Source organism: Uloborus diversus, chromosome 8, assembly GCF_026930045.1.
Source record: "Uloborus diversus isolate 005 chromosome 8, Udiv.v.3.1, whole genome shotgun sequence".
Lineage (NCBI taxonomy): Eukaryota > Metazoa > Arthropoda > Arachnida > Araneae > Uloboridae > Uloborus > Uloborus diversus.
Genome location: NC_072738.1, coordinates 154,222,339 through 154,294,427, shown reverse-complemented (window position 1 = coordinate 154,294,427; position 72,089 = coordinate 154,222,339).

The following is a 72,089-nucleotide window of genomic DNA, read 5'->3' as shown; positions in this document are numbered from 1 at the left end:
GTCAGTCATTTTTGGAACGCCCTATATAATAACGGTACCGACATCGTTTAAGAATATTTTTACTTTTATGCGATGTAAGATTATTCCTTTTCTAGCCGTTATTAGTATTTATGTTTGCTAATTTATTTATTAATTTCCTTGCAATTATGCGCATAAATTAAAAGTAAATTTCTATTTTCTATACGTTCTCATTTTTAACGTCCCGAACGCACTTAACAGTGCCATCCATCGGGACATTTTGAGACTATTTTTTCACTTCGCCAAACGGATTCTAAAAGCCTTATTCATTCTAAAAAAAAAAAACTACTGTTTTTTTATTTTTTAGAATGAATAAGGCCTCTAAAATCTGTTTGGAGAAATGAAAAAATAGTCTCAAAATGTCCCGATGGATAGCGCTGTTTAAGTTGGGAAAGCCTACTAAAAGGAATTAGTTAACACGGAAGTGTTTGTTAAAGGAAATAACAGATTTTAAGTGATATATTAAAGAGATCCCATAAAGGACTTAAATAAAGTTCCTTACGGTCATCTGAGATGCAGTACGAGGCTAGGGATATCAGTATTTTCAATTTTTATACGAACGGATGCCATTTAAACCAGAATTTGGCACCGTGACTGCCGTTACAAAAGAAAAAAGGAACTCCAATTTTGTGGACAGCTAAAACTTAAAATTTCTCCTCTTCCAGAATAAAAATATCCGAAAAAAGTATTTCATGGAACAGTGTGACTCACGTTACTTTTCCCGATTTAGTGTTTGATGTTCAGGTATTAACTGATTTCAAAACTTTTTTAGCACTTTTATTATACTTGACCGGATTGTCATTGAAAAATCTGAGGCCTGGTTTTTCTTATATCTCTGCAACTAGACTACTTAGAGACTTCGGGATCTCACTAAATGATTTGCTCAATCTTAAGGTACAACTTAAAGTTGAAAAATTAAAATTCTAAAAAAAAAAAAAATTATTATTTCCGTTAGAATGGAAAACAGCCAATTTCATGTAATTTCCTTATTAAATATTTAAAATAAAACCCATTGTTACAAATTTTGTAGCCTTGCAACAGTAATGTTAAAAGCAATCATAATGAAAATTTTGAATCAAGGCTTCTCTATTGCAAGCATGAAATTAGCAAGCATAAATCCTAGAGAGGAACAAGGATTAAATTTTAGTGTCAACTGCTTAAAGTTTTTGACACCTATATAGGTTTTTTCCCTTTTAGTACCGAGAATTTATATGAAAAAATAAGATGAAGTTTCGTGTGATGGTAACAGTATTCTATTTCTGATATACATTTACATTAAAAGGAATAAAATAACAGATTTTTTTTTAATATTAAGCACTTTTCATAATGCACTCAAAAGGACAAAATAACTTTTCTGCGTCAGAAAGGACAATTTAAGAATTCTTGTAGTTTTCGAAAATTGCAAGAAAATGACATCACAAACGAAGAAAAGTGCGATTCTTGTCATTTCAAACCAAACTTTTCCAATAAGAAAAATATGCATGTTTCAACACTCAAAGCTATGATTGAAAGCTAGATAATAAGAAATTCTCTTTATGACTTGAGTCGCACTTTTCTTCGTTTATGGTGTCATTTTCTTGGAATTTTCGAAAACTACAGGAATTCTTAAGTTGTCCTTTCTGACTCAGAAAAGTTATTTTGCCCTTTTGAATGCATTATGAAAAGTGCTTGGTATTTTTTAAAGAATTCTGTTATTTGTAAATTCTATTGCAATTTCACTTGATTTCAATGTAGGTCAGGGGTGGATACAGGATTTCATTTGGGGGGGGGAGGTCATGCTCAAGAATGTAGTCTTACGTGCGACAATTTTCGTGAACGTAGATTTCTTCAGGTGTCAACACAAGCCCAAAATCGGCCATTAGTTGGTTGAAAACTTAATTAATTTTAACTACAAAAATTAAAAACTTAAATTATTATTTATTAAACTAAATTAATAATACTTCAATGCATTGAGATGACCTAGTTAAATTGTATTATCACCTGTTAAGACCAGTATTCGCACTAGCCAACACAATACAATAAATAAATACTACGAGAACCTAATAGAAACTAAATGTTTTATGAACACGATACATTTAGATATTGATTAAACTTTAGCATTACACTCAAAACAGGACATACATTCATCTTGTATGCTGAAAAAATACAATACACTTCACTAAATAATAGTAAAAAATACGGTGAAAATCTTCTTTAAAATTAAATATTTAATGAATATAATTTCGGACATTGATAAATACTCATTGATTCTTTTCAATTCTTCGCCTCTGATCTTTCAATTCTAGGAATTCGAATAGGATATGGAAATGGATATGGATCCGGAGTAGGATTGGAAGGAATCCGGAAGATCAATTCTAAACATCAGAAGCGAATGAAGGCGTCAGAGTCTCAGAGTCTGATATTATGAGGAATCCGGATATGTTTCCATTAATTTTGGGTTCGTCAGTTTCTTTAACTTTTCAAAAAAGACAACAATGATTTGTCACGCTAACGCTTCATTATTTTCTAGAGGTAGACTTTTTTCTAACAAACGCAGCTTTTTTCAGCACAGTTTCCGTCTAATGCGATGGGCTAGTTACGGAAAGCCTCGCGTAACGAGGTTTCGGGCAAACACGATGCTAAAATTTTACATTTTCTTGCCCGACACTAAGTCCAAAACACGGATTTAAAACTATTTACAGCTCATTTAAAAATAAACTCAGCTCGAACAAAAACGAAACTATCTAAAAATCACAACAGAAAAAAATTTTCTGCAGAAACTTTACATAAAAAGTATTGGCACATTACAATAATTATCGGCGATTCAATTTGTTCTTATAAAAAGCGATCGGGCGGGAGACACTTCTTTTCATTATACTGGCGATTGAAGACAGCTGCCGCGAAGAAGAGACTGTCTCAAGCAGAGCTAATTTACTGGTCGCATATAAATAGAAAAGTGCCATGTAAAGCCCCCAAAAAAAGATAATTCAAAAAATATTTACTCTCTCTTGTGGTTTCGGTTTTTCTTGGGGTATGGCATTCACAATGGACAAAAAAGATCGTTCGATTGCGCCATCCCCCCTTTCAGCTGTTGACGCCAAAATAAAATCATTTCATAATCCCTCTAAAGGTTACTTGTCGATAAATTTTTGTTTGAATCCGTTCATTATCTCTTGAGATACAGCAGTCACAATTGACGACAAAAAAAACGTTCTATAGCTCCACCCCCCGTTTGAGCTATTGACACCAACATTGAATCAGCACCTGTATCTGTTAAGGGTAACGTATGGATCATTTCTTTTTTTTTTTTTTTTTTTTTGATTCCACCAGTTACTTCTTGAGGAATAGTAGGCACGCATAACTCAAAAAAAAAAAACAATACTCTACCCCCCTTGGAGGAATTCGCGCCAAAAACTAATGGGCACAAGTTCGCATATAGGGGCACATGTGTGTACCATATTTCGTTCGAGTTTCTGCTGTAGAGCGGCTGCAAAAAACTGGTGTGACACGCATACAGACAGACATTTTCAAAAAATGGTCGAAATGGACTCAGCGCAGCTCAAAACGTTCGAATAATTCGAAATTCGAAAATTTGCACGAATGTAATATTTTCTTCTATATATTGATATAGAAGAAAGTAAAAACGTCTCCTAGAAAAAATGCTCCAAATGAAAAAACGTTTGGTATAATCTCAATTGAGATGAAAATTATTTTATTAATGGATTGAAATTTTATCAGTATTTGTTTGTATAAATTTTTTAACGCATGGTTCAGTGGTTCTATCTGTTAGCTAGCCAAACTACTGAGTTTTTTTTTTAATTTAAATAATTTGTGATGCTTTATTTTTAGCAGTATTGAATATTAAATACAATTATTGTGAAATAGAAGTTTTCCTTTGAATCACGTTCAGTTATGGGAAAAAAATGTAGCATATAGTATGGTGGTTTTTTTTTTTTTTTTTTTTTGTGATTAGATATATGGGCACAAAGGTGACACAAAGGTATGACTTTTAAAAAATTTTTAGTCTTTAGTAGAAATCAGGGCAGTCCGAAGAGGAGGGGTGCCCCGGGCGCCTAAACAAAGATTTACTGCACTAAAATTTAATATATATATATATATTTTTTTCCGTTCGTGGAAAAAAATTTCTTAAATACTTTTCAAATTGATAACACATTTGATTACTTTCCTGTCTGTTTTTATTCACAAAGATAATACTATTACATAACAGTTAAAATGAGTTTTTATTTACTATTAAGATTTGAAATTATTCTTCACTTTTACATTTTGCGCCCACTACGGTTGTTAGTTTGGATATATTATTGGTTTCTGTATCAGTGAAAAAGACACACATACTGCAATAGAAAAGAAAAAAAAATGCAAAAATAGTTTCTTTTGTTAAGGGGGTTAAAATTTGCTCGAACTACTAAAGCACCTCCGTAACTGTAATAGCTTCGAATCCCGTTAAGTTTAAATTCGGCCCTACCTCAACCTCAAGTGCTATTCCATTTTAAGCCAAAGGTGGGTAAAGTCAGGTTTAATTATGGCATGACATTTTCTTTAATTGCTTAGAAATATAATAGACATTTTTGTTTAATATGAATAAGTAAACCACAGGAAAACTTCAATAATTATTGTTTTACATCACAAGCAAATAATAAAACGAAGGATCGCTCCCTCTCGAAACAGAACTTGTTATCCAACTTTAATTAGAGAATGATGCGAATCCTATTACTTGAAAAACCCGAGGGTACGTTTCCTTTGAATCTCATTAAGTTTCAAGTTTCGTATATTTTCTTACAAATTAATTCATTTATATCTTCAAGATGTTCGCATATCTGGAGTATGTTTTCAAGAAATTGATAACTTTTTTCCTGTTTCTAATATGATTTTCGAATAATAATTTAAAATTTATTCTTTAATAGTTGTTTTTAATTATTAAATAGATCGAACAGAACCGTATCATTTAAACACAAATCGTTAAAATATTACATTAGGCTGTTGTACATACATTTCTGGGCGTTTCAAGATTTCACAGGTTTCCACCATTTTCCTGTGAAAAACAAGAATTTTTTCGAATTGTTTGGGGCCGTTCATTAATTACGTAAGGATGATTCTGGCAATTTTGACCCTCCCCCCTTCCCCCCATGTAAGGGTAAGTAAGATTTTCCAAACCCTTCCCCCCCCCCCCCCCCTATTTTATGTAAGATTCCATTTCGTTTTTCAAAATAATAATCTTACATTACTGGAATCGTTATTAAATTCTAAAAGGAATCTAGACTAAATGTTTTTTCGGCAAATATTTTTTGAAAATGATGCGATACTAATTGAAAGTGAGACATACCATACACAGTGCAATTCTTTTATTATATTTTACACTATTCATTCTTTGAAAAGCAAGTAAAAAACAGCTCATCCTAAGACGTTTTTTGCCTTCTAGAAGAAATTGAAATAATATAATCCCTGCCAAACCACTTGACCGCGCGATTTCTAATATAAAATATCGACTTGGAAAATATTATGTAAGAATGGGTCTGATACTCCCCCCCCCCCCCAAGTAAGGGAAGCTTGTAAGGGCAGACTTGTCGCTGTTGAGAAAAACATTTTTAGCTACCAGTGAAATATTTTTGGTTTCTTTATTTAAGTCATCGTTGCAGCTCATCTATAAGTGAAGGGATGGCGCTCGATGCATTTCAAAAACATAACTACTGGAAAAGTTCTTGATTTCAAGTATCCAGGGTTCTTTCAGGAAGGTAACTGCATTTCAGCGGGAAATTTTCCCGTTTTGTCAGAATTGGTTTTTTTTGCAGTGTAATGGTAAAGTGTTTTATTAGTGGGGGAGGGGGGCTATAAACTGGACATAAGCGGAATGGGCAACTACATGTTTCTATAACTGAACTTTAAAATAGCGTTTATTTTTGGCGCTAACTACTTTTGGTGCTACTTTTTAACCGACTTCACAAAAGGAGGCGGTTATCCGTTCATACCGTATGTATGTTTTTTTTTTTTTTTGTTTGCCCACTCACAGCGTCTCACCTAGTGAACCGATTTTGATGACTTTTTTTTAATGGATAGGGGATGGCTCAACTTAGGTCCCATTACTTTGTCTGACCATATTTGTTCTACAGAAAAAAAGTTATGGGCAAAAAACAGTCAATTTCATGTAATTTCCCTATTAAATGATTAAATATAAAACCCATTGTTATAAAGTTTTGGTGCCATACAACAGTAACATTAATAGTAATTGTAATGATAATTTTGAATGAAGGCTTCTCTGAAGCAAGAATCAAGTTTCTTCAGTGTTATTGCTTTATAGTCGAGGTAAACCTAACCTCGAAGCGAGATAAGGCTGTGATTAAGATCTGCTTAGGGCCCAAGACATGATAATGAACGGGACACTCTTTTAACTTCATACAAATTTTTAAAAATCTTTGCTTCGTTTTTTATTATTACCAATGATATAAACAAAGTTTCGTAATTATTTCTTAACGGTTGGATCATTATAAAAGTCGTCTATTCTGTACAAGTTATGTTGTTTTAAAGAAAAAACTAATGTTTCTAGTAATTTAGTTTTTATTCCGAATTCCTGCGTGTTTATTCAGGTAAAGTTTTGGTATTGGATTCCTTTAGATTAGGGTTCGAAAATATCATGATATTTTCGAAAATATCCGATATTTTGATATATATCGGATGTTTTGATATGTATCCGATATTTTCAATCAGCACAAACTAGAATCTTCAAAACAGGTAATGCATCCTCAAATTGCTCTTCATTTTCTTATGTTGTTATTACAATGTGTAGACTTGAAATAAAGGTTTCTTTCATTATTTATATCTTAATATTTCATTTAACATTTTTATCAATTTTAAAGGAATTAATTTAGCATTAGCTGTTTTGATCATTTTTCTTCTGTTAGCTACTTTTACACAGTTATATGATTCAGAAATAAAAAATATGCATTAGTCGTTTTAGTCATAAGACGTTTTCTTTTTTTCTGACCAATGTTTAATATTTAATTAGGCACTTTTAATATGAATTAAGACTGTTGCATAACTGCTACTAACTACTACTAATAACCTTCTGAATATAAAAAAAAGAAATGTTATACTACTTTGGAATATTAATGATGTATTGATACATCATAAAAATATGGTACATAACATTTGGTTATTTTTAGTAATAAATGAACAATATTACTATGATTAATATAATTTTTATATTGAAAATACCGTAGTTGAAAAAATAAATATCGAAAATATCAAAATATCATGATATTTTCAAAATAAACTTAAGATATATATCATGATATATATCGATTGATATATATCGGTGAACCTTGATCATATGTTTTAAATTCTTTAAGGGGGGGGGACTACTGATATTAAAGCAGTAAACGACATTACAATGTATTCTAAAACATTTTTTCCTGGAACAACGTTGGTATGGCAATATTTCAAGTCAATTAATCTTTTTAGTACTACTCTACTGCCGTGGAAAGGTAAAGAGTAGTACAGAGAAATCCCGTTACAACGAACTTCAAGGGAACGTAAATTTTGTTCGTTGTGACGAGAATTTCGTTACAATGAAATTCAAGCAACATACTAGAAATTAAATCGGGACTGAAATTTTATTTTATTGTAACGGAAATTTCGTTATATTGGTATTCGTTGAAACGAGATTTCACTGTATCTGCAAAGTTTTCCTTTTTCATTTGTTTGCATTTTTGTCATCTATTTTACTCAAGCTTCATTGTTCAAATTCGCTTATTTGGTTTTCGCTGAAAATAAAATAAAGCTTGAAAGGAAAGTCACATTCAAACAGTGCTTGTATGAAAATTAAGAACGTGTTTTTTTTTTTTTTTTTTTTTTAATTATTATTTCAGACATTTATTTATGTTGATATTGCCGCTTACCTCTCGGCGGTAGAAAACAATAAATCATTTTAGTTTATAGTTGTATCTTAATTTATAAAAATCAATGTCCTGAGATAACATATATATATATATATATATATATATATATATATATATATATATATATATATATATATATATATATATATCAACGCACAGCCAAAACCACTGAAGCTTCAGACTTGAAATTTGGCAGGCATGTCCGCATGATTATGAAAGTAACCACTAAGAAAGGATTTTTCGAAATCTCAACTAGTTCGGGAGAAATTAATTAAAACCCCTTAATATCTGCGAAATTAAAACCTGTCATTGAAATTCAAATCCCTTATTTTCGAAGGCTTTCCTCCATTCAAATCATTATTCAATACTTCATCTCAATTTTTTTGTTTCTCACGTGATTTTTCGAGGCTTTTCTCAAGTCAAATCATAATGTTTCTCTCTATTGCTTTCATTTTTTCAAAACTAGAAACGAAGTTTTTAAGAACATCATCACAGGCGGACTATCCTTTTGAATTTAGAAGAGTGCAGTTTCCTGTTAAAGTTTGCTTTGCAATAACCATTATTAAGTCACAAGGACAGACATTAAAAGTAGCAGGGATCGATTTAAGAGAAGACTTTTTTTCACACGGCCAATGTTTTGCAACTTGCTCCAAAGTCAGTTCATCAAGCATTTTAATAATTTTAGCACCAGAAAAAAAAACCTAAAAATGTTGTATACAAAGAAGTTTTTGCTTAAACATAGGTATATCAATAAAATGTGGATGGCCTGTGTTTGCAAAGATAATCAATACTTTAAAAGGATCGTTAATAACAGTTAAAGATCGGTTAAGGACAAGGGCATATATGTAAGGAGTCCAGGGTCCCGGGATCCTCCCCAAATTAGAAAAAGTTATAGGTAATAAGTAATTATTATAGGGGATTTTCGAAACTAGGTGCACCAAGCACTGTTAACCCTGCTAATTCCATTACCCGAACAATGCCGGGTACGGGAATGCTAATTAACAATAAAAGATTTACAGAGAAGGATGTTTCTGATTTTTTCCTTATTAAGTTTATTCACACAATACTCTTCCAACACTTATTCATTTCAGTATTGCCCATCTAAACGAGAAAATACAGGGTGTTCCAAAAATGACTGATATATTTGAAAAATCATCAAAAACTAAACGGGTAGTGATAGAAATTACCGTTTGTTGCATTATGCTGGGATAACAGTAAATTTTCAGACGTATACAAACTTTCAAAATTAGTTACAATGTTCCGTAACAGAAATTCCTCAACAAAGATTGAAGATTTTTGAGTTGAACCGCACCATTGCTGCGGTCTTTCATCTGGTGTACTAAGCTAATTCTACATTAGCTACCATTTTTGTTTGGTTCTTTTGGCTCCTTTAAGATATTTTCCGCCTCCTACTCAGCTACTTTCTATTCCGGACTAATAAGTGCTAAAAAGCGCAGAACTGCAGTCTTCGGATGGAATAATTGAACTGGATGTCTATATTACGTATTTCTGCTTTAGTCGCGGCTTGGTGCAGTAACTAACTGCAAAAAAAAACTAGAAACAATGTTGGATCCGAAGTTGTCTTCAGACAAAAATTTCGGATAAATCAGTCTTACCTTTTCAAGGAGTTAAGTGAAATATAAGTCTGTGGGTTTCGTAGTTAGCAATGGGTGCAAGAAAGTCAAGTTTTTGGTTCTTTCTTGCAATTCGGTCTTAGCCTTGTTTCTGAATTGTTTTTACAGTGTTCTTCTTTTTTCATCCCATTTAATATGAAACACTTGGTATTTAATATTTAGTACACTACTTCTTTACTTTGTATGTGAAATACATATTTCAAGGATGAGATTTGCAATAAAAGAATGATGCGCTACTATTTCTGAATCAATTTTATCTAGTTTTTAACACGCTTTTTTCATTAAAAAAAACTGTTATATGACTATCTTTTTCATTTTTATGTCTTCATTGTAACTTAAACGACATCCGAAAAATATCTCTGACGATTACGTTATGACTTAAAGAAGTTCACAGAATCAAATAACAAGTACCATTAAACACACATAACACTGCACAAGTGACAAAAGGGACACTTACAGAAACGACACCTGGCAGAAAATTCGCAAATGGAAAAATCACGTTTTCACGATCCTCTTCAAATGGAAATTGGTACTGGATTATAGTTAAAAGGGGAAAGATGAAATGAACTATGAGGGGCAAAAAATGTTCTGTGTCAGCTTTCTGAGATAAGAATCTACTTAGTTTTTTCTTCTATGAAGACAATTTCGGGTAATCCTTTTAAGATAAATCCGAATTGCAAAATTGTTACGTATTCGGGTTTTCTTAATTTCATTATTTTTGCATTTCTTTAACGGGATTTCTTTTAGATGAAAGATAAAATTTTCACGACCGTTTGGTGTGGAATTTTTCATTTTAAACCTGTTGAATCATTTGCTGGTAAGATCTAAGAATTTGTTAAAGCTTGGTGAATTTTTTCCTTTCTACCTAGGCAAAGAAATGAAATACCAGACGGCTATAAAATAAAAATCCCTATTTGCAGCTGTCAGTAATTTGAAGGAATAATCTGAATTAAATAAAATTTGGTACAGTCATAGGAAAATAATCGGAACAATTAAGGGGTAGTCTTATTATTAAAATGTGCATCAACTTTAAAATTTTCTATGAGGAACCCCTTTGTTTACCCCATATTTGCGATCAACATCATCATTTTACTATGTATACCTAATTTGTCTTTATTCGCTCCGCAGCCGTCGCCATCGCTTCACAATTGAATTGAGAAAAAGCATCTCGTAATGTTATAAAGATTTTACATACTTTTGGGTATAATATTAAAACCACTTTAGGTACAGCACAGATTTTTTTTTTACATAAAAAAAGAGTTAACCCAACAATATTAACGTCATATACTATATCAAAAATGAAATTTTGATTTTTTTTATGAACTGTGAAATTAATAAACGAAAAGAGATCAAATATGCTTTTAGCTACAATATGATGAAATTGAAAAGCAACGTAAATAAAGCTCAAATTAACACAAAAATACAGCAAATAGCTATTTCAAGGCTACGATGGAGCCTCTTCACCAGTGCAAAAAACTCAACACACAACCAGAAAGTCGTAGGAGATCTGAACGTCAACCACTTGGACACCGGTATTTATACCAAACAGGTAAACCAATAGGCATACACGACAGAAGACAACAACCAACCAATCAATTATTCATAACAAGCTAATTAAGCCCTCTCATTCGGGGAAGGCTTCTGCTTCCAAAGCTGACAATTGTTTTGACTAAGCAAAGGTTTTGAAAAAGTTTGGTTTCGATACTACTTTTTCTCCTCCAAACAAGATAAAGTTTACAAACATGAAGCAACCCACTGATTGCCGTAGCAACTGGGGCATTTATAGCATTTTCTGCAAGTGTGGTCTTGGTTATGTTGGTCAGACTAAACATGCTCTCAAGCACCGTCTGAAAGAGCATGAAAATTATGTTAGACATAAAGATCTTACTTGTTCATCCATCGCTCAGCATTGTTGGACTTCTGGCCACTGTTTTGATTTTTCATCTGCCAGAATCATTTGAAGGGCTACGGGGAAGAACGATTAAAGTTCATTTTTCTAAAAAAAAACTCTGGTTAACCAATAGGAACACGTAGATTATTACAAACGGTATTTAAGAGAAATATTATTCAGGCAAAAATCATCATAGTGAGTGAGTTTTAAAAGGGAAGAACGAAGCTAACTCGGGAAAGATTTGAGGTCTCAAGCTTTAAAACGCACTGAGGAAAATTTGTGCATGGCGGACTATGATCATTCTTCCCCTTGGCTCTTCATTTATAAATATTCTTGGGGCTATGACCTCGATTTTTGGGAAGCTTACTATATTTGGAAAAACTATCATTCTCTATTCAGTGATTTTGCAGAACTCCATTTTTTCCTGATGTTTAGAAGCAGTTTTTATAGTTTTCTTCTTCGAGTTGTTCGTTTTCTCCCACTCTTTTTGTTTCTAGGTTTGTTGATTGCAATGTAAAGAAAGAGGAGCATTGGTCAACAGAAGAATGAAATCACTATTGCGATACTGCACAATAGTTATTTTAAGGCACACGGGGAGAGGGAGGGGGCGTTACGTGATCAAGGAAGAAATGGGATACATGCAGTTCAAAGGCCCACTGGCGCATCAGACTTAAATTGTATAAAAAATGGATTTGCCTTAGAAAGGGGACCAGCTCCGAGCAACAGATAAACTTAGTGCAGCTGCTTTTATTTCTTGAAAAAAAAAATTGAACACGTTTTCCAGATACGACTGTAAAGAGCCCTATAGATTCTATGTCGAGAAGGTTACAAGAAGTCACAAACCGAAGACCGTAGAAGACCGTAGAGCCAATGTTGCGTCTTTGGGAGGACAAAACCTCCTACAGAGGCATTGTTTTAACATTACTGCTGATCCTAATACAGTAGTTTAGATATAGATAAGGATTTTTGAACCCTCTCCAGAAGGTATAATCTGGTTGCTCTAGTGCGCGAAGCAATTATACTTCCAATTTAGGTTCTTTTTTTTTTTTTTTTTTTTTTTTTTTCAAATCTGTAACCGTAATATTACGTTTTCCCAAGTTTGTAAGTAACTTCAGCCATTTCCTCTGAAAAAAAAAATAATAATAATAATGAGAACTTTGACCTTGAAAGTACAATTTTAAATGCGGTGGTGGTCCCTAACTTGTTTTTCACTAATATCTGTTGTTCGATTCGTTAGAATGCAATAAAATTTTGCACATGAGTTTTTTTAGTTTCAGAAACTCATTCATAAAGAAAAGAAAAAAAATAGTGGTTCCTATTTGAAAATCTGTTTTAAAAACGGGACTGTAATTATATTCACCCTGCAGATCCATTTCGGAGGGATATTTCACGTCACCATTTCAGATTTAAAGGTAGAAAACTAAGTTACTGTTGAAGTTAACCGGGATAGAAAATATCCCAAAGAACTTTGCAAGACATCTTGTTTCTTCAATTGACCTTAAACATTGAAAACCCGCGACTTTATGGATGTCTATTAGTTAAACATTAAACGGGGCTCAAATTCGACCATTTTCTCATTTTATAAATTTATTTTGAGTTAGCTATAACTATTGGAAAACTTGATCTTCTAATTGAACTTATCACAGGCTGTTCTTAATCCATTTTCAAAGTTTGACTTGACTTGACTTGATTCTCTTAATGCCTAGTGGCGCATGAGGCCGCTAGCGTGGCATTCCATCCCGACCGGTTTACCAGCGGTAGTTGGACCAGCTTGGCCAACCAAAGACCTTTATTTTAAAACTTTACCACCGCACTTTTTATCTGCTTGTTTTTCAAAAACGATTAGAGTTTCAAATTTATTACTTCTTGACAAAACCAACACTGTAAAAAAATTCCGAAACGTTACTGATTATTTTCATGGAACGTTTCGGGATTTCACCGGTTTTCATCCCCTCCCGATAAAAATCAAGTATCTCTGTCGATGGCCCCACTTAATTCTTATAGGCCGCGGCAATCGCTGAAACCAATTGCAACAAAGAGGGCGCTAAAGGGCACCCCTGTTTCCATTACTTTGCCATTGATTGGTGGATTCAGGGGTTCCCAGTGGCGCCTCTTGCGGTCAAAATGGGCGACGTCCAATCAAAAATATAAACAAACTTTGAAACGTTGATTATGAATGGTGGATGCATGAGCTGCATTGAAACGTTGACGGTGATTGGTGGATGCATGAGCTGCATCGGTTTAACACAGAAAAGTCAAAAATTGTCAAGGCACGTAAGCGACGTGCCTTGACGTTAAATCCCGGTTACCACAAATTTGCCATTTCAACTGCGCTTGCGCACGGACTTAGCTTTTTGGGCTTTCTGTTTTGAGATTTCGTGTTGCTTGTTTATATTTCGGCTGAGCTAGAGGCCCAACAAATTAATGAACGCAATTAGAATATTTTCACAGCGATTTCGGGATACATTATATGAAATACGGATATGAATAACCGATTATCTTTAAAAAGAAAAGAGAAAAATGACACTTCAATACTTATTGGTTTGGAAATATTTATTTAACGTAAACGTAACGCACGATATGTACTTCAAAAATGATTGGAATATGAGTACAGATATCCGTCTTTTGCGGATATTTTACGTTAGGCGTAAACAGCTCAGTTTTCTACATTTGTATTTAGGTTGAGAGTTCAGCTTTGTATTAGAAGTGATGCTGTAATTCGAGTACGCTCTTCTGACGTTAAAAATTTGGCTCTGAAAAGGGCCTTTGTTTCATAGAAAAATCAGACTCCGAACCCAATAATAATTAAGACTCAAAACTCAATAAGATAAATAAATACCTTTGTGCTGAACAGTAAAGACAAAACAACGTAGAAGAAGCACAAATTTGTAAATTACAGCAGACACGTGTTTCGGCGTTACAGGGAACGCCTTTTTCAATGCAAAAAATAATGAGCTTATAGATGAAAAGACATCCGACAAAAGCCAAGAGCAAATAAGCATGCAGCTTAAAAGATAAAAACAGCGGATTAGCCAAACACCAATGACAAAGTTATAAACCGATCAGGAACCAATAGGAATGCAAGCAAAGGCCAAGAGCTTTCTCTTAGGTTCGAACCCAGAAAGAAAGAATTCAATTGGACAAAGATTAAGCCGAAGCTTTAACAAAAAGAAAAGAAATTGTCAGTAACCGTGAACCGCAAGAAAGGAAAAGCTGAATGGAAAACCATGAAATAAAATAAACAAAAACAAAAAATATTCGAAAAAAGGAAAAATAAAGATAAATTGAAGAAAATTGGGGGGGGGGGGGTCAATCAAGACAAAAAGGTAAAAATAAACAAAGGGAGATCAATAAAAATTAATGGAAAAAAAGGGGGGGATGGGGAAAGGACAGTATTAAAGATATGGAAGCCAAATGTTAGAAAAATATGGAACTGCACTAAGATCGTTAACTAAGTTAGAACTGTTCCTCAAAATATGAAAGGATTCCCAAAAGTCAAGATCTGATGAATTGGGGCATTTTTGGATAATCTGATAAGAGTTAAAATCAAAAGAGTGATTCGAATCCCAACAGTGTTGAGCAATACTAGACTTATTTAATTGTTGTTTTTTCACATAATTTTGATGCTCTTTCAAGCGAATTTTTAAAGCACGCCGAGTCTGTCCAATATAGGCAAGTTTACAACTACAATTAATTCTATAAATTCCACAACAATTAAGAGGGTGAATAGGATCTTTAAGAGAAGAGAATGAAAGTTTATTAATAGGAGAGAACACCACCTGGAATTGGAAACGTTTTAGAATCTTAGCAACCTGATAGCTTACAGATGGAAAGAATGGCAAAACAACCACATTCTTTCTGATGAAGGTTCGGTTAAGAACATTAGTTTGGGATTTATTTGAAAGTTTTTTATAAATGGAATCAATCAAAGTTGGCGGATAGTCTCTATCAATTGCCACAACTTTAAGATAATTAAGTTCCACTTTGAGAAGTTCCGACGAAGAACAAATATTAATTGCGCGATAAACAAAAGAATTGAAAGCAGAATATTTTTGATTTGGAGGATGAGACGATAGTCTATGAGGAGGTAAAGAAACAGCAAAAGGTTTGCGATAAACAGTAGTTTCAAAACCAATTTCAGTACGAGAAACAAGTACATCAAGAAATGAAATGCAATTATTCCGTTCTTTCTCACAAGAAAACTGAATATGAGGATCAATGGAGTTTAAAATAGATAAAACCTCATCACCCTCAAACTGATTCTGGTTCATTAGAACAAAACAATCATCAACATACCGAACATAAAATTGAAACTGCAGTTTTTGGAACAGCTTAACCTCAAAATAATGCATGTAAATATCACTAAGAATGGGGCTAAGTGGGTTTCCCATAGCCAGACCATCTAACATAATATAAAATTTCCCATTAAAAACAAAAGAACGTTGCTTAAGACAAGTACGGGTAAGGAAAATTAAATCCTCAATTTCCGTATTGGTGAAATGAAATTCAGAAAGTCTTCTACGAAGGCATAACAATGAACCCTCGACGGGAACGTTCGTAAATAAAGAGTTAACATCAAAAGAAGCCATAAAAGAATTATTTGGAACGAAACTATGAATTTTTTTAACAAACTCGACAGAATTTTTAATAGTAAATAAATTGTGACTCCTAAGGGGAGAAAACACAGATACTAAATATTTTGCAAGTTTGTACGAAGCCGTACCAATATTGGAAACAATCGGCCTGAAAGGAATACCAGCTTTATGCACCTTAGGTAAAGCATAAAATCTAGCACAATTAGCAATAGATGGAACAACAGAGCGTTTAACATTTGAAGGAATAGACTTAACAGACTTGACAGCAGATGAAATAGTTTTTAACTCTTTATCACTAGGATCTTTAGAAATTTCAACATATGGCCCAGAAGAAATCAAATCATTAGTTTTATCCACATAAGATGATTTGTCAAGAACAACAATTTGGCTACCCTTGTCAGCTTTGGTAACAACCAGATCAGAATTCGAAACTAAGTCTTTAACAGAACGGCTTACAGTATTAGCAAATACAGGTTTAGAAATTTTCGAGTTAAAGTCAATATTAGAAGCTATAAGATGCCGAATCGAATCTTTTTGAGAGGAAGTTAAGGCACTAAATTTAAAAGCTTTCTCAACAGGAGCAATAAGCTTTGAAAAAGAAGGATTAACACTCACAGCAAAATTATCATTACATTTTAGAGCCCCAATTTGAGAATTACTTAATGGAACGCTAGAAAGATTAACAACAACATTCTTATTAACAACAGGTAAATTATCAAGAGGAACGACATGAGAAGATTTACAAAGCATAGCTAATTTCTTTTTCAAAACAATTTGATGTTTATCAGAGGAACGAAGGGTTCTAGACCAAGAATTTCTGTCAATAATGTTAAAGTTGGGAATGGAATTAGAAACCGAAAGATGTAAATCATAAAGTTCACGTTCAATAAACGATAAATGTTTCCTAGTTTCCTGGATCGAAGCTCTGAGTAAAGCCAATTTCGACCGAAAGATTACTTTGTCAATTTTGACAGAACGTGGTAAATTACGTTTCAAAGAAATAAACTTCGGAATAATTTTCTTGCGCCTACACTCTTGAAGAAATTTTAAATGGTTCAAAAAACGAAATTTCTTAATCCGAAGATTGGCAAACCCATTGATTTGAGACATAATCAAAAGCAAAAACAAAACCGAATGAGAATAAACAACATCAGACAATAACAAAATGAATAAGAAACAAGAAGTGAAAAGTCAAGATCAAATACAACAATAAACAAAAATTCCAAAAACAAAACAAAATCAAATTGCATAAAAGGCGGAAAATGTAAACGTAAGGCCCGTTTAAGCCACAAATAAGATAAATAAATACCTTTGTGCTGAACAGTAAAGAAGACAAAACAACGTAGAAGAAGCACAAATTTGTAAATTACAGCAGACACGTGTTTCGGCGTTACAGGGAACGCCTTTTTCAGTGCAAAAAATAATGAGCTTATAGATGAAAAGACATCCGACAAAAGTCAAGAGCAAATAAGCATGCAGCTTAAAAGATAAAAACAGGTGCTAGATTTTATGCTTTACCTAAGGTGCATAAAGCTGGTATTCCTTTCAGGCCGATTGTTTCCAATATTGGTACGGCTTCGTACAAACTTGCAAAATATTTAGTATCTGTGTTTTCTCCCCTTAGGAGTCACAATTTATTTACTATTAAAAATTCTGTTGAGTTTGTTAAAAAAATTCATAGTTTCGTTCCAAATAATTCTTTTATGGCTTCTTTTGATGTTAACTCTTTATTTACGAACGTTCCCGTCGAGGGTTCATTGTTATGCCTTCGTAGAAGACTTTCTGAATTTTATTTCACCAATACGGAAATTGAGGATTTGATTTTCCTTACCCGTACTTGTCTTAAGCAATGTTCTTTTGTTTTTAATGGGAAATTTTATATTATGTTAGATGGTCTGGCTATGGGAAACCCACTTAGCCCCATTCTTAGTGATATTTACATGCATTATTTTGAGGTTAAGCTGTTCCAAAAACTGCAGTTTTCAATTTTATGTTCGGTATGTTGATGATTGTTTTGTTCTAATGAACCAGAATCAGTTTGAGGGTGATGAGGTTTTATCTATTTTAAACTCCATTGATCCTCATATTCAGTTTTCTTGTGAGAAAGAACGGAATAATTGCATTTCATTTCTTGATGTACTTGTTTCTCGTACTGAAATTGGTTTTGAAACTACTGTTTATCGCAAACCTTTTGCTGTTTCTTTACCTCCTCATAGACTATCGTCTCATCCTCCAAATCAAAAATATTCTGCTTTCAATTCTTTTGTTTATCGCGCAATTAATATTTGTTCTTCGTCGGAACTTCTCAAAGTGGAACTTAATTATCTTAAAGCTGTGGCAATTGATAGAGACTATCCGCCAACTTTGATTGATTCCATTTATAAAAAACTTTCAAATAAATCCCAAACTAATGTTCTTAACCGAACCTTCATCAGAAAGAATGTGGTTGCTTTGCCATTCTTTCCATCTGTAAGCTATCAGGTTGCTAAGATTCTAAAACGTTTCCAATTCCAGGGTGGTGTTCTCTCCTATTAATAAACTTTCATTCTCTTCTCTTAAAAAATCCTATTCACCCTCTTAAATTGTTGTGGAATTTATAGAATTAATTGTAGTTGTAAACTTGCCTATATTGCACAGACTCGGCGTGCTTTAAAAAATTCGCTTGAAAGAGCATCAAAATTATGTTGAAAAAACAACAATTAAATAAGTCTAGTATTGCTCAACACTGTTGGGATTCGAATCACTCTTTTGATTTTAACTCTTATCAGATTATCCAAAAAATGCCCCAATTCATCAGATCTTGACTTTTGGGAATCCTTTCATATTTTGAGGAACAGTTCTAACTTAGTTAACGATCTTAGTGCAGTTCCATATTTTTCTAACATTTGCTTCCATATCTTTAATACTGTCCTTTCCCCATCCCCCCCCCCCTTTTTTCCATTCATTTTTATTGATCTCCCTTTGTTTATTTTTACCTCCTTTTGTCTTGATTGACACCCCCCCCCCCCCCAATTTTCTTCTATTTATCTTTATTTTTCCTTTTCTCGAATATTTTTTGTTTCTGTTTATTTTATTTCATGGTTTTCCATTCAGCTTTTCCTTTCTTGCGGTTCACGGTTACTGACAATTTCTTTTCTTTTTGTTAAAGCTTCGGCTTAATCTTTGTCCAATTGAATTCTTTCTTTCTGGGTTCGAACCTAAGAGAAAGCTCTTGGCCTTTGCTTGCATTCCTATTGGTTCCTGATCGGTTTATAACTTTGTCATTGGTGTTTGGCTAATCCGCTGTTTTTATCTTTTAAGCTGCATGCTTATTTGCTCTTGGCTTTTGTCGGATGTCTTTTCATCTATAAGCTCATTATTTTTTGCATTGAAAAAGGCGTTCCCTGTAACGCCGAAACACCGTGCCTGCTGTAATTTACAAATTTGTGCTTCTTCAACGTTGTTTTGTCTTCTTCAAAACTCAATATTTACCGAGGCGTAAAAATTAAATCAAAGAAAGCTTTGTAATTTCTAATTTTTATCTGTTGTCATCTCATATTTACTAACAAATTTAAAATGTTTTAAATTAGTTTGAGCAAGAGATTTGAAATCATCTAAGTCCGCGCGCAAGCGCAGTTGGAAATGGCAAATTTGTGATAACCGGGATTTAACGTCAAGTACGTAAGCGTATTTAGTGGGGCCATGCTTTGTCAAAATAGTTCCTGAATTGCTATGTTGCACGAATACAGAACTGTTACTGTTATGAAATGTATTTTTAGCTCCAAGTCTAAATATTAACTGGACGTATTTGTTAAGTGTATCGACTTCAGAGCAATTACTGCTCATCCTGCTTGACCAAGGGGGGCTTGAGGGGTTAAATCGAGACCCACGTGATAACAGGCCAGACAACTCCCCTCCCCCCCCCCCCCCGCTTCGTTACGCCACCAGTAGTCGATCTTTGAACTTGGCGCGAAACTTTGAAAGCAGTGCAGTCTACCAGTTAAACAATAGTGCTTCTTGGTCTGGTTGAAATAGATAATATTAACTTCGGCTGCACATTTTTGAATACAATACTGTTGGATTTATCTCATCCTTTCCACGTACCGGAATGTAGAGGCAATTAAAAATATATATATATAATATAAGTTTCTGCTGAGTGAATTTGAGTCAGCGATTTCCGCTTCCGAACAACCTGCATGTGAAGAAAAAAGGTGGGCGTCTCATGGAATAAATTTTAAAGTTCGGAGGTAAGTACTTTTCTCAGATAAACAAATTTACATTTTATGCAGTTAAGATTACTTACGTTTTCCTCCATTACACGAACAATTGTCAGTTTCCTTTCTGATATCTTTGTCTGTAATTTGTAATTTTAGTATACTGCTTTAATATTTGAAAACGGTTAACTTGCAACTTTTTAATTCTTTATTTTTTCAACTTTGTACACGCATTTATTCGAAATGGATTTTCCAAGCTGACAATATACATATGTCAAAATTTTCTGCAAATATACTTGTTGCTATCAGAAGCAACGTAACTTGGTGTTGATATTCAGTTAATATGTAAACAAGTTTATTGAAACAGGCTTTTAACTGAACTAATCTTATATTTTCCGTTTCGATTAAATTGTTTCATACGCTAGCATGTGTTATTTTGATCAAAAAACATTCCTTGATGGGCTTCCGTAGTTCTGAGATAGAAGATTAGATTTGAACGCCGGAGGTCGTGGGTCCGATACTCAAACATTTCCCCCCAACTACGCCCCTGCAATGTTATACAAACAAGCTGGTTCTGTGCGTAAATTAAAAAAATATATACGGTTTTTTTTCACTGTTGTCATTAAGTTTTATGATATTTATGCACACATTGTGGTTAAGTTAACGGTATTCATAATTTCTGGGCTTGCGAAAGATTAGTTTTGAGCAGTGGATACACAACGTGTTTTTGCCAAATGCTCTGTGCTTGTTTGTTTATGCTTAAAAAGGGCAAAATATCTTGAACTACATATTTTTTGAACTCCTTGGGTTTTCTGTTAATAAGCTTTCAGGAACTCTGAAACTGAAACATAAATTGAATTAAGGGGCTGTCTATAAAGTATTATGCAAACTTTTGAACAAATTCCCCCCCCCCTCCTCCTTGTTACATGTAAAGCTGTTCAACATGAGCATATTGTTATAAACAACGCGTGATGTCACACTCCTTGTTATCCCCTCCCTTCCCCCTGTCACAAAACTGTCACATTGATTTCCTAAAAGAGCATACTCAGCAAAAATGTTGATCTAAATTTAACATATATGAGGTTTTAAGTATTAAAGAAAGTTGGTAAAATGGTCATTCTATGAAAAGTTTTTTGAAAAAGGTTACTTTGTCATCAATTAATGCTTTTTAAAATAATTTTTCAAAAGCCTAAAATGATGAACTATTAAAGCCCCCCCCCCCCCACACAAGAATCATTAGCAGCAGAAAAAGCTGAAAATGGAAAAGTAGCCGAATTCAAAAAAAAAAAAAAAAAAGGCTGTTTAGATATTGAATACATTTTTTGGATGTACAACATACAGTATTCATGATGTTGTATTAATACATTCTTTAATTAACGTTTTTCAAGTTGAATTCCTGTGTAATTTTTCGAGAGTGCCCACCAAAGGGGGGGGGGGGTCGGAATCATAGTCTCATAGTAATGATAGCTTTTTCAACGGCTATAGTTATAAATAACTGTGCCCTTGAAATTTTAAGGGAGATGGAGATGTTTTGGGTTTTTTTTTTTTTTTTTTTTTTTTGAAGTTTTCATAATTGAAGGGGGTAGGGCACCGTCTACTTTGGGGGATGGCACCCAAGCATTTCACGTCTTTTGAAAAAGCATAAATTTGCTCAGCTAAGTTAACATTAATTAATATGGTATTATGTACTTTAATTTGATGTTATGTCTTTGAAACATAATTGCAGTCATGTTTCCCGTTTTCTTAAGAAAAAATGTTTATTTATTTTTTAAAATTTCATTTAATTCTTATTCAAATACAAATAGTAATATTATTTTTTGTTTTGATGTAATTGTAAAATGAAAGTTCATTTATTTATTTGAATACTTCTTAAGACTTAATGTTTCAATACAATATACGAGTAGTTAAAATGCGATTAGTTAAAAAACAATTTCCAATGAAAAATAAAACTGTGTTTATTTATCACTTTGTTTTAACATGATTGTAAAATTAAAATCGTGTTTAGTTATTTGAATACTTTGTAATACTTATAAATGTTTTTATGTCAAATATAATGAATTAAGCTCAGTGTATTTTTTAATGTATGATTATCGGTTCCTTTTTATGTTTTCAAATGAAAAAGTAGAACTTGTAATGCTACTAAAATAACAGAAGTCAATAATAAATAAACCAAATAGTTTTATTTAACCAAAATATTAATCGAAGTGCTCACTTCCCAATATCATTGTGGATCGACAAACGGATGACGTCATTTGCTAGTTGGATGGCCTTCCTATCTCGAAGGCCTCGGTTAAATATCTAAATCCCGTAGCTTTGTACGAATTGCAGGCGAGATTCTTGGTACAGTTTACTCGCGCTACAACATCATTCGACTAACGCGAATATGGTTATAACGAGAGTTTATCATGAACAACGAATTTTTCAATTAACGCGAGTTTCTCGTCTACAACTACGAACATTTTCGGTAAAGTAATTTCAGCAGAAAACAGAAGATTAGTTCATCACTCTTTCTTGTTTTTCTTTTTCTTCCGACACGTTACCTGATGTGTATGCACTGTCAGGGATAACAATCTGATCGCGCAGCATGAATCATCTTCATTTTTACTTCCTTTTACAAAAAAAGGAAGTATTGTATTCGCGAAAAAAATTTCACTCAAAAATCGGCCTTAATTTCCATTTGTCTCACCCCCGAATGAATGTTGAGTTTTTTTTTCGACCCGACCACACGTGGATATATGCCTAGGAATTTACAGACACCCGAAATATCCATTCTGACGACCCCCGAGTTAATTACAAAGAATTTTCTCGTGACGTCCGTATGTACGTGCGTATGCTCGTATGTGCGTATGTATCTCGCATAACTCAGAAACGGTATGCCCTATAAAGTTGAAATTTGGTAAGTAGACTCCTAGTGGGGCCTAGTTGTGCACCTTCATTTTTGGTTGAATTCAGATGTTCTCAAGGGGATCTTTTGCCCCTTTTTGGGGGGAAATCATTGTTAATTTCGATGTAAACTCAAGTGGTGTACAATTTGTCGGACACTTGGCGATATATCGCCAGTGTTTTGGTCGTCAAGTTTTTTCGCCAACTTGGCGACAAATTTGGCGATTTTTTTTTAAATATAACTTGGTTTCAATTTGGCCATTGTTGGTGATATTTAGAGAGTAAACAATTAAATCACATTAAAATTGCCAATAATGGGGAAATGACATTAAATTGGAGTAAAAGGAAGTCATGTGATGCACACATCAGCTCGTTTAAGTTATAAACATAATTACTGTACCTGCTGTACAGTACCATTACAGTCATGCATTTTATCGTTACTACCATGCTAAATGTACGTACCGTACTGTTTTATTTTGTAAGCTATTTCCAATTGATCATTTATTTTATTTTATTTATATGCATAACAAAACCGTAACAAAATTTTAGGTTGAATAATGCATTTTATTTTTTTTTTTAATACTAAAAATTCATTTATTTGTGTAAGAAATTTTTATATATTTAAGAAACGGTTTAAAACAATTTGAGAGGTGTTTACAAATGCCTAAATTAATTAGGTGTGTTTATAAAAAAAATCGTATAAATACCCTTTTTCACAACGCTAAACTTTAACTTACGCGAGGGGTCTTGGAACGCATTCTTCGCGTAAGTCAAGATTCGACTGTACTTGTTTGCAAATCTTTCATAGCTATTGCAACAATGCATTTGAAGCTTTCTTGCTAAATCAGGAAGGTGTCAAGTTATTATATTAAATTTACTTAAGTTTTCTCAGAAGGTTCCAGACACATGACGGGTTATAAACCGGCAGATTTCTGAATCCTTCAGAAAAGATTTCAGGAAGGTTACTGAATTTTTTTCTTATGTTACTGTCAGAAATTTGGCATATCAGCTGCCCATTTTTCCCAGGAACGTTTCTGGATGGTTTTTACAATGAATAACTATAGGTAGTTACTTTCGGTACGTTCAAATGTTCTGTATACCGTAAAACTTTCATTAACAAATTTACGTCATACATAGCTCATATTAACTTCTGCAGCACCTTATTTATTTATTTATTTATTTATTTACACCTCACCAATCACTCTACAGCACCTTAAAAGTGGCAAACTTTAGCTTCATAATTATGATTCCATATATGAGGCGTTATGTTGCTTAATGTATTTAATTCTACGGCTTACATGCTATATCAACGTCATATTTTATAGTGAAGCGTATTTTATAATATTAATCTGGATGCTTTCTGATTCACATCAAAACTTCTACATTTCCAGCTAAAAAAATTTTGAAAAATGAAAAAGCAAAAATCTGAATGTGATTAAATTGCACTTTAAATAATTGACCACAAACAATTTTTAAAAAATTGAGCATTGTGAGTGCATTTTATTGAATTATAAATTTTAATGTAATTTCTGACCTAATGCATCATTAAAAGACAAGTGTAAATGAGTTTTAAAAAACTAAAGCTACAGAATCAAAAAACAATTAAAACATACAACGAACAATAAAAAGACAGAATTTCGTGGCATGGATTTCATAAATTATCCAAGCCAAATACTCAATCGTTTTTTTTTTTTTTTTTTTTTTTTGAGCAATCCCGATTGCTTATTGCTTTTATTTGACTCTTTTGGCGTCCTATGATTTTATTTTCCCACTAGCACCCTCTGCAGCACCACCGTCGACCGACTCCTCACGATGCTGCTCCTCTGGCAAAAGCCGTCTCCAGGTTGCGTCAATATCCTACACTTACACGCATACATACACGCACGTACACACAGCTTGCCTTTGCACCTTAACAAGTTGTACAGTAGAACCTCCCGTAAGGGACACCTCCGAATAAGGGACACCTCTATTTAAGGGACATTTTTTCTGGTCCCAGTCCCTTTGAATAGGGACCTCCATGTATTTGCCTCTCATTAAGGGACACTGGATTTAAGGGACAGTCACATAGAAAAAAAAATTACAAAAAGTTATGTACAAGTGCATAAGAAAGAGTGAATTTACTATAATTCAAGTTTCACTTTTCCTCTAAAAAATAATTGAGGACAGTTTAACATTAACAAATGTTAAAGGAATAAGTATTTATTGTAAAAGTCTTGCTGTAAGCATTGAGCTTAACACTAAAAGAGGAGAGCTAACTAATCGGTCCGTTTTTTGCCCAAGCGAGTATGGCAAAAGAATCGCACTTTTAACATTTAAACTCAAGTTTTATCATGTAAAGCCTTTTGCCGTGCATTTTTCAAATCCTTAATATGTTCAAATCGTTGTGGCAAAAGAAGCGGTCTTTTGCCATTCAACAAGATGTTTTATAATACAATTGGTTTTGCCAAACTCGCTCGAAATTCAGACCGTGAGCCTCAGTGTAGAAGAATGGGAAGTTCTCTCTCCTCTTAGTGTTATAGCTCAATGGCTGTAAGTTACATGCATGATTTGCCCATCCAGATTTTTATTCAAGTAGGCTCAGCACCAAAGGAGAGGGCACAGAAACTGACTAGCTTTTTAAATATTTTTTTTATTATTAATATACAAATATTATTTAATATACAAATTGAAATGTGGACACTAATTGTGATTCACGATGTCTTGCATTATAAATGTAAATTACATAACATGAAGCAAATTCATAGATTGAATTGCTTCAAAATAATTGCTTTATAATGCAAAACTGTGGACATACGAAATTTTTGACTTAATTCTAATTAAAGAAATAATAAAAACTTTAAAAAAAACATTAAATGTGAATTTTATTTAGTTGTGTATAAAAAAAGGAAAAGTATTTAATTAAATCTAAAATATTATTAATTTAAGTTCATAAAACAGTTATATACTGAGTTACACTGCATGCATAAACTAAAATACCTCCGAAGAAGGGACACCTCTATTTAAGGGACATAATGTCTGGTCCCATTAGTGTTCCTTACTGAGAGGTTCTACTGTATAAGAAAAATTGTCACTACGGGCTGCCCGCAAGGTTCTTGCGGTGGTCCGGGTTACTGGACAATTTTCTATGATTCGTTGCTTAGATTAGACTTTCCGAGGTGTACTGAAGTTGTAGCATTTGCAGATGACCTTTTCTCGTTGATTAGTGCCGAGACAGAAACAGAACTGGAGGCGTATGGTAATATATGTGTGTCAAAAGTTGTGGACTGGTCAAACAAAAACAAGGTTACATTTAATTCTGAAAAATCAAATATTAATTATTTTCTCTAAGAAAAGAAGAATAAATAACATAAATATTTACATGGACGGCAACTTCTTAAAAAGTGTTAGCGAAATGCGTTACCTTGGTGTGATCATCGATAGGAAACATCGTTGGAAAGCATATATCACTGACTTGTTTAAAAAAGTTAGTGTTGTTATGAATTCACTATCAAGAATGGCTAGGGTAACCTGGGGTATTGGGTTCAAAGGCTCTGAAAATCATTTACGAAGGAGCAATAATACCTTTGATGACCTACGAAATCGCCGGTTTGGGTCGATGCCTTGTCCTTCGATTACAACAAACGAAGGTTAAAGACGGCACAAAGATTAATTGCCTTGAGAATAATCAAGGGCTTTCGTACAATTTCTTATGAAGCTCCTTGCGTTATCGCCGGCATTATACCAATTTGTTTGAAGATTCAGGAGAACACTGAAATTTACTATAGTATTAAACTGTATCCTCAAATTGCAATTGAACCGGAACTCACCCCTGATCACTGGATTCACCCTGCTAAATTTTATTACTCTCAACCAAGTTGTTAATAGGGAGCATTGCATTAATATTTTTACTGATGGTAGCAAAATAAATAACAGCACAGGTTGTGCTTTTGTGATCTACCATTGTAATACCGAAATTAAAAACAAGCAATTTAAATTACATTCTAATTATTCTAATAATCAAGCTGAGGCTTTTGCTATCCTACAGGCTTTAAATTGGATTTCTTCTTCTGATAATTCTTTATATAGGAACTTTAATATTTATACTGACAGTCAAATTCTAATATTTAACCTTCATAATAAAAAATGCCATTCGGAGATAATTGAAAAAAATTCGTCATGTTCTTTTAAGTTTACGTGAGAAAAATTTTACTATAGACATTCAGTGGATCAGGGGTCATGCAGGAAATCGTGGGAATGAAAAAGCAGACGAGCTTGCCAAGTTAGCGGCTCAATCAGAACTTCCAGTTAGTTATAAAAAGGCTCCAAAGAGTTTTCGTTTCAAGACAGATACACGAAAAAATTGTCGACTTGTGGCAAAAAGACTGGTTTTTTACTCAAAATGGGAAAATAACTAAAAGATTTTTTCCATCTGTTCATGAGAGATTAGACCAAAATCTAAATCCCTCATTTATACTCACCCAAATTTTATCTGGACACTGCAGAACAAGAGAATATTTATTTTAGATTCAATCACGCGACCTCCCCTCTGCGCTCTTGCGACCTGAATGAACTTCAGACTGTTGATCATGTTTTATTCTTCTGTCCTCAGTTTGACTTTCTTCGATATGAACTTTATAAACAAGTTATAACAAGTGGACTAACGTGGCCTCCAAAACTGAAAAATTTGCTTGCACCTGAGTACATTGTGCAGTTCCTTGAATTTATTCACATATTCCTTTTCTTTGTCTTTGAATTTGCAATCTGTTTTTCATCTTTGTCTGTCGCTGTAAGGACACCTGATTTACGTTTTGTTCTCTATGCATCTTTAGCTGAATGTAATTGATTGTGGATGCATGTGGTATGACTTGCGTCATGGAGCATGCTGTAAATAAATCTTTTTATATCTATCTTCTATCTTCTATACATATCTATCTTATACATATAATAAAACAAGATGTTTGTGTGTGTGTGTGTGTGTGTGTGTTTGTGGCGCGCATCCTGGGAAAACGGTAAGGCCTAGAAAGATGAAATTTGGTATACAGGTGTACTTTTTGCTGAAGTTGTGCACCTCGGGCTTCGATTTTTGATATTTTAATTAGAAAAAAAGTTATTTAATGTTTTATGTGTTTTTTTGCACTTTTTAGTACTTTTTACCTCACAGTCCACGAACCAATCGCACCACACAAATATTTTTTGCACTATAGTGTAGGAAATTTAATTTTAATTATGATGAATGAAAAAAATTTGAAGATAGAGCAATCTTTGTATTTTTTTTACGAATTTTTGAAAAAACCTTTAATTTGCATTTTTTCCCGGGTTTTATTTTTTTTCTAATATCATCCTGCGAGAAGTATCGAACCCTCATTTCTGAAATTTAAGTTGGTAATAGTAAAAACATTTCGCCCTCTTCAGAAGAAAAAAAGTTCTTAAAAATACGCAATAGTTTTTTTTTTTTTTTTACAATTTTTTTAATGTTGAACACATCATGTCCTTTCACGCATCAGTCGAAAAAAGCGTTCTTCAATCTTTTATGCCTGTGACGTCACTACTTGGGTTTCGATTCAATATTTAGGACGGAATCTTAATCGCAAGCAATGTTAATCTTTTTTTTTTACTATGTAGCTTACTTCTACATTTTCTGACGTGATGACCACGTGTTTTTTCGGCAGCGCTTGCTTTTTTTCTTTCCTTTTTTTTTTTTTTGTTTTATTTAGGGATTGCATTTATTTCTTTTTCCATCCCCCCCCCCCCCCCCCCAAGCTGGACCTTTTGCTGTATCTATACTACGTTACATTTCATAGTTGTGCGCATTAATTCAATAAAAACAGCGAGTTTTTTTTTATCTTTGTCAAACGCTACTTTTTGCACACTACGGGGAATTTGAGCTTTTTTTTTTTTTTTTGCTCTACTTAAATAAAAAAAAAAGCGGTTTTTGAGTGTTCTTTGTTTTCATTAGGAAATGGGTGAGGAGGTCAATATAAATAAAGATGGATGAGAAAATGTAGAGATAGATTGTAAAGGTAGATAGCCGCCGAAGGCGTCCAATCTTGGCGTAAAAATGTGAATGGCACAAAAAAAAGATAGAGATGCATTGATTAATACTGCTGCCAAATTTATTTAAACAACCGTCGAAGGCGGCAAACTTGAAGTAAAAAGGTAAATGACAAGTTAGCCAAACAGCCGAAATAGGTGGCTGCTTGCACATTGGATGTCAATGCCCCCCTCCCTCCCCCACATACACCATGACTTTGTAAAAACAATGCTTTCACATAAAAGTGGAAGTGCTTTTTGTTATTTTTCGACAAAATTTGCATGAAGAGTACGTCGTTTGTGTCTCCCCTCCCCCTCCTTTAAAAATATTCCAAACGACGAAACTGGAGACAGATCTAGAAAATATTTTATTCAAATTATTAATGATATAGATAGATATAGATTGATTGACACCGCCACGAAATTTATTTACGCAGCCGCCGAAGGCGGCAACATTGGCGTAAAAAAACGAATGATAATACTGATTTATAGAGAAAAACATTGATTAATGTCGTCGCTAAATTGTTTAAGCAGCCGCCGAAGGCGGCACCCCTGGCGTAAAAAGGCGAATGGCGTAAAAAGGCGGACCAGCTGGTCGCCGCAGGCGGCGAGTAATAAAATAAGATGTTTGTGTGTGTGTGTGTGTGTGGCGCGCTTTCCAGGAAAACCGTAAGGCCTAGAAAGATGAAATTTGGTATACAGGTACAGTTTCTGCCGAAGAAGTGCACCTCGGGCTTCGATTTTTGATATTTTAATTAGAAAAAAAGTTATTTAATGTTTTATGTGTTTTTTGCACTTTTTAGTACTTTTTACCTCACAGACCCCGAACCAATCGCACCACACAAGTATTTTTGCACTATAGTGTTGGAAATTTAATTTTAAATACGATGAATGAAAAAATTTTAAAGATAGAGCAATTTTGTGTTTTTTATGAATTTTTAAAAAAACCTTCAATTTGCATTTTTTCCTGGGGTTTACATTTTTCTAACATCATCCTGCGAGAAGTATCAAAGCCTCATTTCTAAAATTTAATTTGGTAATAGTAAAAACATTTCGCCCTCTTCAGAAGAGAAAATTTCTTAAAAATACGCAATAGTTTGTTTTTTTTTTACAATTTTTTTAATGCTGAACACATCATGTCCTTTCACGCATCAGTCGAAAAAAGCGTTCTTCAATCTTCTATGCGTCTGACGTCACTACTTGGATTTCGATTCGATATTTACGACGGAATCTTAATCGCAAAAAAATGTTAATCTTTTTTTTTTTTTTTTTACTATATAACTTACTTCTACATTTTATGACGTGATGTCCACTTGTTTTTCCGGCAGCGCTTGCTTTTTTTTCTTTCCTTTTTGTTTTTTTTTGTTTTATTTAGGGAATGCATTTATTTCATTTTCCATCTCCCCTCCCCCCCCCCCCCCAAGCTGGACGTTTTGCTGTTTCGATATTACGTTACATTTCATAGTTGTGCGCATTTAATTCAATAAAAACAGCGAGATTTTTTTTCTTTGTTACTTACTTTACTTTGTTACTTTTTGCACACTACGGGGAGTTTTGGAGATAACTTTTTTTTTTTTGTTCTACTTAAATAAAAAAGCGGTTTTTTTGAGTGACCTTTGTTTTTATTAGGAAATGAGCGGGGAGGTTAAAATAAATAGAGATGTAAAAGAAAATTTAGAGATTGATCGTAAAGGTAGATAGCCGCCGAAGGCGGCAATCTTGGCGTAAAAATGTGAATGGCACAAAAAAGGATAGAGATGGATTGTTTAATACTGTAGCCAAATTTGTTTAAACAGCCGCCGAAGGCGGCAAACTTGAAGTAAAAAGGTAAATGACAAGTTAGCCAAACAGTCGCCGTAGGTGGCTGATTGCATAGAAAGGTGAATGGCGTAAGAAGGCGAACCAGCTGGTCGCCGCAGGCGGCTAGTATATATATAAAAAAAACACACGTACACACACACATACACACACACATATACACACATACATACACACACATACACACACACATATACACACATACATACACACACATACACACACACAAACGCATACAGACACCTACACATACATACACAAACACATACAGACACGCATACATACAGACACCTACACATACATACACACAACTACACACACATTCATGCCTGCACACAGACACAAACACATATGCCTACACACATACACATACCCCGCCCCCACGCACACAATCACAAACACATATGCCTACACATATACACATACCCCGCCTCCACGCACACAAACACTCATACACACAACTACCCACACACTCATGCCTGCACACACACACAAACACACATGCCTACACATACATACACATAACCCCTACTCACAAACACACATACCCCCCACACGCAAACACACACGCCTACATACACACATACACTCGTGATTGCGAAAAACATAATTTGAATTCAAGATGACAAAATCGAAATTAATTTTTCTTTTTTCTTTTTTTTTTTTTTTTGATTTTTTTATAGAATTACCCACATGGGATATTAGCATACAATGAGTAAAGACGAATAATATTTCCCAATTAATCGAACGGATTGCTGGAAATACCATTTTCTTTCATACTCAAAGCTATAAAAATATATTACTTAATTAGACGTTCTCAGAAAACTATTTTGGCCTTGCAAGGATTGAAATATAAAATTCTTTCTTCACTGAAATCTGTTTTAACGAGCCAAAAAAAAGTAATTAAAATATAGAAAATCGATATCTCATTCTTATTAAGGTTTGTAATTGATTTCTTCTGCTTTCGTCTCATTCGAAGTTTTAAGTCTATAAAACTGTAATAAAATAATTCTCGCCGGTGACCGGATTAAAATTCAATAGCAAAGGTTGTTTTAGGGTGGTTCGAAAAAATCGATTTCTTTATTTCGGAATCGCGTTCCCTTTCAAAAGTTATAGTTTTGCATCCTCAATTGGGGAAAAATTATAAACAAAATTCTAAGTTGACATCTTCAGTTCGCGCATGAGGCTGAAAGTTTGAAAAAAATATGCCAAAAATTGAAACTTTCAGAAAATAATAAAATTAGTTTTTTTTCCGAGCAATCACGATTGCTTATTGTTTTTATTTGACTGTTTTGATGTCCTATGATTTTATTTTCCCGCCAGCACCCTCTGCAGCATCACCATCGACCGGCCGCCTCACGATGCTGCTCCTCTAGCGAAAACCGTCTCCAGGGTGCGTGAATATCCTACACTTACACGCATACATACACGCACGTACACACACACACACAAACACATACACACATACATACACCTACACACATACACAAACACATGAACACACACAAACACATACACACACTCAAACACATACACACACGCATACATGCAAACTCCTACACATACATACAGACACGTACACGTACACACACACACGCATACATAGACTCCTACACATACATAAACGCCTACATACACGCACACACTCGTGATTGCGAAAAACATAATTTAAATTCTAAATGTCAAAATTCATTTTTTTTTTTTTTTTTTGTATTTTTGTATTTTTTCATAATGCAACAGTCATAAATTGTCAGTATATAGCGAACTTTGACGAACGTAAAAAATATTTTATAGCTTTTACGTAAGATCTGTAGTTCGCGCATACGCCTTAGATTAGGCAAGATATTTTAGTCCAATTTAAAGCATAATGCGAAAACGAAAGATCTTTCGTAAAAGCTATAAAATACTTTTTAGGTTAAAACTACGCTATATACTGATAATTTGTAGCTGTTACGTCACAAAAATATTTTTAAAAAATTTATTATTTTTTGAAAAATTTAATTTTTAGCATATTTTTTCAAATTTTCAGCCTTATGCGCGAACTGAAGATGTCAACTTAGAATTTTTTTTCTATTTTTTCCCCAACTGAGGATACCAGACAACCACTTTTGAGAGGTAACGCGATTCCGAAATAAAGAAATCGATTTTTTCGAACCACCCTATTATTTAGGTCGCTGCTATTTCAAATCAGATGAAATGTTTAAACTGTTAACTTTAAAAACTTTAGAGAAATAATAGAATCAGAGTAGCAGATTCAGCGGTTTTCGTTGTAATTTTGAAACTCTCAAGATTTTTTTTCTTTTGTATAGAAAATTCCTCAATGACTGAAAAGCTACGTTAGAAACTCCCTAAATGATGTTCTATTAGTTGCGCTGTCGGCATTGCACGGTTTTCCTCAAAAATAACACTTGTGTCAAGCGACGCATGTTCATCAATTATTGTTAAATAAAAAAATTAAAAAAGCAGGGTAAAATTTTCTGACAACGTGTAGAAAAAAACAACTTTATGACTCAAAGTTTAGCTTTTGAACTCTTTAGATTTTTTTTTTTAATTATTATTTTCAAAAGTTCAATCATTTTTATTAATAGATCCCTCCCCGTAAAGATTTAAATTCCCGCATTTTCTAGCTCTCCTCCGCCAAATTTGGCAAAGATTCAACATAAACTGAATTTGTAAAGGGAAAACTCCCTTATGTGAACTCCTAAGCATCAAAGGACCATTGCCAAATTTGTTAAACATCCGATGCAAACTGTGGATTTGTGTAAGTAACGTACACACATTTAGCCATTTTTGTATAAAACAGACCATAACTTTGCTACGGGAGTATTTGTAAACATTTATTACTTTAAAATTTTAAATATGTGTAATCAGGAGCAAAATATAGAATTTTGTTTTATTATTGTTTTTAAAAATTCACTCATTTTTTCTAATAGTCCCCTCCCCGTAAAGATTCAAATTCATTCATTTTCTAGCTCTCCTCTGCTAAATTTGGCAAAGTCCAACGTAAACTCCGCATTTGTGAAAGGAAAACCCTCTGTGCACTCTTGAGCATCAAAGGATCTTTGCCAATTTTTTCAAAGATCCGATGTAAACTGTGGATTTGCGAAAGTAACATACACAATGGTGTTCAGTGAAAAGTAGTACTATTTGTCACTGAAATTGATGGAATAAGCAAAAAAAAAAAAAAAAAAACATGGATTCAGAAAATACTTTCATTTTCCCAACAGTTATTTTTCAATTAATTTTTTAAAACGTCCGATTCTTAAGACTTCCAAAATTAAGGAAGTCTTAAATTCATTTTCGTGTTAACCAGCTTAAAAAATTGGAAAAACTTTATTATAACTGAAATATTTTCAGATAGGGGCAGGTCTGCATCAAAATGTATGTCCCCTGATAATTTCAAAAATCTTTTCTTCTTCTTTTTACAAAAAAGGAAGTATTGTATTCGTGAAAAAATTTTCACACAAAAATCGACCTTAATTTCCATTTTACTCACCCCAGAATGAATGTTGAGTTTTTTCTTTTTCTTTTTTTCGATTCGATCACAAGTGGATAAGTGCCTAAGAACGTATAGACACGCGAAATATCCATTTTGAAGATTCCTGAGTTAATTACAACGACTTTTCTCGTGTCAAATGTATGTATGTGCGGATATGCGTATGTGTGTCGCATAACTCAAGAACGGTATGTCCTAGAAAGTTGAAATTTGGTACTAGACTCCTAGTGGGGTCTAGTTGTGCACCTCCCCTTTTGGTTGCATTCGGGTGTTACTAAAGGGGTCTTTTGCCCCTTTTTGGGGGGAAATCATTGTTAATTTCGATGTAAAACTCAAGTGGTGTTAAAATTTGGCGGACACTTGGCGATATATCGCCAGTATTTTGATCGCCAAGTTTTGTCGCCAACTTAGCAATTTATTTTTTTTTTTTAATCTGGTTTCAATTTGGCCACTGTTGGTGATATTTAGAGATTAAACTATTGAATCACAATAAAAATGCCAATAATAGGGAAATGACATTAAATTGGAGTAAAAGGAACGGAACAAATCTGATATACCCCCCCTCTTGGCGACTTTTTCCTGTTGGCGCCAAAAAAACGTCGCCAAGAAAACTATGTATGACGTCATATGTCATATGACGTCATATGGCGCTAAAAAAGCATCGTTCTTAGCGATGCTTTTTTAGCGCCAACAGGAAAAATTCAAATTATGTCATTAATTATTTAATGAAATTAATGCATTAATTTTTTTCCGTTGTTTCTCCGGGATACGAGCCCTCGGTAGCCGAGGTCTCATTACGAAAGTACTATGAGACCTCGGGCTCGCCAGGACCTCGCTGCCGCTCGGTTCGTTATCCCTCCGACTTTTAATATACATCACAGTCGGATATAAGTCACAGATCTCCTCCGTTCAGTATACAATAAAGTCACAGATTTTATGTGAAATTAACACCATTTTTGTGCTACAAAAATGCCAACCAGACCAAATACAAACTACCAGAAACACACTAAAAAACACAATAATTCAAAATATGTTCACTTACCTTTTTTACTTTTCTTTTACTTCCTCACGTGAGGCAGTGCACATATGTTCCGCTCTTAGGGAAATTATCCCATTTTTTATTATCATTACTTTACAAAAATATTTAAATTATGTTTGTTTTGACAAAAAAAATTCCAAAAAAAACAACCTTATTTTACTTGTATTTTGTACTCCACCCAATTAATTTCGCGAATTATTTCCAAAAACTTTACAAACATATCCTCATTTTTGTATTCACAATTTTTTTTGTATAAATAATAAGCTAAATAAAATTTAAAATCCCCTAATCTATTATATGTTGGTAGAGTACTTTTAACGTGTCTCCATGTGGATTCAATTGTGTTAGTGTGACATTTAGTTTCTGGATCTACAAAATTAAGTTTATGGTTGACTGTTAAATGCTCATACCCCTCCTCCCCCAATGTATCATATGCCCTCCAACAATCGGAGTGCACCGTCGTGCCTGGTAGTATCCACTGCTTAATTGCCAAAAATAGAGTTTCCCTACCCCTATCCCCAACAGCAACCAAAAAAGTTTTTCCCCGAACCCCGTTCAACCCCCCCAAAAACCCATTGTCCCTCAACTGCATGTCCCCGATTATATTTTCTTTTCCCAAATTTAGATTCATCAACTTCAATAACTTTCCCAACCCCCCCTATTTGTTCGGATTTTAATTCAATGTAATTTAATATTTCTTCATTAATATAATTTCGCCAATCGGCTAAAGTTTGTGATGAAAAAAAATATTGACTTTCAATATCAGCAGTTTTGGTCCCAATTAAAATCTCATATGTTATCAAAAAAATCTCCTCTATTTTCAACTTGCTAGAACTAAACCATGACCCACTCCTGATCGTTGCTTCTTTTCCACAAACAACACCCCCAATAACCTTTCTACAAAAAAAAATTAACCCATCTGAACATTTTTTTAGTTTTTTTAATTTTCATAACAGAATTACATCTAGAACATAACATTTCATTCTTAAGTAAACCAATTTCCCTTAAAAATTCTAAAAAAACCTCTTTATTTTCAATTAGTTTAAATATAAAAAATCTATTTAGGACTCCGGTACGTCCAAACGTTGGACGACCTGACGAAAAAGAAAAAGAAGATTCATTCAAAAATTTCAATTGATACTTTTGGACAACATCACAAACCGAACTCATAATTAAAATAGAAAATTCAACTAAATTAACATTAAAAAACAACAAGAAAAAGAATACTCTAAAAGCGGAACATATGAGCACCTACCTCCTACCACACAGACACGTGCAAAAAGACAGACTTCGAGAAACTACTTTCCAGCGTTCAAGTTGCAAAACCAGGGTTGCCAAGTTATCGCCTTATTGGCGATTTTCGTATCGAGCGAAAAATTAAAATCTCGCCAAGAGGGGGGCATATCAGAGGAGAGCCAAAGGAACTCATGTGATGCACACATCAGCTCGTTTATTTATATATTTAAAGATTGTTTTATTTTTCTCTTAGAGCGACGCAGCTTAAAAATTGAATTTTCTCCATTATTATTTTCTGTTATCTCCGACAGATGGCAATATAAACAACAATTTTAATTGACTTTTTGCTCTATGTTAAAAACGACAGAGCGATAGGCGTTTAGTATTACTGGGACAGCAAATACAGTCGAAGCAAAGTTTTTAAATAAAACTTCACCAAAGGATAATAATAAACCTTTCAAAAAAATTACATTTCAGTTTTAAGAAAATAACGCTTCTGGAGAGTACGATTTATTTAATAGCTCGTAAAAAAAATCTTAAAAACTTACGAATGGGGTTTTTATTTGCTCTTGTGAAACTTGATGCACTTAGAAAAGTGCATCTTCTTGTTCCTGCTACAATTCCACTTTTCAGCGTGAAAGCTTGAAGTAATAACCATTCATCACATGCAGCTATCATACTCAAAATATAGTTGAGCATTCCCGGTTAAATTACCATTAAATTACTGTCAAGTACAATTAGGCAGCTTTTTGAAGACGGCTTTCAAAATGCACTAACAGTTTAAGTGCCCCTAATGACTCCCCCGAGGCGTTTAAGCGCTTCATTTCCCGCCAATTAATTGATTTACTGCGGAAATTTTTGCTCACATTTTTCTCGCTTTCTGAAGCCAAAATACCGGTGCATTTTCCCGTGAATAAACTGCTGTATCTAATTTTCAGCAGGTAGCGATTTGCTTTCGTGTATTCATTAGAGATTTAAGGAATATCTAAATTTCTAATTGGTATGAAATATGGAATTTTTCCGCAAGTGGTTATTCACACGGATTTTCTTATCTTATGCCCATTTTTGTCAGAAGCTATTTAGAGGCTGTTCACAAATGATGTTTAGCGTTGAGCGGGAAGTGGGGGTTTATGAAACTGTGACAGCGTGTGACAAGGGGGAGGGAGTTGGTAAGAAGAGTGGTGGCATTGTGGCAACGCGCACTTTTTTAAACGAATACGTTTACGTTACACTAGCGGTACACGCACGGCTTTGCCCGTAGTAGAAAATTAGAAGGTCATTTGGTTCGCTTGTATATTTACAAATAATGGATGATGAATTTCTCGCCAATTTGATATGTTCATATGCTCACCCACGTTATGATAATTTGCTCGCCCACGTTATGATAATTTGCTCGCCCACGTTATAATAATTTGCTTGCCCACGTTATGATAATTTGCTAGTCGACGTTACGATGATTTGCTCGGGAAAATGTTCTTAAAATTGGAATAGAAAAAGAACGAAATCGAATTTTCGAAAAATCGCTTCGAGGTGCTCTTCCTTATGCTACGAACTAATTTTGTGCCAAATTTCCTATCTTGAGAAGTGTTTTGTCTCATTTCTTCAAAAATTAAATTTTTCGATTTTTTTTTTTTTTTTTTCCCCGATTGTAAAAGAATTATTGAATTTACAGACTTCGTTTTTGGCTTAAAAAATGCCAATTATTGGAGCAGTATATCCCGTTTTTTTTTTTTTTTTTTTTCATATTGAGTAGGAATTTATGTCGATATTTGGCCTGAAATGATCGAAGCACAATTTTTTCATTTTTTGCCAAAAATGGCAAATTTTTGAAGTACGATATCTCCTAAACTATTGGGTGTATAGAGCGCAACTTGAACTTAAATTGTTCAAAGTTTAATGTGCTTTAAAACGGGCATTCACATTTAGTATCAAAAGTTGGATAGTTTAGGAGTTACAAAGGAAAAACTAAAAAAAGTCCAAAATTTTTGCAGTTTTTTCGCGAATTGCGCAATGAGTGCAGGTTTTTGAAAGCTGGAAACTTAGATTTACACTACCTTAACTGACCCAAACAACATATTAAAAAAGAACTACATCGTGCTTTGTGATTTTAGACCCCTTTTTCGTATAATATGATTGGACTAAAGGTTTTCTTCTACAAATTTTGTGATTTTACCGTTTTATTCAAAAATATCCTTTCGCATTTCTAAAATTCTTAGCAAGTTTGATTTTTGCATAATTTACAGACCTATAAATGAACTATCTTTTACGAAACTGAAGGACCCAATCCAACCAGTCGATCAGTGGGGCATCTATCATATTAATTGCCAATGTAAAATTGGATGCGTGGTACAGACAAGGAGCATTAAAGAAGCATGAAAACCACGTTAAAAAACAGGAACTGAACAAATCTTCGATTGCCAAACATTTTTGGGACACAGGGCATCATTTTGTTTTTTCGGATGCCTAGATTCTTTGCAGACCAAAAAATGTAGGGGATTTAGATTTTCTGGAAGCCTTTCACACCCTCTGGAAGCCTATGTTCACAAAAATTTAAATAATCTTCGCAATGAGTCTTTTGCGTTCCGCATATCTCTCCAATCTTAATCTCTCTAATGAAATTTACATATTCTGATACGTCAAATCATGCCTCAGCACTCGCTGAGATCTGATTGGTCCACCCCAACAATTGTATTTAAACTCTCCCCATGACCGTGAATTTGCTTGCTTTGCACTGAGGAAGGAGGCTATTGTCTTTGAAACATGTTTACATTTTAAACTTTTCAATCTTTTATTTGTGCTTTTAAACGTTGTTTCCGACATTTATCAATATCACTTCATATGAGCAATATAGATGCTGCCGGTAATGATATCCAGAGAATTCAGTTTCGTCTTTGATACGGACTCATCAGTCGTGAAAAGTCAGTAATCGAGTTGGTAGCAGATGCCCTGTCATTGCCGCTGAGATTGCCTTCATATGAGGTATTCGGGAGAAACGAGCTGATGTGTGCATCACATGACTTCCTTTTACTCCAATTTAATGTCATTTCACTCTTACTGACAATTTTAATGTGATTCAATAGTTTACTCTGTAAATATCATAAACAATGGCCAAATTAAAACAGATTTTTAAAAAAATCGCCAAATTTGTCGCCAAGTTGGCGACAAAACTTGGCGAACAAAAGACTGGCGATATATTGCCAAGTGTTCGCCAAATTATAACACCACTTGAGTTTACATCGAAATTAACAATGATTCCCCCAAAAAGGAGCAAAAGACCCCTTTAGTAACACCCGAATGCAACCAAAAGGGGAGATGCCCGCCCAACTAGACCCCACTAGGAGTGTGTGTACCAAATTTCAACTTTCTAGGACATACCTTTCTTGAGTTATGCGACACACATACGCATATCCGCACATACATACAGACGTCACGAGAAAACTCGTTGTAATTAACTGGGGAATCGTCATTATGGATATTTCGCGTGTCTATACGTTCCTAGGCATATATCCACGGGTGGTCGAGTCGAAAAAGTGTCTATACGTTCCTAGGCATATATCCACGGGTGGTCGAGTCGAAAAAATAATTCAATATTCATTCGGGGGTGAGTAAAATGGAAATTAAAGTCGATTTTTGAGTGAAAATTTTTTTTGCGAAAACAATACTTCCTTTTTTGTAAGAGAAAGTAAAACGTTATGGGATGTAACTTACTGCTTCTTACCTATTCTTTTACATTCATTTTACGAGTTCAACAGCGCCATTGCTTGCGAAGTCTCGCTGGTGTGCTAAATAAATTAGCGCAGCCAGTTTAAAGGTAATCTCATCTAGAATGAGAGGATATCTGCCTCCGTTTACCTACTGTTTCTTCTATTTTTCTTCTTAGGTAGTTTAATGAAAAAAATCAAATTCTTCAAGTTTTATAAATGAACTAGAAACTATAGAAAAACGTGAAGGTATGACGGGAGAAAATTTGCTTCTACATTTGAAAGCAGCCGTGGGGTCGTTTCCGGAATTTTAAAAGTATTTTTTTCTGAAAGAGCATGCTTAAAAACATGGGATCTGACCAGTTTTTAAATAATTTGTTTAAGTTTAATATTTTTAAAAAAATTACTTAAATCGGTGCGCTTTCATTGTTTACAATGAAATCCGATGACATCACAAATGATGAAATGCCATTCAGTGTTGCCATTCACAGACCAAAAGATTTAATTCGCATCTTTACTCACGTGTATTGGCAACGATAGGGTTGATAGCAAGCGTAGAGCGCAGTATTTAATTCGCTACTTGATTATCATAACGTGGAAACGTAGTAGAAAGATGCGTCAAAATGCATCATTTGAGACGTCATCAAGACCACGCCTTGTTTGAAACATCGGACATTTAAAAAAATTAATTAAAAAACAACTGTTGGGAAAATAAAAATGTACAACCCCATTTCCTGTTTGGTGATACTTTGATAGTTGAAATTTTAGCCCTAACTCCAGTGGGTTAACCTTAAACTTGTGGATAGCTTTCATTGTTGACCATTTTTACGTTTCTTTATTCTCCTAAAAGGGCAGTCTTACCAACAAAACAGTTAAGTGACCTTATTCAGTTCAGCCCTGTAAATATAATGCATTTCCGGCATGTCAAATATTACAAAAACATATAATCAAATTATCATACCGTGGAGCAAGTTTCATTGTTGATGCACTCAGCGTTACATGATCATTCGCTATTATATACTAAGACCCCTATATATACCCTAAGGCCCTGTATATTTATATTAGCGGCTCTAATACAGTGGCTCCCAAAAGTGTTCGTACACCTTGAAATTTTGCAGTAAAACCAAAATAACGCGAAATTGAATTCGAATATGAAGTCTAATTTTTTTTTCTCGTCATTCCTATGCCATTCCAAATAAAACTCAGTAGTTTTTTTTTCAAAACATTGACTGATTTTATCTTTGAAACTTGTCAAAAGGCGAAGAGACAGGGAAAAATTACGCCACAAAAGTCATCGTACATTGAAATATTTTCGTATAAATTCATGGTTAAAATTATCACATGTTGTTTTTTATTATTTTTGCATTGTGTTGACACTGTAAAGTCATTTGGCTTTATTGTTCTGTTTATTTATTTCCTAATATTCTGCTTATTACTTTTAATGGCTGTTATTCGTAAAAAACAACAAACACCATTCGAATGATTTTTTCCCCTCACACTAGCGGTAAATTGGTTTGAGATGTCTCTTAATTAGTTAATTTATATCATTCTATCGTAAAATGCTTGACAACATGGTTTAAAGAAAGGAATCGACCGAAAACAAGGTAAGAAAAGGTCAACCGGCAAAGTTAACAAAGCGTGATCGGAGATTTAGTTAAAAAAATTATGAAAAATGCATATTTTAGTGCTGTAAAAGTTTCTGCAGAATTTAATGAAAGAAATCGTTTAATTTTCACTTAAAATTGTTCTCCAAGTTCTCTTATTAGCTGAATTAAATGTGACCTCCTCCGGCAGAAATTTTCTTGTTCGTACGAAAAACAGAAAGCTTACGCTTTCCGTTACCAGAATATCCCATTTTTAAAAACAATTATATCCGAATATGCAAATATTTTACGCAGTATCATAAATTTTGCCAAGTTTCCGCTGAATGTGTGGTAATGTAGTCCTTTGGCAAATAACAGTAGATTTGGAGGACTATTTTGGCTTTTAACGGTGCTTTAAATGATGAAAAATAAAAAATGGACCTAAAATGGCATTTTATATTTATTTAGTGGGCAGAGTTACGACAACGAGGTCTTGACGAAAAATTCAAAAATCTTGGCGCACGGCCTTTTCAAAAGTTGCATTAAAATGGTAAAAAACCCCGCCAAATCAATTAAGGTAAAAATAGTATTAAATTCTAGGGGGGGGGGCTGTTTTTCCTTTCCTTTATATAAAGTTTTATGTACTATTGTCCTTATTTAAAGGGTAATTTTCGAAAACTGCTGTGCTTTTTTTGGTTTTAACGGGGTTTTAATTCGATCTTTTAGATGTATTAAACTGTTAACCTTATTCGAACGGGAGTTTTTAGGAATTACCCATGCTAACCTCTTTTCTAATCTTATACATTTTCCTAATTCATATAATGTAGTGTTTTTTTTTTTTTTTTTTTTTTTGAGCAATCACGATTGTTTATTGTTCTCATTTGACTGTTTTGATGTCCTATGATTTTATTTTCCCGCCAGCACCCTCTGCAGCGTCACCGTCAACCGGCCGCCTAACGATGCTGCTCCTATAGCGAAAGCCGTCTCCAGGTTGCGTCAATATCCTACACTTACACGCATACATACACGCACGTACACACACAAACACATACACACACATACATACACCTACACACACATACATACACCTACACACACATACACAAACACATACACACACACAAACACACACTCAAACACATACACACACGCATACATACAGACACCTACACACCTACACACAACTACCCACACACTCATGCCTGCACACAGACCCAAACACATATGCCTACACACACATACACATTCCCCCCACACACACACAAACACTCATACACACAACTACCCACACACTCATACCTGCACACAGACACAAACACACATGCCTACACACACATACACATACCCCCCCCCCCCACACACATATATACGCACACGCTTGCATACACACACACACTCGTGATTGCGAAAAACATTATTTGAATTTAAGAGGTCAAAATTCATTTTTTTTTTTTTTTTTTTTTTTTGAGCAATCACGATTGCTTATTGCTTTCATTTGACTGTTTTTGATGTCCTATTATTTTTCCCACCGCCACCCTCCACAGCATCACCGTCGACCGGGTCCTCACGATGCTGCATGTCTAGCGAAAACCGTCTCCAGGTTTCGTCAATATCCTACACTTACACGCATACATACACGCACCTACACACATATACATATATACACCTACACACATACACAAACACATACACACACAAACACATACACACACAAACACTCACATACACACAACTACCCACACACTCATACCTGCACACAGACACAAACATATATGCCTACACACACATACACATACCCCCACACACACATACACACAACTACCCACACACTCATGCCTGCACACAGACACAAACACACATGCTTACACACACATGCACATACCCCTCCCCCCCACACACATATAAACGCACACGCCTGCATACACACACACACTCGTGATTGCGAAAAACATTATTTGAATTCAAGAGGTCAAAATTCAATTTTTTTTTCTTTTTTTTTGAACTATTTGACCTTCGACTATGTTGGCTATTAACCTGAATCGATTGACAAAATCAACATCAACGCGAGCGAAGCCACGGGTAAAAAGATAGTTTACAATAAAGAGATAAAAGAGGGAAGTTCAATGCACCGAGAAGAGATAAAATGGAGGGAGTGAAGACTTTCATTCATGAAACAAAGACTCCAATGCACGTGGTCGATTGAAAAGCCAAGCATTGGGAGAAATCAGATTTATTTCGCTAATTTCACGCAAAACGTGCCAACCATTCGTCGTTGGTCACGTGTGGTCACTTGTCGTGTTTGACAAGTCAAAGTCGCGTGACTTGAGATCTTTGCCCAAGCTTTTACTAAGCCAATGATTGGACTTGCTCCCTCTATTTATAATTCCTGTTCTATGGTCAACCTCTCGAGGTAATATCTCCCAGTCTTTCCTTTTAGTGTTTACTAAGAACAGGTTAACAACAAGAGTATTTCATCCATTGAAAATTGGTCTAAGGCCTCAAAAATTTTGTCAAGCAAAAGTTCTTTCTCGCTTCCTATTTTGAATAGAAGTTCATCATCATGGAAAACGGAACAGAAAGCAACTGGAATCTATAACACATTACATTTAAAAATTTTGTGTTAATGTTTCTTGTTAAATTCTTTTTAATTTGAATGCTCTGTTATTTGTTTTAAGTACGAAGTATCACAGATGTTAAAGGTCAGCAATCCGCATAACTTTATTCATTGAGCAATCACGATTGCTAATTTGTTTTCATTTGACCGTCCGTAATGTTGTGGTTCCTTTTTCAACCCCACTGTCCTCTGCATGCGCGACTCCTAGGTAGCCGATTCTCCTGGTCGGTGGCGTCCATGTCCTAGACACACGCACATTCACATATGTACACACTCGCGCCTTTACACACATACACACACGCCAACGTGCATACACACAGGTCAACGCATACACACAAGACCACACATACACTGTATACACACGTAACCGCCCAAGAGGAGGGGGCAGTCTGGGGGGACAGAAGCCGTTTCTAGAAACAATAACTCCATGATCCTGTCGCGACTTGTGATTGCGAAAAACATAATTTGAATGCAAAATTTCAGAATTCAAATTAATTTTGAAAATTCGAATATTTTTTTTTTCATCTACTATACTTCGATTTTATTCTCAAAAAGTTGATTTTTTATGAAACTCTTCAGTAGTATAGTATTTATTATTTTCGTATATTTCACTACTCTAAAATGAATTTTACCTATCAAAAATGTCAAAAAGTATTTTCACGCTTCCAAAAATAGTTCCAAAATTAAGAAAATTATATAAATATTTAGCAACTTTTCGAGTTCGAATAAAATTTAACAAGATACACGGAATAAATTATCACTTCATTTGAAAGCAGCTTTTATTTCTAAAAACAAAATTATTACTTTTGTGAACTCAAGTTCATTCTGCCTCAAGGCACGAGGAATATTTCAAGAATGCGACAGAAAACTTAATTGCAACGACACCAGAGGGAGCTGGTGTTCAACGGAATGTTGTCTGCATTCTAGTTGAAAAAAAAGGAAATAAATAAAGTTCTTGTAAGTATTCAATAAAGGAAAAATTCCCTGAAGGCTGGCAGAAAATTCGAAATCTAACAAAAGTTCTTTGCTATCAATTTAAATTATAATGAACAGTATACAGTAGAGGAATCTTAGCTCATTATATTTGTTTAGAGTCTCCTTTCAGAACGAAAAGTGTTCTATTTTTAAATGATGTGTTTTTGCATAAAAAGGAAAAATTCGTTTCTTAAAAGCGGAAAATATTTCAAATATTTAGTTTCATGTTTCTTGTAATACATTTTGGAGGAACTCAATTTTCAATTATATTGAGAAATAAGAAATTTTTTCTTGGGAATTCTTAATAATTTTTTTAAGTAGCCATATCTGTGGGACTCTTTTTATAGTAAACTATTTGCGTTGGCCGGATTTGCCCAGTCTATCTTGAGAATAAAAATTGTGTCAAGTGACATACACTCAAGAACATTGTAAATAGCGCACCAAGGAAGAAGAAAGGTACAATCGCGAAATTTTGCATATAAGAGGAATGACTTCTGATATGCAAATGATCCAAGTTTGGTGTCAATGCGCATGACTGTTTTCCCTAAAGTATCGGTGCAATTGGGAAAAAGTGCTATGTAAACCAGTGCATAATTTAAAATTTATAAATGTTACGATTGGATCATTCCATGTCAAGTGATCCAAAATTTGGGAAATTTTTTTTCCCTCACCTTTTTGTATTTCATTGAAATTTGGCTCATCGATTGTACCCTTCGAGGTAATCAAAAGTCTAAATTTTTAGATTTTTAAATCTTTTATTTTTTTTATTTATGAGACTTTGATTTTTGGAAAAACCCTCTTTTTTTCATGGATGCTTGAACATAAAATGGACGATAACTCAGCACCAAATATGGATAGAAAGATTTGTTAAAGGCATTTTAAAGTCATCCATAAGCTCATTATTTTTTGCATTGAAATAGGCGTTCCCTGTAACGCTGAAACACGTGTCTGCTGCAATTTACAAATTTGTGCTTCTACTTACGTTGTTTTGTCTGACTTTACTTTTCAGCACAAAGATATTTATTTATCTGAATAGTAAACTTGTTAAAAGTTGGTAAATGTTCTTCTTTAAAGCATGAAGAAGACTCCCCCCCCTCCCCCCCCCCGGTACCATCACTTCTATTTTTCAAAACTGTTTTCAAAATGTAATAAATAAATAAATGAATAAAATAAAACAAAATGAATAGAAAACGTATTAAAAGTTGGTAAATGTTCTTCTTTAAAGCAAGACAAAGTACATTATCCCCCACCCCCCACACATCCAAGCATACGGTTAACAAACACTACACTAGTATCACGCCTCACCTGATGCTTTTTTTTTTTTTTTTTTAATCAGACCAAGTGTTTCTTTTTTCATCCGAACTTCACAAAGTGTATTTGGTTAATTCACTATCTGATAAGGAAAGTTATGATTCATTTCATCCCTACCCCTGAACCAACCTTCAATTTTGGAGGGAGAAAAGAAATAGTTTACCCCAAGATCATAGAAAAATAGTAGTGTTTCTCCCCCGTGTTGTTTTAGTGTTCTTCCCTTCTTTTCACACTAAACTAAAAATAAATCTAAGTATCAGATCATATGTCTAAAATAACGCATAAAACTAACTGTCTTTCTACAACATTAGGAGTGCAGATGTTTTTTTTTCTTTTCTTCAATGCTAGTTTTCTTCTTAATTTTAGTTATAAAGGAGAGTAATGCAGCGAGATCTATTTATACATATATTAAAAGCAGTTATAGATCAAACAAATTTTGCTAGTTTGAGCATAACCTTCCATGTTGTTAAGCTTCATTCCGATTGCCTGCCCACCCTCCCCCTACCGTCCCACTTTCCGAAAGGGGAAAAAAAATGCAAATGAGTGGTTCTATTTGTCTGTTAAAGTTTTTCTGACTTTTAGTTTTTATGACCCCCCCCCCCATTTATAAGCCTTAGTGACTACTGATGTCTAGCAGCGTGCGTCCCAATTTATTACGATTATAACTCTTACGTGCCAGCTCTTTTTTTTTTAAATACAGTTTTGAAAAAAAAAGATAAAAAATGGTTGTATAGCGGAGGGGGGGGGGGGGTTACTAATCCACAAATTCATGTCAGCTCATTTCAAGCATAGTCATGATCAATTACTACTTACTAGACCATCTCTAGTAAGAGAACCCCATATTTAACTAGTTAGAATCTGAAAAACGTCATTATTTCATAAGTCAAATTTTGTTTAAAAATTCATAAAAATATGATCCTGTTGAGATCCCAACTTGAAACTTTGCACAAATAAAGATAAAATACACACAAACTTTTGAGATATTTTTTTTAATTCATTATATGTTTTCTGAGAAATTTAAATTTAAAACTTAAGTGCAATTTTTTAAAAACCAAAACTTTTCCGAAATTAATTATGTTGCATATCCTATTAAACAGCAACTAATGTACTTTAAAATGCTTTTTACCAAATCTGCCTATCTATATTTGGTGCTGAGTTATCGTCCATTTTATGTTCGAGCATCCATGAAAAAAAAGAGGGTTTTCCGAAAACTCAAAGTCTTATAAATAAAAAAATAAAAGAGATAAAAATCTAAAAATTTGAACTTTGGATTAACTCGAAGGGTACAATTGATGAGCCAAATTTCAAAGAAATACAAAAAGGTAAAGGAAAAAACTTTGGATCACTTGACATGGAATGACGCGATTATATCCCGATTGTTGGGAAGCCTTAATGAGTGAAGGATGCCAGGTCGAAAACGTTTCTCACAGTTAGAAAACGTTTCTCACAGTTCAGCGAGTTTGAGAGAGGTTTGATATCGGCATGAAAATTGCAGGCTAGTCGACGAGCCGTGTTGCTGCCCAGGTGGATCGTTCGAGTGTTCCGCTAGAAACTGTTGGAGGCAGTGGACACGAGATGGCATCCACATGCAAAAAACGGGTCTGGAGCGACCAGGAAGTCGACAAGGAGAGAGAATCGAAGGATCATGCGGCAAGCGCTCGTGGATCCCACAGTGACTCGTTCTATCATACAACAGACGTAGAGGTAACAGTTGTTCCTCGATCAATTTCCAGACGTTATGCAGCAGTGAATCTGCAGTTCAAGCACCCTTTTCGTGTACTCCCTTTAACACCAAAACATAGGTAACTTCGTCTACAATGGTGCAAGCCAGACCGATGTGGGATGTCACTGACGGGCAAAAGGTGGTGTTCAGTGATGAATCCTGGTTCGTTTTAGGGTCAGATGATAACATGGGTGTGGAAGCGCCCTAGACAAAGGTACCATTTAACACATTCTATCCCACGACACATTGCCCGAACAGCGAGCATAATGGTCTGGGGGGGGGGCATACACTATGATAGCTGTTTCACTCTAGTTGATGTACGTGGAACTTTAACGGGCCAGCGTTATATTAATGACATTTTGCAACCACGTCTAGGAACGTTCGTAAATGGCCTCCCAGGAGCAATTTTCCAACAAGATAATGTTCGCCCGCATACAGCTAGAGTTGCTCAAGACTTCTTACGTCCTTTTGAGACTCTTCCATAGCCAGCCCGCTCCCCCAAACTTTTCCTCAAAAGAGCATGCATGGGATCAGCTGAAACGCCAGATGTTGCCGTGCTACTCTGTGCAAAATTTAGAAGTGACTGCACAAAATTTGGGGGTTCATCGACCTCAGAACAACATCAGAAGTTTAATTAGCTCAATGTCGGACCGTATTGCGGCATGTGTTACTGCAAAAAGTGGTAAAACGTGCTATTGAAGTAGCACTGTATTTATCTCATTTCTTAGCCTGTATTTGTTTAATTGTCTAGATTTTGGGATCAAGTGTATCTCTCATCTATTATTCCGTACATTAAATTTCACTTCAATCCAATGCTTCCTTCTTGAGGCGGTATTTTCAATGTTGCTGAGTGTATATTCAACAATCAGGCTTTAAAAAAAAGAAAAAATAATAATTTAAATTTTGACATCTTGAACTCGAATTATGTTTTTCGCAATCACGAGTGTGTGTGTGTGTGTGTGTGTGTGTGTGTATGTAGGCGTGTGTGTTTGTATGTAGGAGTGTGTGTGTTTGTGTGTGTGTGTGTACGTAGGCGTGTGTGTTTGTGTGTGTGGGTATGTGTGCGTGTATTTGTGTGTAGGCGTGTGTGTTTGAGTCTGTGTGCAGGTATGAGTGTGTGTGTTTGTGTACGTGTGTGTATGTGTGTGTATGTATGTATGCGTGTGTGTGTGTGTGTAGGATACGGACGCAACCTGGAGACGGTTTTCGCAAGAGGAGCAGCATCGGGAGGAGCCGGTCGACGGTGGTGCTGCAGAGGAAGGCGGGGGGAAAATAAAATCACATAAGACATCAAAACCGTCAAGTGAGAACAATAAGCAATGTCAACGGCTCAAAAAACATCATGCAAAATTTCCCTTCCAAACAATGATGATAAATATTAAAATACTTTTAAGAAAATAAAATGCGAAAGATGGATTTTAAAAGCGTTACCATGGAAACACGAAATAAAATAAGTTTAAGAAATTAAATGCAAAATAAGGAAAGAAACAATGGATTCAGAAAACGTAACCATCGAAACGCGAAAATAAAATGGTTGACAACGTGAATCATTATGACATTTTTCGAATTTGATTTAAAAACGCTTGTAATTTTTTTTTCCTTTGAAGATAGAAGCGAAGTTTTTCGACCTTAGGTCGGGAGAGATCTAGAGTCAAAAATGTTGCTTTTTCCAATGGTGTCAAAAAGAAAGCTGTGGGACAATTCCTTCACTTTTTATTGATAGATTTAATGAAGAAAGTAGTGCCTAAATTTCAGCTAAGTCTAAAAAAGTTCGAGCTAAAAACATAAATAACTCCCACCGTAATTAAGTTAGAGCATTGAAACAAATTGTGTAGAACGCGGAAAATTCTACTCTTTCCAACGATATATAATAATAGTATATGCAAGTAATTTTTCCTCCCAAAATTCAGGAATTTATGTGAAAATTAGGCATAAATTGGAATAAAAAAATAAGAGAAAAATTCATCGAATTTTTCTCGAACTGGTCTGCAAACCTTTTCAGGACTTAAAGGAACAAACTGTGAAAATTTTAGCAAAATCGGCCGGGTAGTTCTCGAGTTTTGCGAGTTCAAACACACAGACGCTTTTTGGAGACTTCATTTTATACTATACTAGCATTCCAGTACCCGGCATTGCTCGGGTAATGGAATTAGCAGGGGTTAACAGTGCTTGGTGCACCTAGTTTCGAAAATCCCCTATAATAATTACTTATTACCTATAACTTTTTCTAATTTGGGGAGGATCCAGGGGTCCCTGGACTCCTTACATATATGCTTTTGTCCTTAACCGATCTTTAACTGTTATTAACGATCCTTTTAAAGTATTGATTATCTTTGCAAACACGGGCCATCCACATTTTATTGATATACCTTTGTTTGAGCAAGAACTTCTTTGTATACAACATTTTTAGTTTTTTTTTCTGGTGCTAAAATTATTAAGCTGCTTGATGAACTGACTTTGGAGAAAGCTACATAACATTGGCAGTGTGAAAAAAAGTCTTCTCTTAAATCGATACCTGCTACTTTTAATGTCTCTCCTTGTGACTTATTAATGGTTATTGCAAAGCATACTTTAACAGGAAACAGCACTCTTCTAAATTCAAAAGGATAGTCTGCCTGTGATGATGTTCTTAAAAACTTCGTTTCTAGTTTTGAAGAAATGAAAGCAATAGACAGAAACATTATGATTTGACTTGAGAAAAGCCTCGAAGAACCACGTGAGAAACAAAAACAATATCAAATTTATAGTTCGCTATCGACCAAAAGTTGAGATGAAGTACTGAATAATGATTTGAATGGAGGAAAGCCTTCGAAAATAAGGGATTTGAATTCAATGACAGGTTTTAATTTCGCAGAAATTAAGAGGTTTTAATTAATTTCTCCCGAACTAATTGAGATTTCGAAAAATCCTTTCTTAGTGGTTACTTTCGTAATCATGCGGACATGCCTGCCAAATTTCAAGTCTGAAGCTTCAGCGGTTTCGGCTGGGCGTTGATATATATATATATATGTATATATATATGTATATATGTTATCTCAGGACATTGATTTTTATATATTAAGATGTAGTGATAAAAGTAAGGTTTGAAAGAAATTCTGGAAGAAGGTCTGTGGCGGGCCTGCGTCCAGGAGACCACATAGCACCTACATCCTTGAAATTTTGTACAAAATTACTTCGGGCCCCGGAAAAGTGTACGGGGGTTTTATTTTTTTAAATTCGAATTAGGTTTTTTATAATTTATTTTTTAAGCTCAAATTTCGCGTTAGTTGCCTATTATTACCTCTTAAAGGGATGAAAAATTATTTGCATACTTTAATATTATATATTGTTGGAAGGAATAAAATTTTCCACGTTCTACGCAATTTGTTTCAATGATCTAACTTAAATACGGTGGGAGTTATTTGCGTTTTTAGCTCGAACTATTTTAGGCTTAGTTAAAATTTAGGCATTACTTTCTTCATTAAATCTATCAGTTAAAAGCAAAGGAATTGTCCAACAGTTTTTTTTTTTTTTTTTTTTTTTTTTTGACGTCATTGGAAAGAGCGGCTTTTTTCACTTCAGATCTAACTCGTTATTAAATAGTTTATGTGTGTAAAAAATATCCTTCCCCTCTACCGCAAAAAAATATGGTCTTTAAAAAGACACATATGTCTAATCTGCTGAATCAATTTTCACAAATTTGACATACATGCCATTTGCGTCGTCATTAAATATTTTTATGTGTAAAAAATATCCTTAGTCTAAAGCAAAACTTGTAGTCTTTAAAAAGACACATATGTCTAATCTACTGAATCAATTTAAACAAAACTTGACATACATGTTATTTACGTCGTCATGAAATAGTTTTATGTGTAAAAAATATCCTTCCTCTACCACGAAAAATTATAGCCCTTAAAGAGACACATATGTCTAATTTACTGTGAATCAATTTTCATAAAATCCGACATACATGCCATTTACGTCGTCATTAAATAGTTCTATGTGTAAAAAATATCCTTACTCTACAGCAAAACTTATAGTCTTTAAAAAGACACATATGTAAACATCTGCTGAATCAATTTTCACAAAACTTGACATACATGCTATTTACGTCGTCATTAAATAGTTTTATGTGTAAACTAGTGGTACCCGCACGGCTTTGCTCGTAGTAGAAAAATTAAAAGGTCTTTTGGTTTGCCTGTATATTTACAAACAATGTATCGTGAATGCCTCGCCAATTGGCTTGCTCGTGTTACGGTTCGACGTTATGATAACTTGGTAATTTACTCGTCCATCTTATGATAATTTTGTTCGGGAAAATGTTCTTAAAATTGGAATAGAAAAAGAACAAAATCGAATTTTCGAAAAATCGCTTCGAGGTGCACACCGCCATGCTACAAACTAACTTTGTGCCAAATTTCATGAAAATCGGCTGAACGGTCTAGGCACTATGCGCGTCACAGAGATCCAGACATCGAGACTTTCAGTTTTATTATTAGTAAAGAAAATATCCTTCCTCTACCTCGAAAAATTATAGTCCTTAAAGAGACACAAATGTCTAATTTAATGAATCAATTTCCACAAAACTTGACATACATGCCATTTACGTCGTCATGAAATACATAGTTTTATTTGTAAAAAATGTCCTTACTCTACCGCAAAAAATTATAGCCCTTAAAGAGTTAAACCCCTTGTCGTAACATTCCACTAGTAGCTAAGTATTGCACTTCAAGCAAACGTGTGGCTCAGAAAATAAACACCTTCACAGAGTAAGGTTTAAATTTAAATTCGTAAATAATTAAACCTGTCCAAACAGTCACAGCTTTCTGACGTGAGATGCGAAATTCTCAAAATATTTACACAGACGAACTAATCCCGGCTATCGAATTAACTGGAACTTCGACTGCTTTAAATAATGGGAGTAATTTGATAACCGAATGTCACGCTATCTGATGCATTTCCTGGTTTTATCTGTTAAGATGCCAACGGTATATATTTGAGAAATATATAGCGTTGAAATCCACTGTGAAATTTAACTTGCATTATAAATTCCTGAAGTAATTGTTCCACTCAACCTATTAGGAATAAATTTTGGGTCAGCTCGACTTCCAATAGTCCACTAAAGATTCATCTGAGAATGTATAGTTTGTTAGCTAAGATTGAAATTGCGTATGGAAGTTGAATTTTTGCTGTCATAGTTGTGTCCCAAGTTATTTGAGATGTCAAAAACTAATACACTCCTGTTTGTGAAAATTGAAACACCATGAAGGAAGCATTATAGTTGAATGAAACAGCTGGTAATGGTACAAATAAATGATTACATTTTCAAACCAAGCAAACAATAAAAAGAGATAGAAATTAATATTTTGTGTGGCCACCACGCGCGACAGTAGGAACTGCTACACGACTCGGCAAGACATTGATGAAAACCTGTGAGATCCCGAAATATTGCTCGAAACTAATTTATTACGTTTCGGAATTTTCTTACATTGTATGCTTTGTCGTTAGATTTCATCTTCTCAAATAAAAATAATTATATCAGTTTTGAAAAACTACAATTTAAAAACTAACAAAGATCGTGAAGACTTTAAAATGCGTCCTGAGGCAAAAGCTGCAGCATCATATTAAACTGGAAATACATTTCAACATTTCATAGTACTGGTCTTTTTTATTATTCTTTACTTCAAAATGCTACTGCATAGCAATTGAGCATTAAAAAGGACATACAGCATTTATGGTAGAAAGTAAATTATTGTCGTCTGGGAATAACAAACAAGAAGTTCTGTCTAGAACTAGACGAGCCTACTTTCCCGTATACCCATACTACTTTCTAGTACCTGATCAATATTCTCAAAAATAGCTAAAATTGCAAATTTTTTCAAACATACTTTTAAAATACTTTAAGCTGATTTCTAGGAATAAAATATTCCTCACTCATCAAAAAAAAAAAAAAAATTGCAGCAACTTTTAAACAAAGCAGCTAATACACTTTTTTAGATTAAAAAAAATCTTTAATAGCTTTCAAAATGAAAAATTAATAAGTAAAATTAATAAGCTCATTAAAATAAATACATCATATCAAAAAAAAAATCGTTTCTTTTTGCCCTGTTGCCAAAAACATTTTTTAAAATGAATTAATGCAATTACTAAAAAAAAAAAAAAAAAAAAAAAAAAATGTCAACTTAAAGAAATAATTTTCTTTGTCAAAAAAAAAAAAAAATCGTCTGCGCATATCTTATGTAGAAACATAAATGACTTCGAGTTTATTCGCCGGTAACTGAATACCTAAATTTAAACTTTAGCGTGAAAATAAAAACAAGTCATATCAACAATAAGTATTTCACAGTTAAAACCATAACTGAGGAGTCGGAGTCGGAGTCAATCTCATTTTGAGATAAAGGAGTCGGAGTCGAATATCCAAGAATCGGAGTTAGTCATTTGTCCATAAATTTTTGCCAAAGCTACGAAGTCAGAGTTGAAGTCGGGGAGTCGGAGTCCAATTAATTGTCGGGCACAGGAATCGGAGTCGGAGTCAGGTGCCTCTAAATTCTCGGAGTCGGAGTCTGGAATTTGTGGCGTCAAGAGCTATTTCTAACAAAATTTGTTTGAAGTAAATCCGCCTTCAAGTACGGAATCTACATTGACTTTCAGTTTCCCCGTAGGCGCTAATGTTAAGGGATTTGAACAGTTCAAAATTGAACGGAAAATTGTTCAAATCAAAATGATATTTTATATACAAGTTTTTCATCAAAAGCTTTTTCCTACAAAGTTTGTTTGAAGCAAATTCACAGTTCGGAATTCCCTTGAATTTCCACGTAGGCGCTAATGTTAAGTTTTTTTGAACTGTTCAAAATTGAACAAAAAATAGTTCAAATCAAAAAGTGAAACATGGGAATGAGGTGTCCTCGCCGAGATCTTTCGAACAAAAAAAGGTTTGTTCGAATCGGACTATTCATTCAAAAGTTATTAGGGGGGGGGGACAGACAGACAGACCGACAGACATTTTTCCCCATCTCAATACCCTACTTTCCAATTTTTAATTTTTCGATATTTATTTAATTATTTTATATATTTTTGAGTTTTTTTTTGTTTTTCGGGATATTTTTAAGATGCATTAAGCCTTCTTTCATGCTTTTTTCTTCTTTTTCTGACTTTTACTGGGAAAGTAGGCTAAAAACAAGTCATATCAACAATAAGTATTTCACAGTTAAAACCATAGCTGAGGAGTCGGAGTCGGAGTCAATCTCATTTTGAGATAAAGGAGTCGGAGTCGAATATCCAAGAATCGGAGTTAGTCATTTGTCCATAAATTCTTGCCAAAGCTACGAAGTCAGAGTCGAAGTCGGGGAGTCGGAGTCCAATTAATTGTCGGGCACAGGAATCGGAGTCGGAGTCAGGTGCCTCTAAATTCTCGGAGTCGGAGTCTGGAATTTGTGGCGTCAAGAGCTATTTCTAACAAAATTTGTTTGAAGTAAATCCGCCTTCAAGTACGGAATCTACATTGACTTTCAGTTTCCCGGTAGGCGCTAATGTTAAGGGATTTGAACAGTTCAAAATTGAACGGAAAATTGTTCAAATCAAAATGATATTTTATATACAAGTTTTTCATCAAAAGCTTTTTCCTACAAAGTTTGTTTGAAGCAAATTCACAGTTCGGAATTGCCTTGAATTTCCCCGTAGGCGCTAATGTTAAGTTTTTTTGAACTGTTCAAAATTGAACAAAAAATAGTTCAAATCAAAAAGTGAAATATGGGAATGAGGTGTTCACGCCGAGATCATTCGAACAAAAAAAGGTTTGTTCGAATCGGACTATTCATTCAAAAGTTATTAGGGGGGGACAGACAGACAGACCGACAGACAGACAGACCGACAGACATTTTTCCCCATCTTAATACCCTACTTTCCAATTTTTAATTTTTCGATATTTATTTAATTATTTTATTTATTTTTGAGTTTTTTTTTGTTTTTCGGGATATTTTTAAGATGCATTAAGCCTTCTTTCATGCTTTTTTCTTCTTTTTCTGACTTTTACTGGGAAAGTAGGCTAAAAAGGAAATTCAGCTTTTCTTTTCCATACAAAGCCGTAATAACCGAAGTAACAAAAAACATAGATGCTTGGTCTCCTCTTACGTAAGTTACAGAAAACTTTCAGTTCAGTTTTTCCTTCCATAATGTTCCTTTTAATTAGTTAATTAATCCGCTGTCCTTAATTGACGCAACGCATTTATTATAGCGGTGCTTTTCCTTTGGAGTTTGCAGTACTAAAATTTCTATACCAAAACGTTACTGAGAAAAAATTATACATGTAAGTTTTTGAGCAATATAAAATAATTACAATCAATAATATCGAAAAGAAATTTTCTCTGTAAATATTTTTTTTTCAGTTTTAATAACAACAAGAAGTTCTGTCTAGAACTAGACGAGCCTACTTTCCCGTATACCTGTACTACTTTCTAGTACCTGATCAATATTCTCAAAAATAGCTAAAATCGCAAATTTTTTCAAACATATTTTTAAAATACTTTAAACTGATTTCTAGGAATAAAATATTCCTCACTCCTCTAAAAAAATTAGTTGCGTAAAAAAAAAAAAAAAAAAAAAAAAAAAAAAAAGCAGCTAATACACTTTTTTCCATTAAAAAAATCTTTAACAGCTTTCAAAACGAAAAAATAATAATTAAAATTAATAAGCTCATTAAAAAAAATTCAACATATCAAAAAAAAAATCGTTTCTTTTTCCCCTGTTGCCAAAAACAATTTTTTTAATGAATTAACGCACTTACCAAAATAAATTAAAACAATAAAATGTCAACTTAAAGAAATAATTTTCATTGTCAAAAACAAAAATCGTCTGCGCATATCTTTATGTAGAAACATAAATGACTTCGAGTTTATTCGCCGAAAACTGAAAACCTAAATTAAAACTTTAGCGTAAAAATAAAAACAAGTCATATCAACAATAATTATTTCACAGTCAAAACCAGAGCTGAGGAGTCGGAGTCGGAGTCAATCTCATTTTGGGGTAAAGGAGTCGGAGTCGAATATCTAAGAATCGGAGTATGTCATTTGTCCTCCGTGTATAAATTTTTGCCAAAGCTACGAAGTCAGAGTCGAAGTCGGGGAGTCGGAGTCCGATTAATTGTCGGACACAGGAATCGGAGTCGGAGTCAGGTGCCTCTAAATTATCGGAGTCGGAGTCTGGAGTTTGGCGTCAAGAGCTATTTCCAACAAAATTTGTTTGAAGTAAATCCGCCTTCAAGTACGGAATCTACATTGACTTTCAGTTTTCCCATAGGCGCTAATGTTAAGGAATTTGAACTGTTCAAAATTGAACGGAAAATTGTTCAAATCAAAAAGATATTTTATATACAAGTTTTTCATCACAAGTTTTTTCCTACAAAGTTTGTTTGAAGCAAATTCGCCTCACAGTTCGGAATTGCCTTGAATTTCCCCATAGGAGCTAATGTTAAGTTTTTTTGAACTGTTCAAAATTGAACAAAAAATAGTTCAAATCAAAAAGTGAAACATGGGAATGAGGTGTCCTCGCCGAGATCTTTCGAACAAAAAAAAGTTTGTTCAAATCGGACTATTCATTCAAAAGTTATTAGGGGGGGACAGACAGACAGACCGACAGACAGACCGACAGACATTTTTCCCCATCTCAATACCCTACTTTCCAATTTTTAATTTTTTGATATTTATTTAATTATTTTATTTATTTACTAGTGGCACCCGCACGGCTTCGCCCGTAATAGAAAAATTAAAGGTCTTTTGGTTCGCTTGTATATTTACAAATGATGTATGGTGAATTTTCTCGCCAATTGGCTTGTACCGACGTTACAGTTCCACGTTATGATAATTTCGTATCTCGCCAATTGGCTTGTGCCCATGTTACGATTCCACGTTATGATAATTTCGTAATTTATGATAGTTTTTTTTTCTTAAAATTTGAATAAAAAAAGAACCACATCGAATTTTCGAAAAATCGCTTCGAGGTGCACACCCCCATGCTACATACTAACTTTGTGCCAAATTTCATGAAAATCGGCCGAACGGTTTAAGCGCTATGCGCGTCACAGACATCCTACGGACATCCTACAGACATCCTACAGACATCCTCCGGACAGAGAGACTTACTGCTTTATTATTAGTAAAGATGACTTTTTTTTTGTTTTTTGGGACATTTTTAAGATGCATTAAGCCTTCTTTCATGCTTTTTTCTTCTTTTTCTCACTTTTACTGGGAAAGTAGGCTAAAAAGACAGACGAGATTTGCTATCTCTCACTCTTTTTTGGCTCGGTAGTGTCAAAAATGTTAACAAAAGTTCTGAAATTACAAGTTTTTATTCCAGTCGTGTGCGTACTGCTGCAATTTAACCTAAATTTCTCTCAGAAGGAAATCCTGTTTCGCCAAAGATGCAGAAAATCAAATCTAATAGTGTCCCATAAAGTTTTCCAATATCTCGCTTTGATAACTTGGCAAGATCCCAGGATTGAGCATCAGTTCTTTTTAACATTTAATGCAGATAAACGTGATTTATAAAAGTTAAGCTGTACGTGTTTTGAATTTACATTGGATTTAGCTTGTTTTGAAGTTCATCTCTAATCTAAAACTGTACGTTATTATGTGTCCATAGTAAAAAAAATGCTTGTACATATTACTTATGCAAAGCTGCTTTGTTTCAAAAGTTTAGGAAAATTGCCGCAAATATATATTTTTTGCTTATTTATTTTTTTTTTTAACTTCATGAAAAATTTATGAACATTGCTACATTTTTCATTTTTGTTTTCGTTATTTATTTCGTTCGGCTCATAGCAGTTTTTAAATTGTTGTTTTATTATCTCATTATTATTATTATTATTATTATTATTATTATTATTATTATTATTATTAAGAAAAACAGCAGCAATTAAACAAAATCAAAGGAGCAAAAACTTTAAAAAAATTGAACCAAAGTTGACCATTGTAATCATTAGTACTTAAATGTACAATTTGTATCTTGACTTCTTTTAATTTCATACTCTTTATCTATTTTTACTTACTTATTTTTTCCCCTTTTTTATTATTTTATGTATTGATTTATTTATTTATTTTTACGTTGGAGAGATGTTGTAAGCTTTGAGCATCAGAACTTACAGAATCTATGGCAGGGAAACAGTGCTCTAAAAAATACTTACGAGGGGAGGGACAAGGAGGCAACTGCCTCCTCACTTCCAAAAGTAAGATTCCTTGCCCCCTCACTTTCAGAGTTAAAAATGGATTTAGCTTGTTTTGAAGTTCATTTCTAATCTAAAACTGTAAGTTATTATGTGTCCATAGTAAAAAAAAAAAATGCTTGTACATATTACATATGCAAAGCTGCTTTGTTTCAAAAGTTTAGGAAAATTGCCGCAACTATATATTTTTTGCTTATTTATTTATTTATTTATTTATTTTTTGCTTCATGAAAAATTTATGAACATTGCTACATTTTTCATTTTTGTTTTCGTTATTTATTTCGTTCGGCTCATAGCAGTTTTTAAATTGTTTTTTATTATCTCATTATTATTATTATTATTATTATTATTATTAAAAAACAGCAGCAATTAAACAAAATCAGAGGAGCAAAAACTTTAAAAAAATTGAACCAAAGTTGACCATTGTAATCATTAGTACTTAAATGTACAGTCATAGAAAAAAAACGAAACACTTTTAATTATTCGGCCATTATACATGCTAGAAAGGAAACAAAGGTGTCATCCGACTTGGTTTAAAGTCTTCTTTAAAACTATGTAGGTAAAATTTTGATAAGGGACCATATACAAAGCAAAACGAGCACCAACTCTTGATTTTTAAATAAGAACCCCTATTTTTTGCTACATAATTATATTTAGACCACAAAAAACAGCCAGGGTACGAAATTTCACTGCATTCCGTGCAGTAGAACAGGAGTTATTAACGAAAAACGTTTTAGGGACCGTCACCACATTGAAAACGTTTCTTTCAAGGTCACGGCTTATCAAGTAACGGAATGTAAACAAAGAAAAGAACGAGATTATCCAGCTCAATTCATGATTTTTGAAATTCTCTCTTTTTTCAGTAATTCGATACTTTTTGGGACGATAATGTTGCGCCAAAAAGCGATTTACGGTCAAAAACTTTTTTTTTTTTTGAAAAAAAAAGTTAAAATATTTACAGATTTTTGTCTATCAGGATTAACCTAAGAATGACGGACCGGGTTTGACTGATCCATCGTATAGATCGTTGTTTAGTAAATCGAATAAGGACAAATTAAAATTAATGGAACTTTTTGCCTTTTCTAATATGAACCTATTGGATTGCTTATATAATCTTTCAGCAAATTAGCCTCAAAGAAATGTAAATATCAAACCTTATACCTAGAATCATCATGTGAATATGTTTGATAAATGTATTGCACCTATGTTACAGGTTTATTTTGGAATGAATAGAAAGTCTTTTGATGTCAAATGGAATTGCGCGTTTTTAATTTCGCAGAACATCGACAGAAATTTGGGCCATCGCACACAAAAATATAAAAAATATACCGCACAACGTGGGAAGACGCAGCATTAAATAGATTGGAGACACGAGCGAAGCAAGGTTTATTTATTCCGTGAAAATTTGCTCTATATACATAAAATGAACGAAGTATCAATCTGAAAAATAAAACAGAAACAGGAGAATATAAATACCCGTTAATGAGCAAACTGTTCATACTCGAACTTTATTTGGTAAAAATTTGGTTATATGAATTAACACTGTGAACAAACACGGTAATTGTTCTAGCGGCTTTTTTGTAATAAAAAAAAAAGAGAATTTGTTTCAAATCCAAATTTGATGCGAAAGATCATAATGCGTGGTAATATTAAAAAAATATAACACAATTGACGGTTTTAGTTAAACATGTAATGGCTCTTAAAAGCAATTTAGGAAAGTAATGTCCCAATGCTGTTTCTAGCAACGGGATTCGAGATGGTCCAACCCGTAATTTAAAAAGACAAAAGTTATTTTAGCTTAAACAAAGATGAACCGAAATCAGACTTCTTGTCATTTCTTCGATTTTGTAACTTAACACATGAAAACAAAGCTTAGTATTTTCATTAAATTACCGCCCATTAGCCAGGGCTAAAGCAAAAATACATGGTGGTGTATTTCATGTAAAGCTTATTATTATTTGGTATTGTTTCGCGTACTATATACTTGCAAATGAACATTTCTTATAGCCTGAGGCTATCGCACCTATAGCAATATTACACGAAGCATACCCGACAGGTAAATTTAATCTATCCAGAGACTACAATTTCATCCTTGCTACGGATTTCGCAGACTGGAATCGAAACTATTCGGGCGGGATGCAGAAGTCACCTCATTGAAGCTAAGAGTGCGAATAAACTGGTAGGTAAAGTAAATTTATTTGTTGTATGTTTACGGCATCTCACTGGTGAGATAAATTTTCTTCATCCACCAGTTTTTAGACACTCTCGGCTTCAATGACATGACACCTGCTTCATTGCTCGGTTAAACCAGGTGTTTGGTAAAGGGCTGTTGTGCTCATTATTAGGACCCACTGCAGCCATCGAATGGGATAACCAAACCTTAGTGGAGACGCGGGCCACATTTAGCCCTCGCAGCTGGTCCGTGTGGCCCGTTGTTTGCTTAACGAGTAAGACCAGAAAGTTGAATTAGAGTGCCAGTGTCATAAAGTTGGAGACGAATATTCAGATATTAAATTCTGAAAAACATGCATTTAATAAGATAGGCACCTAGTAGTTGATAACAATAATTTTTTACAACTCTTTTTTTTGTCGATATTTCTCCACGTTATTAAAAAAAATTGAAATTTTTTCTTTGTCTTGCAAGAATAGAATTTAATGTGAAATGCACAGACAATGACCGAGAAAATAAATAGAAAAAAAAATATTTAAATTATAATTAAGAATAGACAAAAACTCAACTTAATCTAACACGCAAATTAATGTTTTGTTAAATTTTTGACGAAGTCAAAAAAAAAAAGTTCACAATTAGCTACAACTACTACTTTCGTGCAGAATGAGGCTCAAAGCACGCGGCCCTCTACTGCTACTAAAATTTCCTCTCCTACCACACTGAAAATTATTCAAACACTTTACAAATAATAATAATAATAATTCCTAAAAACCAGTAAACTTATCTAAGAGCAAATATTACCTATTGACTCATCTGGATACTGTTAAAGGCGAAACTTAACACTGTCGGCTATTTTTCGAGTGCTTTTTCCCGATTTAGACAAGGCAATAATTTTTCCTTTTAGCAAATTATTACCGGGAAGAGCCAATAATTCTACACTGTCTATTGCAAAAAAAAATAATAATAATAATAATTTGAATTTTGTCATCTTGAATTCAAATTATGTTTTTTGCAATCACGAGAGTGTGTATCTAGGCGTGTGTGTTTGTGTGTGGGGGGTATGTGTGTGTGTATTAGCACGTGTGTTTGTGTCTGTGTGCAGGCATGAGTGTGTGGGTAGTTGTGTGTGGGGGGGGGGGGGTATGTGCATGCGTGTATAGGCATATGTGTTTGTGTCTGTGTGCAGTCATTAGTGTGTGGGTAGTTGTGTGTATGTGTTTGTGTATGTGTGTAGGTGTATATATGTATATATGTGTAGGTGCGTGTATGTATGCGTGTAAGTGTAGGATATTGACGAAACCTGGAGACGGCTTTCGCTAGAGGTGCAGTATCGTGAGGACCCGGTCGACGGTGATGCTGTGGAGGTTGCTGGTGGGAAAAATCAAAGGAACGAAAAATACAGTCAAATGAAAGCAATAAGCAATCGTGATTGCTCAAAAAAAAAAAAAAAACAGAAGTATTTTAGTGTAGCTTTTAAATAAAAAAGTTCTATAAAATATTCTTTAATCAACAATGAAGTAGTGTTTCGCATTATTTACACATTGACGTTTGAATGATATCCACAAAAAACTGACGATTGCAATATTGTGTTGTTCTTCTGCAGAGACATCGAATAAATTTATGCATTTAAAAAATTCATAGACGTAATTCTTATGTAGAAAATCCACGTTATAATTGGTTTGCTTATTTTGTTGAACAATTTTTTTTTTTTTTAATTTTTTACGAGGAAACCAACTTTTATAATTTCTGTTTTAAAATAGTATACGGTCCCCTAAAGTGAGAAAAAATGAAGTTTTAAGCATAGTGCAAAAACTATTGAATATTTTGAGCTCAAATTTTGGATTCCCGCATAAAAGCTCGTCTAGATTGTTTTTCTGTTAAAACTTAATATGGTTTCAGATCATATTTTTTTCAAAAAATATTAAAATAATTCATAAAAAAACTAAAATTACATTCTAGGTGTTGTAAAGGGCGTTTTTATTATTGGGTCGTTTCATATTTTGATATAAAAAAACAATCTTTGCCGTGCCCAATCTAGTTTTTGTGTTATGAGTAAAAATATCAAAATACGTTTTAACGTTACGAGAGGAATTTTTCAAAACTCGATTCTGAAGTAACGGCTGAATCGAATTAAACAAAAGTTTGCGTACAAAGTAAAAAAAGGGTGCTGATCACAAATATGTGATAAAAAAAGGGGGTTCTCATTGAAAAATTTGAAGTTGATGCTCGTTTTAATATGAAGACGACCCCTTAACGACAATTTTTTAACATAATTATGTAGAACTTTTTATTCCTGAAACAATGACACCTCACACGTGTCTCTAGTGTCAATAGTCTTTGAATACGATCGAGTGTTTCGTTTTTTTTTTCTATGACTGTACAATTTGTATCTTGACTTCTTTTAGTTTCATACTCTTTACCTATTTTTACTTACTTATTTTTTCCCCTTTTTTATTATTTTATGTATTGATTTATTTATTTATTTTTACGTTGGAGAGATGTTGTAAGCTTTGAGCATCAGAACTTACAGAATCTATGGCAGGGAAACAGTGCTCTAAAAAATACTTACGAGGGGAGGGACAAGGAGGCAACTGCCTCCTCACTTCCAAAAGTAAGATTCCTTGCCCCCTCACTTTCAGAGTTAAAAATTAACATTTGGTTGAAGAATGATTTTTCACTCGATGAATTGATTCGATTCACGAAAACTGGTGAACCAATTGCCTGATTCATGTTTGATTATTTTATTGCGTAAATGAAGAATATTCAATTAAAAACAAACATGACCTGAAAATGTGTTTTATTACAGCAAACATTTCCCGTTAATTTTTTGTTGAATTTGTGAACAAGGGCGCCCATATAGGGGGGCAAGCGTGGGCTCGAGCCCCCCCCCCCCCCGCCCCCCTTCTTACAAATTTGAACTTCCTTGCTTTCAGCACTTTTTTCTTTACAAAAATTGCAAAAATATTTCTTCTCCAGCCATTAATGAATAAGTGATTAAAAATGTCAAATTGTAATGACTCTAATCTGTCCTGAAATTAGTTTTCATGGGAAAAATATCATGCTTAATCATGGTTAAAATATCTGAGCCCCCCCCCCCCCCTTATAATTTTGCATATGGGCGCCCATGTTTGTGAACTAAGACATCTTTCTAGATTTACATTAAGTGACATTTTACTCAACTTATCATCAATTGTTTTACCACATAGCAATCAGAGATTATTATAACGTATTTATAAAACCTAGAAACAAGGTTGGATCCAAAAGTGTCCTGGAACCAAAATGTCAGATACGACGGCTTGTCTTTTTTAAAGGATTCTACGTAAATCAAGAGGGCTCCAAGCTATCTCTGAAGATGCAAGATATGGAGCTGGCAGGAATTGGGCAACATTAGCTGCCCGTTATTTTCCAGGAACGTTTCTGCATTGTTTTTATTGTGCCTCCTAAAAAGAATACGGAAGGAATAGATTTTCATGTTTCTATGCAGAGCAAAAAAATTCGGGTGAGCAAAATAAAATAAATTGAAATGTGTAAAAAAGAGCGACCTCATTAGAAGGTAAAGAAAGTACAAATAATGCTATAACTAATCCGGAAAAATTCCTTTTTAGAATAGTAATAGCTTAAGGAAGGAAATACTGATATCAAGGATCTAAAAAGCTCTTTGAGCGAAAACATTCGTCCTCAACAAGAAAACTAAAACGAGAAAAAAAATCAATTATAGAAAATGCGATTCGCGTTTGAGAACTTGAAAAGGAAACTTCTCTTGAAGCTTAGTTACTCTATTATAATAATTAGAGTTATTGAAAGAACAACAAAATTTGCTCGATGCAGAAGAACTAATCTTGCAGTACTTATTCTTTAAAGATTTGATAACGAAGTGTCTAATTAGTTTCCGAAAAGTAAATGCATTACACAATAAGGAATTCATAAGTACCTTTAAGGAACGAAAACATCTCAATCGGCTAGATTGAGTTCGCTCTTATATTATCAATGTAAGGAAAAAATCAAGAGATTTCCTTTTTGACTGCTACAGAACAAAAGCTACGCGTTCTACACATTACGACGTGAATTTTTTCTTAGAAATTTTTGTACCTTCAACTTATTTTTTGAGCTTTCTGCAACGTAAAATAATCTTTCAAAACCCATAGATTTGAAAACTACATGATGAATCGAAAAATAAGTATTGTTTGTTTGCTAAATTGTTCAGAAAAAACAACCTCTCCCCATTTATGGAGAAACAGTTTCTATGGGAGCAAAGAGAGGACAGTATTTAACGCATTAATGGGGTGCTTTCCTTCAGTCAAAAGTTCTTCTTTTAGTCATTGAAATGGATAAATTGAGCAAAAAAAATTACATAGACCCAGAAAATACTTTCATTTTCCCAACAGTTTTTTTTTTTAATTAATTTTTTAAAATGTCCGATTTTTCTAACAGAGTGGTCTTTATGACGTCACAAATGATGCATTTTGGCGCATCTTTCTACTACATTTTCACGTTATGATAATCAAGCAGCGAATTAAAATTGCGCTCTATGCTTGCTATCAACCATATCGTTGCCAATACACGTGAGTAAAGATGCGAATTAAATATTTTGTTCTGTGAATGGCAACATTGAATGGCATTTCATCATTTGTGATGTCAAACGACAGAAGTGTTAACAATGAAAGCGCAACGATTTAAGTAACTTTTTAAAAATACTAAACTTTAAAAAAATATTTACAAAATGGTCAAATCCTATGTTTTTAAGCATGCTCTTTCAAAAAAAATATTTTTAAAATTTTGGAAACGACCCCATTATGGAAAATTTTGCATCAATTATATCGAAATATCGATCATCAAACCAAAATTGACTTCAAGCCTTTGTGGAATTAAGCATTTCTAAATTATTTTTTTAAAACTGTATTCATATACATACAGGGTGTTTCTGAACTCTTGGGCAAATCTTTAAGGGGTGATAGTACACATCGGGGGAAAAAATGGCAAAAATACGTTTCAACCGTTTTCAATACGTTTACCCAAACGTTTTCCGAAGGAAATAAGGAAATAGGCGCCATTACAGTTTAGAGTCCAAAATTTCAAATGATCATAAAAAACGGAAAAGTTGCTCGATTCGTTTGCGGTTTACGCTAAAATTATTCTTTTTATCAGTATTTTTTTGAAAAAAAATTTTGAAGATGTATTTTACAAATGTCGATAGAGGGCGCTTTAGACTTTGGAGTAACGAACAGCTACTTTTTACCGCTATTTTTGAATCTCATTAGATTTTTTCTAATGCTTGAATTTAAACTTAAATTTTCAGCTCAAAATCAGAATCGTTGGGAGTGCTTAAGTCGCGCGAACTGAACTGTGTTCAGAAGTTGCAATACACTCTGTCACAAGAAAATACGTCAACTCAGAAGGAAACGAGCGATCTTCAGGAAACTAAAAAAGGATGTGGCCTATGACAAGATAAGGAAATGATTACAAATTCAGAAAAAAAGATTGTTTTATTAAGAAGTATGACACAATAAAGGCTACAAAATCATAAGTTGCATAGCCTCCTCTAGCAGCTATACAAGACAAAACATGTCGTGGTATCGTGTGAAATAGGTTACTTGTGACCACTCGGACTAAATCGGGATTCATCGTTGAAGATAGCATGTCTCCTGTCTCTCAAAACTCAGCTATTCAAGTGCAGCGAAAATCCAATCGACGAAAATCCAGTCCATCGCAATGGATGCCGGTTCGAGGTGCCAGCGTCTTTCAATCTACTCAGGATTGTTTTTCTTGACACCACCAGTTTCTTGGAAGGTGTTGAATGGCATGGAACTAATGTTTGCGATCTTGTTAAAACGGTAGTGGTCGCTCTTATGATGTGCGATCTTCGCGCTCATTTCTGCTTCTAGAATGCCAACCGACCACAATGTAGTGATTCATTTATTTTTACCTACATTAAGCTACTACCATATCGCTCCGACCGAGGTGGCGGCAGATACGCGCGTACAACCAACCTGCTTCTCTGAGACCTACAGTGCGTCCCTTTAAAAAGTCTCAACTATCGTTCGTATACCTCTAAAAGGTCGTCCTAGTCACAATAGCGTCCTTACAACTCGACAGTTTCGTTTGAAGTGCCCTTTGATAAATGGCGACGAAATTTAAATCACCTCTTTCCGAACTACATTCCTACCGAGTTTGTTGGTTGCAGCTCAATCATTTCTTGATGCATTTATTTTATTTATTTATTTTTTTTTTTTTTTTTTGTGATAAAATGTATTTCTACCTTTGAACACAGTTCAGTTTTCACACCTTAATCACTCCCAATAATTCAGATTTTGAACTCAAAATTTAAGTTTAAGTCCAAGTATAAGAAAACATTTAACGATATTAAAAAATAGCGATAAAAAATAGTTGTACGGTACTCCAAAGTCTAAAGCGCCCTCTTTCGGCATTTTTAAACTACATCTTCAAAATTTATCTTCGAGAAAATATTGATAAAAAGAATAATTTTAGCGAAAGTTGCAAACGAATCGACCAATTTTTCTATTTTTTATGATCATTTCAAATTTTGGGCACTAAACTTTAATGGCGCCTATCTCCTTTGGAAGACGTTTTGGATCCCTTATTTTTGCCATTATATTGCTTGTCCAGATGTGTACTATCCCCCCTTAAAGTTTTGCCCTACACTTCAGAAACACCTTGTATAATTCAAGTGTTCCTACTTTTTATTCTTTAATCACATTTAATCAAACAGGATCAGAGACATATGTAGTTATGCATTGTTTCGAAATTTAAGTCTACTCGATTATCCGAAAATTTTGGATATCCGAAGGCAGTATATCCAAATAATCTTTATCTTTACTAATAATAAAGCTGAAAGTCTGGATCCCGCCAGTCTGTTAAGCGAATAGCGCTAGACCGTTGGGCCGGTTTTCATTAAATTTGGCACGAAATTTGTTCGTAGCATAGGGGTGAGCACCTCGAAGCGATTTTTCGAAAATTTGGTTTTACTCTTTTTCTATTCCAATTTTAAGAACATTTTACCGTGCAAATTACCATAACGTGGACCAGCAAACTACCATAGCGAATTGGCGAGAAATCCATCATCCAATATTTGTAAATGTAAAGGCGAACCAACTGACCTTTTAAATTTTCTACTACGGGCAAAGCCGTGCGGGTACCGCGCTAGTATCTTATAATCGAGGTTCTATTAATACATTTTGCAAGCAGAACACAATGATTTATATTTTTGAATTCCTTTATCACTTATTTCAAACGTCAAGATTTTTTCTTCCCTAGACAACAATCCAGTCCAATTAATTCGGATTAAAAGAATTTTATTGAATTTTTTCGACTTTAATTCTGAAACACTGTTAGAACAGAAACTTATTTTTCAGGAATCTTCTTTACATTAGAGTTAACTAATCCCAGAAATACATAGCGGCAGGAAACTGAAAAACCCAATTTGTTATCGGAAAAAAAGAAAGAAATTTTAGACTCACAAGGAAGTTAATTCCTAACTTCATTAAAATAACTTCAGGAAGTTTCCTCACTTTGTTATTTATCAAAGATTAATTTTCTTTTCAAAAGAATCCCTTCATGAATAAAAAAAATTCAAATATCTTAATAAACCCAACAGAAAGACACAAAAATCATGAAATTATGATCGTGTTTTCAACTCAAGGAATAATAAATAATTCGTTTACTTGTTGTTCCTGGAAATTAATGGACGATTAAATGGGCCTGGAAATTAATGGGCCAAAGATGTGTCCAATTTCTGCCAGTAATATATCTTACAAAATCCAGGAACGTTTTCCGTTAAAATTCAGTAACCTTCTTGATATTATCCTAGAAGCTTCCTGAAAAATTCAGAAATCTTCTCGTTAAAAGTCAGTCGTTTCTCCGGAAAATTCGAATAAACTTAGGAAGGTAGATTATAACAGCTTGGCATCTTCCTGATTTATCAAGGAAGTTCCAAGAGCATTATTGCAAACATGGCCAAAGCTAAGCCAAAATTCCTGGTAAGTAACGAACATGTTACTCGCCTGACATTCTTGCAAAGCAACGTAGTTCATACTTATTCGCTCCCTTAGGGAGCTTAATTAGCATGGACGGGCAGTACTTGAACTGAAGCCGATGCACTTTATAAATACGCTCAGTTAATCTTTAAACTGGGAGCTAAAAATATTTTTCACAATTGTGAAAAGTCTGCATTCGTGCAACTTGTAGCAATTCAGGAAACTTTTTGACAATGATATTTGATATTTCCAGGAATTGGATAAAAACCATTAAAATCCCGAAACGTAACACGGAATTACCCAGTAACGTTTCGGAATTTTTTTACAGTGTAAAATCCCGACGAGGGGGGTCAGAACCCCATCCCCCGCACACCTCAAAGACTTCAATTTTCAAAATTTTCCCAAAGAAATCACCAAACCCTGCTTCCTCCCATAGTTACTAAAGATAGTCCAGAATCGCGTTTTGCAGAAGAGCATGTTACAAAATTTCAGGTGAAAGTCCCAAACCTTCTCTATTCCTTTAGCCGTCACTAAAGGTAGATTAAAATTGCGTTTTCAAAAAAAAAAATCAATTTCGGCAAATTTCTGTAAGGAGCCCTCAATCCCCTACCCCAGTGCTTCTCAACCTTTTTTTACTCGGCACATTTGATAGTTGGCTCGATTCTTGCGGCACATTGAACCAAATGTCATATGCGGCAGTGAGAAGCAAAGGGATGTAAGTGACAAAATTAAAAATTTGGAGATAACCAGTACAGATGGCAGGTGAACCTCTCCTCTGTCTTAGGGTAAGAGATAGTACTATTATCCCTGGTAGGTGTAACTGTACAGCATGATTTAGGGAAAAAAAAAAACTATGCATGCCTACCTAGTAGAGGTGCGACATCGATGGCAAAACATCGATGTTTCAAAACATCGATGTTAGAAATTAAAACATCGCTGGTATTCAGTGGCGCACACAGGAGTTTTACAAGGGGAGGGTCCAAGGTCGAAAGCCTCATTTTCATATCATACCCCAATACGCAGTCAAACACATTGACTTGATTTCATCGATTCCCGAGAACGAAAAGCAGTAAAAAATAAAAAAATGTATAAATAATTAGCATACTTAAATAAATAACCAGAGAGCAAAATAAATTACAAAACTAACTAGTATGCTGTGGCCATCACGAAACTTTCTTCTATATTTTTCCTTTTTCTGATCCCTCCCCATGCTTGACGAGGAAGCAATATTCCTAACAAAAACAAAATGACACATGCAAAGACTTGACGACCATCCCAATGTCTGAATTATTGTAAAAGCAAAGCAAAGAGCGAAAGTTGAAAGTTCTTTTAAAAGCCTTGCTTGAATTAATTACAAATATTTTATTTATTAAAAAACATAAGATGGCAACAGTTAAAAATTTTAATTCAGTGAGATAATATTTCCGATCATTTCCATACAATTAAAATCACGAGAAATACGCAGACGACAATCTATTACGATTTATCTTTCTTATTGTTGCATTAATAAAACTATTTTTATTCGCAAAAAAAAAAAAAAATCAACACCTCTTGGAGCGATTGGAGTCAAAATTGAACCAAAGCCTGTTTACGTATGGATTCACATATATTCCAAATTTCAAACAGAACGTAGCATTACTTCTTGAGATAGGGCACTCACAATGAAAAAACAGAACGGGCGATTGCGCTACCCCCTTTTTAGCTGTTGACACCAAAATAAAATCAGCTCTTATACCCACTAAGGGCTACTTGTCAAAAAATTTTTGTTTGATTCCGTTCGTTATTTCTTGAGATACAGCAGTCACAATTCACGACAAAAAACGTTCTATAACTCAACCCCCGTTTGAGCTATTGACACCAAAATTGAATCAGCACCTGCTCCAGTTAGGGGCAACATATGGACCAAATTTTGTTTGATTCCGCCAGTTACTTCCTGAGGAATAGCAATCACGCATAACTCAAAAAACGTCCCATTGCTCCACCCCCTTGGAGGAATTCGCGCCAAAAACCAATGGGCACAAGTTCACATAGGATCACATATGTGTACCAAATTTCGTTCAATTTCATGCGATAGTTTTTGCTGTAGAGCGGCCACAAAAAACTGGTCACACACAGACGTGACACAC